Raw genomic sequence first — 70,536 nt, 5'->3', positions numbered from 1 at the left:
TGATAGCTATAAATAGAGGCAAGTCTGTGAAGTCTATTGAGATGCCTTTGACAAGAAGAACAAATTGGGAGGAGTGGTAGTGGTTCTAACAGAGAAAACACAGAATGAAGTATCTGGTGAATAGTCTCTTGGAATAATGAATTGTGTTGTGTATGAGTTGAGAAGCACTTTAGATGAAGGAGGCTTTTGCTCTCATTCTCTGAGCTCTTCTTGCTGCTTGACATCTAGATTATTATTTGTTTTTTAGTATATCACAGAACCCTGCTACCTTTTGGTTTGGGGGGTGGGTGGGATTCAGACCTGTTCTGTCATGGCCATGCCTCCATTGCAGGGAGCCTTATATATTTTGGTGTTGATGGTTAAATTACTATCTGGACAAGTCCTCAGATCCTTCTTAAACTGCAGCCTTTGAGCTTAACAATGCCTTTTCTAAGAGGTATGTTAAACATAAATAGATAGGGATTAGACAGACTTGGAAACATTAATTTTTCTCTGTTAAAGCCCCGTGGTAAGTTTGCATTTTTCAATGGAATTATAGCTGCCTTTTCTGCCCTCTAAATTATCAGATGGTTTCTGTGGGCTCTTGCTTATTAAAATAAGCAGAATGGCTTCACATAACCTGTAAATAATTTGATCTGCTGCAGATAAGCAGATTGGCTTTATAGTTCTTGTCTGCAATGGGAGGAGAAACCTTCTGATTTTAATGTCTGTAAACACAGTTTTATGTTGGAAGCTGTTGCTGAGGGCTCAAGCTACAGAACTTCAGACTTCAGTGCCAGCCTGGTTCAAATGGCACATGTGGGGAAAGGCTAGAGTCTATTTATATAAATGTACAGTACTGTACAGAGCTGCTGGTGTTATATCACCCAATAGCAGCTAGGTGGAGAATTGTAATAGCTCTTCTTAGTGACCAAAAATTATATCCAAACAGCTAATATGCGCTCCATGCGCTTGATATATTTGTTCTCTTTGAAGATGGGGTATGTATATTTGTACTACACTTGTACAAAGTCCTAGGGAAACCAGTTTTCTCCATGAAATGAAAATTGCAATTCTGTGCATCGGCAAAGTCACTGCTTTGGAAAGCTGAGTCTTTGGAAAGTGGAAGGTGAAAAAAACCCTCTGATCCTGCAAAGTGGTAGCTGCCAGAACAGTCCCAGTAAGTTTCAAGGAAAGAGGTGTCTTTCATAGACATTTCTACCTTGTATCTGTTTTGGTAGGAAGTTGGTTAAATACGTTTAGAGGAAACCTACACAGTGTACCCCAAAGCTCAAGTATGTAATTAAAAATTGAGAGGTGCTACTTTTCTTTCTTTCTTTCAAGGAAATGTCTTGTTCAAGTCATGTCAAAGAATCTCTACCACACATGTATGTTTTTGAAAGCTGTATCAGTACCTAAGAGGTTTGCTCCTTCAGAGTAAGGGTGAGATGTACTATCGCAGCAAGCCATATAGAGAAGGCACCACCTGTCATCAGGCCTTACGATAAGTGTGTTCTGTTTCCGATAAGTAAAGATGCAGATATGGTTTTATTCCCCAATGAGAAGAGTGACATGATTCTATCTTGGAAAGGCTAGAGCTAGGCTGTAGTTGTTGGTTTGAGGTGCTTTTTTTCCCAGAGAGCTGGAGGAACTTTGGAAAGGGGTTTGTTTGCTGTTTGGTGTGTGCATTCATCTCACTTTGATAAAGAGGTGCTGCAGGGTTTTGTTCTGCTTCAAAAACCTTGCACAATCTATTTGACCTGAAGTGAGAGTGGGGCAAAATAAATCTCAACTACTTTTAACTCGCTCAAAAGCTATCATCTGTCTCAACCCTCATCCCCGTTTGTCAGAGGTAGCTTTGTACCAGTTGTGCTAAGTTTCTCTTTCCTCTTCATCCTGACCAGGTTGTACAAGGTTCCATTTGATATGCCAGACTGTCTTGAAGGATCTATTGCTAAAAGGACGCTGCATCTCTTGGGAGACTTTTCAGCACCTGCTGAGTTCTTTGTGACCTTGGGTGTTTTTTCTTTCCTGTATACCATGGCAGCACTGGCAGTCTATCTACGGTTTCACTCACTCTACAAAGAAAATAAGAAGCTTCCTTTTGCGGTAAGATTTCACTTTGGTCCTCTGCTCTTTGATGCAGGGCCTAAACCCCAGCGAACCAGTGTCTAAAACACTCTTTGGATAAGAGACGCTTCTCTCTATCCAAATAGGAAGTGCTTCCCTATACTCCCTAATTCAGTTTATCCTTGGGACAATCCAGAGGAGCAGCTCACACAACCATATTATGCACTGAGTGGATCTAGACGGTGCCTGACATACAAGTATTTTCTTGTAGTGCTGTAACATGACAAGCTGCGCCTTCTGGAATTCCTGCTTCTACCCAACTATTTAATGTACAGGAACCTTTACCTTGGTTAACCCTCATTTTAGGGTGGAATCTTTGGCCTTCTTTAGTTGGAACAGCATTCCCCCCCCCCCAAGTGGCACAAACACTATCTAACACTGTCATTAAACTCCTTCCCCTTGGGGTTGCGTGGAGCCACTTGAATTGTGATGACCCCATATCACTTGTAGATCCCTTCAGAGTGTCTTAGGTAGCTGTGGAAAATTGGATGTGGCTATTTTGGCACATGTAGACCCACCATGTAAAGGGCTTGAGAGATGGTATAGGTATAGGGCAATGGCCTAGCATCGAGGGCCCTCAATGCGTCTTTTGGGTGGAATAGGGAGGGCAGTCTGTTCTATGAGATGGAACCATTGTGGTCTTATTTGCTTTTTCCTCTCCCCAGGATTTCTGTGTGACCGTCTCATTTACCTTTTTCTGGCTAGTGGCATTTTCAGCCTGGGGCAAAGGTCTGTCAGATGTGAAAGCAGCTACACGGCCTTCCAGTCTCATTGCTGCCATGTCAGTGTGTCAACTCAAAACTGCTGTATGCAATGCTGGGGCCACACCTTCTATGGGCCTGGCCAACATCTCTGTGGTAAGAGTTGTCTGGGGAGCAATATTGTGTGGTTGGGGTGGGGGGATGGCAGAGCTTCAGCTGCATTGGAACCTATAGAGTGTAGCTCCATTGATTTTAATAGAGCTCTGTTAGTTTCATACACATTCATAACTTCATACATTCATACCCTTTGAGTAACTTGAGTACAGATAGTAATGTAGGTGCAGTTTTTAGCTTCTGTTCTGTTCGTAATGTATAATGACACAACAAACAGCTACTAACTAATGGATTTTAACCAAATGCAGTTGGTATCTTTATTTCCCAAGTACATCTTTCAGAGGTCTTGCCCTTCTTAATGAAGAACAGCCTGTCTGCACATATTGAATATAAAGCTCCTGATTCTTTTTTCATTATGGGCATTTCACAGTTTTCTACAACACTGGCAACAGTATTGTCAAATATGTACTTAAATAAGTACCAGTAAAGCAGTTGCTGGTTTAAATTGCATATGTGATGGAGTACGGCAGTGCCTAAAATATATGCAACTTAGTGATGACCTAACTACAGATTTCAGCCCCTGAAGAGCAGGCAAACAGACAGGGCATCTGTTCAAGGCCATTTTTTAATGGATTAATCGATTCTAAAATAACTATTGACCTCATTTGGTCCTTGCTTTCACAAATGTGGGTGAGAATCACCAGTCACCACTGTTCACAAACACTTACTGAAAACTAGTGAAAATTTGACTTTTTACGTTTTGTTGATCAAAGTGATGAAGTAGACAAAAGAAAATTAAAGGGCATTAAGGAAGAACACAAGAGCATACTAAGGTTTTGCATGGGCCTTAAGATTTGTTTTGTATCTGCTTATAAAAACAATTAGGATTTGTTTTTGAGTCTCTATCCACTTCAGACTGTGATTTGGGTTTTATGCTGCTCTGTATAAATGGAGCTCTGTGTTCCCCATTCACTCTTATGAGGAATCTAAAAATGGCTATAAACTTTTTTCCCTTTTGGCAGAAGCAGATGATAGCACAGGAGCCCTTCTAGAGTGGATTAAGTCTACCAAACTGCAGGCCCAGGAGCCCTTTGTAGGGAAAGTAAAAGGCTTTCATTTTCCTGCATAAGCCATACTAGGGCAATGCTTTTATGAGGCCAGCTAAAACACCAACATCTAGTTATCTTTTGGGGGGTGGGAGATGGTTTTGTCTCTTGTTCTTTCATACCTTAAAATAATTAAAAGGTGGCTAAATGGTGTATATTCTTACTTGTACATTGATGAAAGTATTAGCATCTTCACACTGGCCAGCTTAGCTTTCTCAGTGCTTGTTTGTGTTGGGTTGATGCTATGTCCTCCAATAGGAGGTAGGAGGTGAGGTTGTCCTTAATACTTCCTGCAGAGTGCTGAGGAGCTCCAGATTACCCCCCCCAAAAAAAAGACAGAGCAGCAGACTGTGTGTGTGTGTGAAATGGAGTCTAACGTACTTTTAAAAAAATCCATTGTTCTGCTTTAACAACAACAAAACCACCAAAAACATCCACAGCTCTTCAGTGCTGCAAGGTCAGCATTTAGATAACAAACTCGCTTCTTGCAAAGCCCATGGAGCTAGAGTAGAGAAACATAGGCATATAGGGCACTGAAAAACAGAGCAATGAGGTTTTGTGACACCCTGATCCAGCTTAGGGCATTTTATTGCTATCACAGTTTGATTCTGAAAGCGTTAAAACAGCTGCATATCAACCAAATTTGCCTCATTATTTGGCTCCAGCCCAGAGTGGTTGCACTCCTCTACAACATACAGTCTGCTCAGGTAGCTTGGCGACAAGTGCTTCTACATTAACTCCACACTTCTCTCTTTCTTTCTCAGCTGTTTGGTTTTGTCAACTTCATACTGTGGGCTGGAAACTGCTGGTTTGTTTTTAAAGAGACCCCTTGGCATGCTCAGACCACCAACAAGGAAAGCTCTGCTGAACAAGGAGCTGTTGATAAGCAATAAGGAACCTCTCCTCCTTCACTCCTGAAGCCTCCTCTTCCCCCCACCAGGAACAGTGCCTTGTCTCACGTCCATGCTCATCCCATTTCACAGCAGGGCAGGAAATACGCCTTCTCTGCCAATTGTTGCTGCTGTCCAATAGTCATACTGACATCTCTCTCTCCTGACTATTCTGGAATGCCCTCCTCTGGCTGAAATCAGGGGTCCTCTTGTGGTCCTAGATACACAGACTGTTAAAAAAAACTCTTCTGCCTTCAGATTTTTTTTTACAAATGTATATTATTGTGCATTGTAACCTTGGCTACTACCAGTCCTAAGGTGTGTGGCATTGTTCCTTCACATCTGCTTTTGACCACTTTATAATGAGAAATGCAGGTAGATTTGGATAACAGCATAGAGATAACCAAGGCATTAGTGCTACAGAACCTGGGACATCTAAGCACCTTTGAGAGTAAGTACACTTTCGACTCTGCAGCCATAATAGAAGCAGAAGCAGCAATATGCCACCTGGCCTAGCAGCAAAATAAAGGAGAAATACAAAGGGAATATTTTTACTTTCATACAATTGAAGGAAGGGGTGTGTTGCATTTCTCTCTGTTGCATAATGGGGTATGAATGCGCTAAACATCTCTGCTTCTCTTAAAATCAGTTGGATGAAAGCTGGAGCTGCCATTTGCCCACCGGTTGTTCACTCTTGAGCAGCAAAGTTTTGGTGCCTTTATTTTTTCCTCTCGGGTCATGCACAGATGGATACTATGTCCATATTGAGCCACAAGTGCTGACTCCCACCAGCATAAACTGAATGGCAGCTTTCGGTCTCCATTTCCCTGTGTTTTACATGTATAGTGGAGGCAAACCCTTCCCCACACAGAGCATGTAAGCCCTAGACACCTGTTTCCATGTCTTCTGAGGTCCTGTTCTATTTTTAAAATGCAAACTTTTAAATATGAAAACCTAGAGGAATTTTTCTCAGCTTCTAGGATAGTTTGATATAAAACTTGGGCCCAAGAGCCTTGGGGCATTCATTTCTGGTTGACAAACATGCAGGGGAAGGATTGAATTTTGTACAACTTGTTGTTTTGTTGAGAATATTTGTGGTCAATGACCTTAGTTCTGGCCTCTGAACACTCTGGTAACAGGAACAGATGAGCTGTCAAGTTTGTGGTGTGGATTGTTTGTCACTGATTTCATGTATGCCACTATCACCGGCCAACACCCCTTTTCACTCCAGTGTGGCAGTAGGCAGCTGCTTGTAGATTTCTGATGGAGGCTTGAGGCATCCCAGGCCTCCAAGTGAACATGAGAATCTTTAAGGAAGGTTCCAGAATCCCTGGATGTCCCTCTAGCAAATGATGGGACCACCAGTTTAGGACAGTATTAAATCTGACGTTTTTAAATCATAGATACTCTTTGTTATTGCGTATACGAAGCAGATACTTTCAGGTGAAGAGAGCTGTCACATTTTCTTCCTCCTTTTGATCATGCCATTGACATAAACAAGGGACTGGAGCCTGGCCTGCCATTTACTCCAGACTCTACTAGTTGCCTATTTTCTAAAACTTACATGAGTAAATAGAAAAGAAGCACCCCAAATCTTTAAATCCCTGTGCTTCCATGTGTCTAATATTGGATGGGGAAAACTAGTTTTTGGGGAGGTTGGGGTGCAGCAGGTTGCAGGGCGAGTTCTTCTGTGCTGATTAAATATTTCATATCAGACCTTCTTAGGTCTTTGACTTTCTCTTATTTCCTTATTCTCTTTCTCCTTCTTGTGCTGAGAGAGAGGAATTCTCTCCTACAGAAGAAAAAATATTAATGGTGCTTCATGAGGTGTGGGACCTCTACGCTAAGAAGACCCTCTTTGTACATTTTGTAATTTTCTTCCCTAGTTTAATTATTGCCATTGCCCCAGCAGCATTACAGAACAGCAGCCTTTATGGAATCCTCTGGCATGTCTGCAGTCAAACCACAAAGACTGAAGCATACAATCATCCCTTGTGTTGCAGTGTCCAGATTTCCTTGCAACATAAGGGCTGGTACAATACAAAAAGAAAGCTGACTAGTTAGTAGGAGGGCGGTTTTTCTCCAGTTTTCAGTCCAACTGTCTTTTAGGAGGACTTTCCCCAGTGATTCTTTTTTTAAAAAACCACTCACAGAACATCACCATTCACACCATGTTTCTGGCCACAAGCTACTACTCCATAGTAGGAGGCTTAGGAATCAGCTTCTGGCATGGTAGCGTGTTCCACAACACACCATTACAGTGAGTCTTAGAATCAGTCACCGTAGCCCTTGAGTGTACAAATGGATCAACCCTCCATATCGCCCTAAGTTGGGATACGTGTATCTTGTATCACATTTGTGTCTTATAGGGATATTTTCTAATTTCTTAAAGATTTGTCCCAGGTCCTCAGCTAGTATAAATTGACAGTGTGTGTTGTGCCAGTGCATGCCAGCTGAGGACCTGACCTTTGTGTCTAAGCCGTGGGCAAAGCCTAAAGAATGCTGCTTCAGACATGTGGAATATTCTATGTAGACGGATTCTCAAAGCAGGAATAAAGGACTCAGTAATAGTTCCTGGAAAAGAAATGGTAATTGTATACAATTGATCATGCAAATCACTTTCCACACGGGCCCAAGTTCCTGTGAGTTTGTTTCTCTCTGTATTTATCTATAAATCTATGTATAAGAGAGATAATATATAGGTTAGCCTTGTAGCATTACATTTGGCACAGCACAGGAGAGGGCTGTTGGGAGCAGCTGAACAGACAGCAGGTGCAGGATATATCACACCCTTGTGGGTTTTCTACTTTTTTGGGGGGGATACACCCGATGCATTGAAACCACTGTTATCCTGTATGACTAACTCTCTCAGACTTCTAGCTGTGTATTAGACATGACACATCCCTCCTCTGTGATGGAGCCCCCACAAAACAGACTTCAAGCAGATGACTGGGGACCAGCAGAACTTGTAATTGGAAGAAGGGGAAGGGTCAGTCTCAGCTTGTACTAGCTTTGCATTTTGTGGCCTATGATTCCCCCCCCCCCGCCACATTTTCTTCTGCTTGCTTTGAGTAGGGGTGAGAAGAGAGCAGGTGTGGAATCTGTACAAGAGCTCAGGGTGAGAAGTGGTGTGGTTAGTGATGCTCAATGAGGGTATGCCAAAACTATACCCTGTCCTGTCCTGAAAATGCCACCATGTGGAGTAGAGTCCAACAGCCCTGGTTCTCTCAATCATTTCTTCTTCTAGTGGCGGTATGTTGCATGTTTTTCTCCTTTCCTGACGATTGTTAGTATGGTTCTAATAAAGTGTCAAGAGAGTTTGCTCTGAGGGAGAGCTGACTTTGGGCTGGTTTTCTGTGTGCTTGCCTTCTTTGATCTCTTTTGCAGCCCGGTTCATAAAATACCATTATCTCCTTGATTATTTATTGCTATGCTGGCTATCAGCTGCGTGAAAAGTTTTCGGGAGCCCTCATTTCTCTTGCACCAACCGCAGGGGGCACTGTATACATTACATTAACATACGACATGGTCTGAAGATGCAGGTCTGGTCATTGCCTGGAAGGCACCCTGCATTTACTGCCTTGGGTTCCAAGACAGAAGAAAGGTGTGATATTAATGTAAGAGAACAGATGCACATCCTGACATTTCATATCTCTTTGAGGGATGATTTCTGCCTTTCTAAGACGCTGTGCAGACAATAGGTAATAAAGACCTGCAAGTGATATTGTGGGCATGAAATTGCTTGTGTTATATATTTGGTTGAATCCAGCTAAGTCATTATGCCTGTGGAACAGAACTCCCCCTCCCTCATCTTCCACCACTTGCCTGCCACACCATCCCCTAATCTACTCCAGAGGGTTTAGAGCATGGGTAGGCAAACCAAGGCCCGGGGGCTGGATCCGGCCCAATCGCCTTCTAAATCTGGCCCGCGTACGGTCCGCGAATCAGCGTGTTTTTACATGAGTAGAATGTGTCCTTTTATTTAAAATGCATCTCTGGGTTATTTGTGGGACATAGAATTTGTTCATATCCCCCCCCCCCAAAAAAATATAGTCCGGCCCCCAAGGTCTGAGAGACAGCAGACCAGCCCCCTGCTGAAAAAGTTTGCTGACCCCTGGTTTAGAGGAACCACCAAGCAAATCTGTGGAAGGAGAGAGGAGGTTCTATGGCACTTACAGAAGTTCATGCACACCACAATTTATTTGGATGTCACCCATTAATTTTCTGTGTCTCATCATAGTCCCTGCTCAAACTAGTTTAGTAGGTTGCTGAGTAGTAGTGCGCTTACTCCAAGCTGTGCAGTGGAATGACTTACAGAGAGGTCAGCAACCCACAAAAATGTTAGTATTAGATAGATGCAGTAGATAGATGTGTGACTGATAGGGTGCTTAGTGAGTAGAATCCATGATAAATAACACATCCTTTCTTTTTCTGTGTCCAGAGCATTTGGGTAATTTAAAGGTTGAAGGGTTTGCTTTTGGATGGGAGTTGTGTATCCTCATTGGAAAGAAGAAGTGAAACTGACTACACTAGAAGTTGATTGCAGCAGTCTACTTTAGCTACTTTTTGACTTGCAGAGAGGCATTTTCTCTGCACCCTTTAGATTTGTATGGTTGTTATGTGGATAGTGTCATTATATAGGGTAGCCACTAGGTGGCACTGGGCTTAGTTGCTTCTGTGTGGAGTAAAGCAGTCATAGGCAACCTTGGCTCTCCAGATGTTTTGGAACTACAACTCCCATGATCCCTAGCTAACAAGGCCAGTGGTCAGGGATCATGGGAGTTGTAGTTCCAAAACAACTGGAGAGCCAAGGTTGCCTATGCCTGGAGTAGAGAGTTTCCTAAGAATGTTCTTGTTTCAAGGGGGACAGTAAAGCCATTGTCTAGTTTCCTAACTGCTGCATCCTGCAGTTCTTCCATAAGTTTTCAATGCTGGACTAGGGCTTATTACTGCAGTAGTGGTAAAGAAGAATAGGTCCTGTTCTTCTAGATAAATAACTGTCTGTACTCAGCTGAAAGCACAATTTCTTTTTCCACTGAAAACTGTGTTGGAATGATTTTAGTAGTCAGATCCAGATATTTTCAAGAGCCACCAGAACTTCATCTGAGAGGTGAATAAACAAGAGAGAGTCATTTACAGCTTTGTGTCCTACTCTTCCTCGGAAATGGACCTATACGTGGAGGAAAGGCTATCCTTTCTTTTCCTTACAGTAACTCTGTGGCAGAGTGGGGGGAGAGAAGGAAAGACAAGGCAAGGGTGATCAAGGCTGAGTGAGGAGATCTGAGCCCATGTCTTTACATTCTGTACTCCATTGCACTGAGTTTTCCACACACACAAAATCAAAGTGAGAAAATGCCTACAAATACGGAAGTGGATAAATATTGTTGCTTTATTAAAATAGGCTTAAATCTGTCTTATTTGTTTCCCTCTCTTGCTGAATATAGAATTGGGAAAGAGGAGAAACCGATGCAGAGCAACTGAAAAGTTACAAGAAAGTTTGTAAAAATAATAAGTGAAATCCTCAACCAATTTTACCTCTGGTTTCTGGCTCACCAGCAGATACATAACTACTATTAAGTCGATTGGTATTATGAGGACAAGAAGCTTTCTTTTTTCTTTTTTTAGGTAAGAAATTTTAAGGATTCTGAAGGATTTTACAGATGCTATTGTAGATGCCAAATTCCTTTACTTGCGGCATAAATAGGCATCATGTATGTTATCAGCTTCCCTGCAAAATGGTTCAGATAATGCTGTGTTCTACTGCATCCTCTGTCTCCTGTTGCTTTCCAGAGAAATTTAGAGATCTTCCCTACCTCGGTTAATATCGCTCCTGTAATGCCAAGAGCGTCAAGAGGAAACAATGACTGAATAATGACAACAAAAAGAGTCTTATTGGCACATTGACAAGAAATGTGTTCTGATATTGATTGTATTGGGTCAGCTTCATTCCCATGTGGGAAATTAGGTTAGATTATGATCATGTCACAGTCCATTCAGCTGCATTCACAGCTGGGCTGGGTCTTCAGCCCAGGTTTCCCTGCTCAAATTCCCACATTCTTTTTTACAAACTGTTCTGGTTTGGAGCAGCATTGCTGTTTGAAAGAAGGGGGCATGTTATTTGTACAGTATACACAAACGATTGCAACAATAATGCATACACATAATTGTACTTAACCTGAAGCGAATTTTCCCATTGAAAGTAATGGAAAGTGGATTAATCCGTTCCAAACGGGTCCGCGGAGTACTCAACCTGAAGCGTACTTAACCTGAAGCGAACTTTCCCATTGAAAGTACTGTAATGGAAAGTGGATTAATCTGTTCCAGACGGGTCTGCGGAGTACTTAAACTGAAAGTACTCAAACCGAAGCGTAATTAAACCGAGCTATGACTGTACTGTATACAAGTCTTCATCATCTTCAATGTACTGTCAAGAAGGATCACCCAAGATTCAGATATACAAATTTAATTTATAAATAAGCAGTGCTTTGTTCTAAAACAGGCTTCCCCAAACTAAGGCCCGGGGGCCGGATGCGGCCCGCAAGGCTCTTTTATGCGGCCCCGGTGACCCCTGCTGCCGCCCACTCTTAGCTGTGCGGCACGGCACAGTTGCCCACTTCCGGGTCGCCAGAGCGTTGGAAATAGCTTGTGCACATGCGCAAGCGTCATTTCCGGCGCACTTCTGGGCCGGAGGAGGCCCATGCACATGCACACAAGCTACTTCTGGTGTTCCGGTGACCTGGAAGTGCGCCGGAAATCGCGTGTGTGCATACATATGGGCGCGCGCTCCCTCGTGCTGCGGCCCGCAGCGCAATCGGCGCTGGCGGCACCAGCCCTCAGCGACGGAAGTTTGGGGACCCCTGTTCTAAAATAATGTTTAGGGGCACTCTCATTTTGACTCAAGAAAACCACCATGTTATGGTTAAAATTGGGAAAAATAAATACAGTAAATGGACAAAGGTTTAGGGGTATGTGTACCCCCAGAAAAAAGCACTATAAATAAGTAAATAGGGTGTTGCTGCTCTCGTGACGTTTTAGAATAATGGAAACTTTAGACTAAAGGAAAATATTTTCTGAACAAAATGAGAGACTTTATATTCTGGATTTTTTAATTGACATGATAGCTTTATCCAGTTTCAATTGTTTGTATGTGGGCATTCTATTACAGTCCTGATTCGATTGAATGTGTGTATTATCAGGTGACTCTTCTGTGAGTACCATGATGTGTCTTGGAGTTGTATCCTTAGGGGTTTGTCCCATTATTTTGACCCCATGTATTAACAGTTAACCTGGACAATATTGCTCACCTTTTAGCACTTGTTATAAACAGCTGAGAGCTTGAGCTTTTGGAGTTTTTTGTTTTGATATAAAATTGTGTAGTTTTAAAGCCTGTGAAGATGATCGTATTCCTGTGTACATACCTGCCACACCCAGAAGCGAGAAGGCAAATAAAGAAAAGAGCTACAGGTTTTTCAAATGTTGTGAACTTAAATATATCCGATTTAATATTTAGAGAATGAATATCAGGCTTTGTTTATACAGCTGCCAGCGTCAAAGGAACAACATGCCTTCCCTCCTGTAAGTTCATGTGGCCTTTGAAGGTATCATCCATACCTTAAAAAGTGAAGATGCCCTTGCTGCTCCACAATGAGCTTCTTCCAGGAGGGGCAAAATCAAAATCTGAGCAATACATTAAAAACCCTGAGTACTGCTGAGGAACTCTATAACACTAACTTTGATTCTTGCATGTTCCTCATTGTACTAAAGGATATCCTGTTTCTGTTTTCATTTCTGGTTTTGGGGAGTGTGTGTTGTTGTTGTTTTTTGTTGTTGTTGTTTGGTACAGTTTCCAGCATACAATGTACAGTTTCCAGCATGCAACAACTGTATTACCACCCTTCCTAAACAAAGAAAAGGGGGCGGAGGAGGAAGAAAGGAAAGGAGAACTTGACAGTATTATTTTCTACATGCTTAAGCCATTGAGGTTGTTTCCATTAAAGACTAAGAAAAAAATATCTTGCTTTCCTTGGTGGCTTTGCAACATCCTGTGTGGTGATGGGTATCTCTTCCTGCCTCCTTAAACCTGGGGCAGTTTAAGCTTGTGTCAACAGTGGCAAAGCGTGTTATTATTTTAGTTTGCTTTTCAGAATATTACCAGGAAGTCAAAAAGTGGAGCAACAAAACAGAGGGGACTGGTCTCCTGTTGTTTTTGTGCACTTAGGGAAATTTCAGTCCAATGCCTACATGAGGTGCCATTGCAGCTCTGTACCCAAGATTTATAAACGTTCCCTTTTATAGCACATTAGGGCCAAATAGTGTAGCAGAATCCATCCTGAGGAAAGACAAACAGAAAGCTAATTACAAAAACCTGCCTACAATCGTGCAATAAGTCCCAATGTTTTTTTATTGTTTACACTCACACGGGTAGGAGTGTATAGGACAGTAGCTATTTTGAGGATAAATTCTCCATTTGGAGAATGTTCATGTTGTCATCTTCCAACTCTATGCAAGGGAGTGACCAGGATTCCACGTTTAGCTTTAGGGCAGATTTATTTCAAGGCATTACAAAACTAGCCATTTAACTCCAGTGTCAGTGCCTCTCATAATAATCCCTAGCATGAAGTTTGGCATGCTAGGAAATCTCCTGGTTGTCCTATTTGTATTGTCCTTGCACCTTGTGTGCATAGGCATATAAGCAAGAAAACCTTCGCTGCAATGTAATTCCGGCATTCCACAGCGTTTTGAAGCCTATTCATTATAATAACCTCTGAACGTCAGAAAACCTCACAGAGGAGATGTATTATAACTATTATTTTAAATATTGGCACTGAAGTGGGGGAGATGGGGGGGTTAGGAGCATGGATTTGGGAGAGGAGAAATTCACCAAGGAGCAGCAGCAGGCCCTGTTATTAAACTCTACCACAGCCTCCTAAGCAGAGTGACATCCTGAAGGAGAAATATTGCCGTGCGGAGACTTTAGCAACAACCCTTACAAGGGAGAAAATATTCATTAGGAAAAGAGCAAAGTGATGGATGAATTCATTGTGCAGGCTGGACGGGAGGATGCTGGCTGGCACGCAAGATATTGATCTACACGTGTGGGTGGGGGGAAGTCTGTGGAGCAGCTGAAAAGCTTTCAGGGATGCAAAAGGTTCCCTGGCTTGCAATTCTTCCCAGACCCGTGGGAGCCTTCTGTCACTGTGGCAGAAGATCCAGGCCTTGTGCTCTCAGGAATAGAATGCCTGGCCTGCTTCCCTACAGCGCTTCCTCCTCCAACCACCAGGTGAGGAGGAACAGTGATTCCAACACACGCACACCTTGCTTGTCAGGCACAGTGCAATCCCACATCACTGATGTGGAAGTAAACTCCACTTAATTGCACAAGACTTATTCTTCAGAGTAAATGCACTTAGGATTGGGGCGTTCACAAGTGCCTTAATCTTCAGTCATTACTGTTTCTCTATCCCATGGGTAGGCAAACTAAGGCCCAGGGGCCGGGGCCGGCCCAATCGCCTTCTAAATGGAACCAGCGTGTTTTTACATGAGTAGGATGTGTGCTTTTATTTAAAATGCATCTCTGGGTTATTTGTGGGGCATAGGAATTTATTCATTTTTCCCCCTTCCAAAATATAGTCCAGCCCCCACAAGGTCTGAGGGATACTGGACCGGCCCCCTGCTGAAAAAGTTTGCTGACCACACCTCTCCTCTAAAGTTTGCCTTATCCACACCTCTCCAGCTCCCAGCAACATAATTCACCTGCCCTATATAAGCCGTCTTGCTACGGCATAGGAACTTTTACACTGCCATGTTCTGTGTGGCGCCAGCATGCCCCCAGCATGTTTATGTGTGGGAGAGAGAACTGCATGTCTACAACATATATTTTATGCTGCATATATCTTTACCCTCCTGGTGTGAAGAAATGCAAGGCATTTTTTTATGGCTAAAGGACTCCTATGAGGGGAAGGAAGCATATTCTAAGCTCAGAATTACTACAAAGGGCTGAAAACAAAGCAGCCAGCTATTACGTGTCTGTATTTCAAATAGTGTAGTGTTCTGGTGGTCGCATCTCAAAACGTAAATCCTAGAGCTAGGACAGGTACAGAAAAGATACCTGAAACAAGTGATCGGCCATCACCTTCATGAGGAAAGGCTGTAGTGCCTGGGGATTTTTGGTTTATGAAGAGGGGGAAGTGACTGGCGTTGGGTGGTGGGCACATGATTCTAACATTATTCATGATGTAGAGAAAGTGGATTGAGAACAGTTTTTCTCTTTGAGAGGAACTTCATACAGTACATAGTTAAAATTATAGAAATCACTCCCGTAAGATGTAGTAATTGCTTTAAATGAGGGCATATAGAGAAATTCCTGGAGGAAAACAGAGATTAATTGCTACTAACCATAATGGCTTTATATTGTCTCCAGCACTGGGGATGGTATATTCCTGTACTGTATACCAGCTTCTGGAAATCACAAGTGAGAGTGTTCTGCTTGCAACCTTCCCATAGACATCTGGTTAGCTAGCATGAGAAGAAAACATTGGCCTAGATGGACCTTTGGTTCAATCCAGTAGCGGAATTACGTTCTTACTGCTAGAAATTGCGGCCACACAATAACAGTAGCTGGCAGTTGATTCATTTCAGGCCGGACAAAATGAGGTACAGACGACTCTCAACTTACGTAAGGGTTACATTCTGGAGATAGTGCATAAAGCTAAAATCACGTGTAGTCAAAACACATTGGGTTCAATGGTGGGTGGGATTGCCAAAGTACCGTAATTTCCCCCACCCCCCTTTTATTATTTTTTTGCCAAGCGTGTAAAGTTGAATGCACGCAAGTTAAATGCGTGCAAGGAACCTCCATGGTCAGAGGCAGTATATTGGGCATAGCTGTCAAGTTCTCCCTTTTTTTAAGGGAAATTCCGTTATGCTGAATAGGCTTCCTCGCGAGAAAAGGGAAAACTTGACAGCTAGTATGACATCGGGGTACTGCCCTCATCAGCTGGATAGCTCAGTGGATTAGTGTGAGATGCTGAACATGCCCTGCAGGCACTTGGCAGCCGCTGTGGGGAGCGACGCCAGACTGCGAGACCCTTCGGTCTGTTCCATTTGGCTTTTATTCTGCATTTATTGGGGAAAAGTCCGGGCATCAACTCGGGGCGTTTCCTGCTCCCAGTCCTGTTAAAATGGCTGGCGGCGGCGGGAAGGCAGAGGAAGAGAGGCAAGGATTCGAACCCGCCACTCTCGCGCCTATCGCCTTTCTCGGACATGCGCAGAGCGAGCGCGCCGCGGGTTCCGAGGACTACGTTTCCCGTGGTGCGCGGAGCGCGGGGCGCCTGCGCACTGGGCCGCGGCCAGCGGGGAGGGCTGCGCGTTCCCGTGCGGTGATGGCGGTGCGTGGACGCGCGGCGGTGGTAGCAGCAGCAGCAATGGCTGCTGTGGATCGGCGGCTGCCGAATCTCGATGACTTCGCGGGGCAGAGCTGGAGCGCCTGGGTGGAGAGGGCCGGGCCGACCGCAGCCGAGACAGGTGAGCGCGCCCGCCCTGCCCGCGGGCCCGGAGGCGGCGGCAGGCGGCGGCGGGAAGCAGGGGACCCTCCGTCGCCGTTTCTGCTGCCGCCGCCGCCGCCGTCGAGCTTCCTCCCTCCCTCCCTCGCCTCCCCTCCTCCTCCCTCGCCCCCTCCCTCACCCCGCCCGCCCCAAACAAAGGAGCCGCCGGGTCCTAGCGCCGCCTTCCTTCCCGCCCGATGGATCCTGCCTTCCTTTTCCTGCCGCTTCGATCGGGTTCCCTAGGATCTCTCGATCCTCCTGATGGGATCCCCTCTCCCCCAGCCTGATTTCACCGGGGGGATGCTGTGATCAAGTCAGGATCTTTGTCCCACGCGTTTTCCAGCTCCTTATGTGCTTCTCGTTCCTACTTTGATCCCTTATTACAGGAGCATGGGTTTTTGTTTTTTAAAAAAAGCCATATTCGCAAGATTCCCCGGACTTTTGATCTCTTCTGTCACCGAGCCCACGATTGTCTCCGAAACATGCTATGTAAAGGCTGCGTGACTTGTCTGTTTATAATTTATTTATTACATAGTGATCTCACCAGTTTTCCTAACATTTGCGCCTTGACTCTCGTGCACCTCGAGCCCCCATGTCGACTGCTTCCATTTCACCTGGGCATTCTTTCTTCCTGATCTCCACATATTCACTTTTTCTGTTCTCCCCAAATAATACGCACTTTTGAGGTGCCACTGGAACACTTGTGGACAGCAAGCGTTCTTGATCTTCTGTGATTCCCTGGATAGTATGATATCCCTGACGGGTTTTGATCATCTACTGGGTGACCCCTGACCACTTTCCCTTTTTCTCTTCCTCCCCCTTTTTAACCACATTTTCCCATCGGTCTTGATCTTTCAATCCCGTTACAGTTTTCTTCAACTGATTCCTTTCAAAGTGCTTTCAGCAACCCACCGTTTGCTGTTCTCCCCCAGCTGTGCTGCGTTTCTGGATTTCCTCTTGTTGAAGTTGTTCCATTTCCATTAGGATCTGTGCCTAGGCCTTTGAAACTGGTCCCCGCCCATCCATCTGCTTCACCTTCCTTATATCTTCTCTTCTGTCTTTTACATGAAGCTCTTTTTTGTTTTGCACTGTTGACCTGGCCACTCAGTTTACCACTCCTTAGGATTCCCCTTTTTCTCTTGAAAAACTGCACATCCTCCTCCCTGACATCCTGATTCAGCATCCCTATGCTCCTCCCTGCCACCCCCCCCCATTCTCCCTTGTCCCTTGCTCTGTTTGCCCTCCTTTACTAAGGGGGTGGTGGTGGTATATGCATATGAAAATGGTGGGTGGATGGATTGGCCCCTTGTGATTTGTGTCCTTGGAATCCTAGAAAATCGCTTGGGAGCACCTCCCTAGAATGTTTGACTTTCTCAAGTGCAGCCTGATGGCAGACTCTAGAAGGGGCGGTGAGACTCAACGTGATGCTTTATATATTGTTGAGCTTCTCCCATCCCCCTCCATTATCTTCCCTTTGCACTTGATATAGTTAGTGCTTCGTATGTTTCCTCATCTACTTCCAGCTCCAACAGAGTTTACATAATGACCCCTGTCTTTTCAGGGATTTAAGAAGCAGGTTGTAAATTGTCCTTTGCAGACAGCTTCCTGTTGCTGCCTGAACGGATTGTTTTTTTTTAATTTATTGCTAATAGATATGGAATGGTAAGGATTTCATAGATGGGCGGGGGGGGGGGGGGAGAGCTTGCTTAGTTTCCACCTTGTGGTATGGGATTAATTGTATGTGCGTTTTAATTCAGTTAGGTTCCCCCCCTTTTTTTTAAAAGAGAGAGAGATTAATGTTCTTGGTGTCAATGCAATTTTTTAAATAAAAAAACACACAGCTATTTGGGATTTCCGTTTTGTATTTTGATGCTGAAACAGTTGATGCATTGTAACAGGTACATCTTGTCTTTGTGAGGGCACCATGTGGTGTGAAATCTATTAAATGCAAGTGGAGTATCATGCCATGGTTAAAGCACAGGAGTCAGGACTTTGGGGACCAGCTCTGCTACTTGCTTTCACACTGTTAATTTGGAGACAAATCAGCCCCTTGTGCCATATCCCTCCCCACAATTGGTAGTATTTGATCTGCATCGCAAGGAGTTTGTAGGCATTTCATGAATGTCTGTGAGCCTCAGGTCGATGCGCAGACAGAAGGGGTTACGGCAGCCTTTGCTAACCTGATGCCCTCCAGATTTTTGACCTACAACTCCCATCAGCCCCAGACTACACAGGGAGTTGTAGTCTAAAAATCTGGAAAGCTGAATGGGGGGAAAACATTAGTTCTGAATCCCATGTGTTTGATTTCTTATATGCATGTTGGGATTAGGGTACAAACCACATCATTCTAGGCATTTGCTTACACACACAAACACAGCATAGTAAGAAAATGGTCCTGCTATAATGAAAAGCTTGTCAACATTAATATGTTTCCAGGGAAATATCACTGATGCTGTGATCAAAACTATAATATAATTTGGCATTGGCAAGGATTTGGCTTCCAGAACTGAAAACCAGGGGTGTCTGTTTAACTCAGAATTTGGCAATTCCATTTTGAAGTCCATCTTGGGGCATCTTTCTTTGAAGCTTTGTGTTCCCAACTAGCAGAGCAGAAAAGTTCATGTGAAAGGTATATGGAATAGAGAGAGCTGTCTCTCATCCCCTGCCATGCAAGTGTGCTCCCTTTCTGCATGCGTATACACATGGGCATGTACAGAATTCTGGTGGGCTGTGGATATTTGAATGCCACCCTTTGAAATGGGAAAACAAGAGTTTGTAAAGCAGCTACTCTCAAGTGGAGTTGAGAGAGCCACGTTTCTACCCTGCACATTGTATTTTGGAAAGGAGTCTGGGGATGGTGCTATGTGCTTGTCATTGTCTTCCAAACACCTCTTGATTGATACGGATTGGCAGAGCAGTTCTGCTGAAGCAGCAGGCAGTGGAGTCTGAGACTCAGCAAGTCCACTACTGTATGTTTGCAGAAGCTCTGGAACATCTGCCATGTTAGCTGAGCTGATTCTTAGGGATCCTTGTTCTCTTGGCAACTTTTAAGACCTGGAGTTTTAGGGCAAATGGAAATGATTGTTCTTAATCTGCTCCCCTGCGAAACACATTGAGTGACCTTGGGCACGTTGCATGTTTGGCCTAACCTTTTCCCACAGGGCTGTTGTGAGGATAAAATAGAATACCCCTGCACATACCTCCTCAAAGCCTGTATACATGTATAGTAAAAAAAAAATCAAAAACCGGTCAGGACCATCCGTGCTATGTTTATTCTTATGGGGTTTCGAAGAGGGGAAATCCTGATCTACAGATTTACTGGTCCTAGTGTCCTGTCTGCTGAGGCTTGCAGATGGATCTTCTCTGTTCTGGGCCACAATGTGACCTACATAACACTACATGACAAGTTTGAGGAAGCTACGAGTGGAATAGATGCTTTTCCTGAGCTCTTTTCAAGCCTATTAAGGCCTGCAGTCCCAAGCATGCTTACTTCCTAGTAAGTCTCATTGCATTCAGGTTGATTTGCTTCTGTGTAAGCGTTACTTCGAATCATGTGGTATTGGGGGGGGGGGAGAGAGAATGATTCATCTTAATGTGTCTAGATTTGTTGGATGATGGATCTGCAAAGGGTTATTAGTGTTGCTGATGGGATTTCTTTTTCTATGTATCTATTAGGGTCTGATGTGGAAGAAAACGGTAGGAATGGGAGCAAGAAGCTGGATGCAATGACCCTCATCAAAGAAGGTAAGAACAGACTTCTTTGAGTCTGACTTGAGTTGTAGAGACCTCTGCCCTGTGTCTAGTGAATGCTTTGCAGAAGAGAGAAGTGCAAGGGCAGCTGAGAGTTCTGTGTCTGTCTGTCTGTCTGTCTGGAGCAGCAGTCATTACATTCTCACACAGCAAGTGACCCTTAGATGAAAGCATCCCGACAAAAACAGAAGACAACTATCCCTTTTGATAGCTGCATTCGCACATGCCACCAAGGGCTGGCATTCTGGCCCTAAGAGCTAGCCTGGCTATACCTTACTAGAGCTCGAAACCTTGCCTGGGTCTTGGAATATGATGGATGAAGTCTCTTGTAATTCATCAGGAAATTCATACTCTTCCAAGCTTAGGCTTGAATACATTGCATCTTCCATGACCCATTAATGAGGCTGTGGACTTTGCCTTGAGTCCTGTCGTGATCCTCTGCAGCCCTGCCGCTAACCCAACATTTAGTTATAGGGATTTAGCAAGAGTTTCGGGATAGCCGAAAGCTGTGGAACTTTCACATACATGTTTCTTTGCTTTGAGGACCCTCTGCCTCCATGATTTCTAGCAACATGACGTTAAGAGACGTCCACAGCAAAAGGCCTTTGGCTTTCCACCCCTTCCTGCCCACAGCCTCCCTCCTGATCAGCCCATGTGACGTAGATCACAGCGTGTCACAAAAAGCAGCCAGAGTTGGTGCAGAGCAATAGCTGCTGATGGACTCGTGCAAATGAGCTGAGCGGCAGAGAAGAGTCCCACCATGTTTCTGTCTGCGCCGCACCGGCCAAATTCTTTCCTGACCTGGAATATCAGCCGTGCTCTGGCCACCAGCAAAACATGTTCACCAGCTCATCGCAAAGAAAGGATTCCAGGTGCAACTCCAAGGTGGAAGTATAGTAGGGCGGATGAAGATGTGCTGACTCCCCATTCCTCTCTCTCTCTCTCTCTCTCTCTCTCTCTCTCTCTCTCTCTCTCTCTCTCTCTCTCTCTCTCTCTTTCTTTTAATGATTGTTAGGGGGGAAAGGCCCTGAGCCACCATCTGTCTATCCTCAATCAAGAGATCAGAAAGTCTCCTCTGTGTGTCTGTTTCTCAGACAAGTCTTGGGTGGTGGGGGCAGGGTGGAGACTCAAATGGAAGGTCCTGCTTGCAGCAGAAGGTAAGAAGGGCCGACTCCCCCAAGGATACCAGGTCTTTTGTGGGACCCCTGCATGGTGGCCTGTATTTGTCCTAAATCAAATCGGTCACACTAACTCCCTCACTAGGCTTTTTCGGCAGAGCCCTTGGAAATGTGAGCTGCCACCTGTCCTCTCCACTGAGCTCCCGAGCCAGAGTTTCCAGATGAGCTTCTGCTGGGCTTTCGCCCTGCTCTTTTCTGCGCTCACTCTCAGCCCATAGTTAGTTTGAGCCTTGCCCCTCCCCTCCTCTCCCGACAGCTCGCCCCCCCCCTGCCCTGCTGCCCTCCGTCTTTTTTTCATTGCTTCTCAGCCTGTCTGTGTCTCTTTGTTTTCCTTTTTTTCCTGCCACCCCAGCTGTGCTAGGAGGTGGGGCTGCCTCCTGACAAAGTTGGAGCGTGTGATGGCCCCATCACCCAAGGATAAGCGATTGTTCTGCTGCCTTTTTGTGTGTGTTTGCTAAAACGTGAGCCCGCGTCTCAGGCCTGTGCCTGAGAAGTGGGCTGGGCCTGAACCAGCAGGCTGGATGGGGGAGGCTGCACTGCCCAGTGGCTGTTCTCTGAACTAGACAGCCATTTGCTCAGATAAGTCTTGACATAAGTCACATGTAAAATAATTGTGTATATCTTTGCGTGTGCAGCTCGGTGCCATTGGAGCGTTGGGCTGCCAGTCAAGCTGTTCCCCCAGTTCCCATCTAGGGGCTGCATTGGCTCAGTAATATACCACATGCTCTGCTCTTATAAGAGCCCAATATGAAACTCCTTGAATCCGTGCTTGAAGAATCTTGGGGAGGCAGCCAAAGAGGGCTTTGTTTGATGGAACAACGGTCTTAAGTCTGTATAAAAGCTCCTTCTGGCATTATGAATGGATGACCTGCTTTGCAGTCAGTGCCTCCTTGATCTTTCGATCCTGCATCACAAACAGCATGGTACTTATTCCCAGTTTGCAGCTGGGAAAACTGAGGATGGAGGTGTGTGGCATGCTTTGTGCCATCCCACCAGCTGTTGTGGCAGGGATGTAAACATGTGCCTCTCAGCTCTCTGCCTTTCTAAGCTACATGGCGGGCTTTTCTTCTTGTTCCATCTTTTGTCAGAATTAACGGTGGGGTATCGTTGCCGCTCTTATTTGAAGTGTTTCTCAGCCTGAAGAACTGACCAGGTTGCACGGGGCTTCTTCCACCAGGGTGCTCTCTTATCACTCGCCTCTCTTGTCCTTTCAGACATGTCTATCTTTGGTCACTGCCCAGCTCACGATGAGTTCTACCTGGTGGTGTGTAACCACTGTGGCCAAGTGGTCAAACCTCAAGCCTTTCAGAAGCACTGCGGTAAGCGAAGCAGCCAAAAGCTGCCAATTGAATTTCTGTGGCCTCTGGATGGAGAGCTGTGAATTAGGGCTGCTTGCTGCCGCCTCAGGCATCGGCCCAGTGGGTGGTGCCTGGGCTTGAAAGGCCCTTTTCTGTTCTCCTCCTGAAAATGGGGAGCGGGGTGGGGGAAGAGGAAGGTTGTCTTCCCTTGAATTTCTTTTCAGCCAGCGAGGAAGCCGCTGCGAGGGCAGCAAGCAGTCCAAGAGACGGAAAGGCAGAATTCTGGCCGTGCTAGGGTCGCTTCCGATGTCACAACTTTGCCCTTGGCGTTTGGGGAAGGAATGTGGGGAGGCAGTTAGGAAAGGGTCGTACGCACATCAGGTAACATCAGAATGGAGAGACACCTGAGCTGCGGGGAAGAGCCCTAGCTCATGGATAGAGCATCTGCTTTGCCTGCTGAGCAGGTTCAGTCCCTAGCATCTCCAGCCAGGTAGGGCTGTGAGAGATGCCTACCTGAAATTCCAGGGATCTGATACCAGTCAGTGTTGACCATTCACAGCTAGATGGGCCTTTGGTCTGACTCGGTATGAGGCGATTTCCTATGTTCCTGTGATGTCCCATCTTGAAAGGAGACGGGCCATAACTGAGTGCCTAAGCTTATGCTTTGGGAAGAACGTCTCAAATTGAGCCTCTGGTCAGCCTTCCCCAACTCGGTGCCCCCTGGATGTTTTAGCATAGCACTCCCATCAGCGGGGGAGTGGGCACAGAAAGGACCTGTCCAGAGGGCACCGACTTGGGGAAGGCTGCCATAAAGGAAAGCAGGTACAGGATCTGGCAAAGATATCTCTGCCTGAAAACCATTCTCCCTGCAGATGGGTCATTTCTGCTCTAAACGGACTGTTTGTTCCTTCTCCCCTCCGTCCCATCCTCCCAACAGACTTCTCTCCGTTCAGCCTTTACACTAATGACTTAGGCCCAGCCGTTTTCTAGCTGCTTCTCCTCCCAAGTTCTTAAAGCGCAACGAAGGGAATCTAACATTAGGCAACCTCCTCTTGCCACCATCTGTGAATGATTTGTCCGTATCCAGACTTTTTCCTTTGGCCTGGTGCCCTGAGCAGTAATCTCGCTGGGATTGCCCAAGGCCATCCGCCTGCCTTTGAAAGGGGCTGCTGAGCAAGAAGCAGGGAGAGCGGAGGGGCTGGAGATGGGCTGTTTTAGCGACTCACCCTACGGAGGAGGGGGCGGGCAATGTACGGTCTGACCTCCTGCCAAGGGACCTGCAAAGAGGGTGGGGTAGGCTGGTATTTGTGTCCCAGGGCATTTCTTGAAGGTGCAGGATGCCGCAGCTCTGCTGAAGCCAAGCAGGTCTAGGCCTGGTGAACACCTGGATGAGGGAACCCTTTCCACACCACCTTGGAATTCCATCATGGGAGAAAAAGCAGGATATAAATGAACTGTGTTTATTCCATTTGCCTCCACAACTTCCCTTGGGCTTTATGAATCAGGCCTCGAGGAACAGAATAGCAACACATAGAGGGGTGGTGACAGCTAAGATTAGGCAGATTTCCAGCTGGTCCTGATTGCCCCCTTTTGGACCCTGTACCTACTTCTTGGTGATTGACTCTGATCAAGTTATGGGCCTCCCTAATTGGGAAATGAGCATATCTTATAGAGTAGCTGCTTGGCTGTCTGCTACCCACTATTTGGAGCAGATCTTGGAAGGATGCATTTTAGGAGCCCACCTCTCACAGTTCTGTGGTGCAGAAAGGATTAGTTCCAAAATGCATGACTTGGTAAATTGGAGCTGGAAAACTCTAAATGTGAAGTTCTGGATGTAGCCACTAACTTGGGTTGAGCAAGTTCCCAACAGAAAGGAGAGAAGGAGGTGTGGATATGGTTTTCTAATAACAGTATGGGACTTTTGGAGCATTGCCCATGAAACCTTAAGGGGGGGGGTCACAAATTTGGCACTGAGCACTATTTACATAGTAAACCTCCAAATTTCATATTAGAATAAAATCCATAAATTGGGTGCTTTTGCATAACTGTTCTGATTCAACTGATCTGTGTTTCAGAAGGGAAATTGGCGATGGGTGCTGGGCAGGGCAAACCACAGCAGGCAGCGCATCACAATTTTGCTGTTGGCTCTTGGAGTATTTTTGCCTCTGGGTAGATTTTTGGTGCTGCTGCTGCTGCAGTAGTTTGTCCATGACTGTCCATGAAGGCATATTGGAATTTACTAAAATGTTTGTGGGCAGCAGGTGCACAAATGCAGAGCAACACGTGCTGGAGATGGAATGGGGAATTCGTAAAGATGAAACGCCATCCGCCTGATGTTAAGAAGCTGCTATTGGAGCTCCCCATTTCTGTACTCCAGGCCATTACTTGCCACTTGCAGTATGATGGCTGCCGTCCAGACCCCCACATTGGCTCGTTGATTGCAATGTTTTCAGTAACAGCATCTTAATTCCCACCTAGAGAGACGACATGGACCTCCCAGCAAGCTCTATGGCCGGGTGCAGGCCTCTTCAAATTTACAAAAGTGCCATGCGGTCAATGGGCGGTCCCTTGCCGGTGGAGGTCACGGATCCACCAAGTCCTGGCGGGAGAGGTCCCAGGGCTCCTTCAGTCAAGCCCAGCACACGCCTGAGAGGACAGACAAGATGTCAAAGGACAACCTCTGGTAAGGAGGGGTTGGGTTTGTTGGCAGGGGACCTTTCTGAGCTTCAGGATACAGAGGGCAGCCCAACCAGTTCTTCTTGGGCTGTATGGAATCTCACTCCATTGCTTTTGGGGGAAGCATCCCAGCCCTGTGCTTACTGGGGTGGTTGGGGGAGAGGTATTGGAGAAATTGCGCCCTTCAGAATGGCAGGTGCAACTTGGTGTAAGTCTCCATTTTGTAAGATGGTACGGGGGATCTACATGCAGCTCTAGGGATACTAAAGTTTTATTATCTAGGGGTACTAAAGTTTTACTTTTTGTTCTTTGTGTAAAAGGACAAGGGCTAAATTAACCTCTAGATTTCTAGACCTGTGAAGCTAGAAGTAGTTTTTGTGTGTGTGTGTGTGTGTGTGTGTGTGTGTGTGTGTGTGTGTGTGTTTGCAGGCACATAGATGGGTCTGAATGAAACCTATTACTGAGGTTATATTTAGGGAGTGTTTTTATGGCTTTTGATAAGTTGCATCTGGTTATTTTATTTGTTTGTTTGTACTAAAATGTGTGCCCTGCCTTCTCCGAGCAGTTACAACTTCACTAAAAATTGCAACAATAAACAACAAATTTAACAAAAAAAAGAATCTGAAAAGCAAGAGAGGGAATATAATCTGTTTCCCCCGGTTTGATGTCCCCTTGATGGTTTTAGTCACTTTTAGTGACTCTAGGTTTGTTGCGGAAAGCAAGGCAGAATTAAGCAAACTCAGCTTATTATAGGGCTGGGTCTCGCTACTGAGGGAACTGCAGCCTATTTCTAGAGACTCATGAGGTCAGATGGCCACCACAGTGGAGTAATCCTGGTTTAAAGGCTGCACCGAAGTTTAAAGGAGCCCCCTTCAATGCCCACTACTGAAGTATCCTTGCCGATGTTAGTGGAAGATGATCTGAAGGCACTTCAGAGTTTTCTTTTTTCATCTTGGTCTATTGCTGATGGCCAGAGCTGAGCAAGGAGCTTGTTGTTGCAGGACACTGGGAAGACCTGTGAGATTTGGCCGTTGGTGCCTTCCAAGACTCATGTGGTACCAATGTGGAAACTGCACCTGCTCTTTTCTTGTCTTTGCCTCTCCTTTTATTTACTCTGGGTCTGCCTGTTTGGCTGGCATCTTAAGGCTCCAGTTTTCATGTTTAGAGCATCAGCCCAGCTTCTTCTAATGTTCCTACAGACACTGTTAGTAGTGAAGCTAGAACCCAATACAATGAAGACGCAAGAAGTTGGTCAGCTGAAGTGGGAGATGACGAATGCTTATGATGTTTCTGACTTGTGGCTCCGCTTTGCTCCCTTCCAGTTTGTTTGTGCCTGTTGTGAACCTAGAGAAGATCTCCAGCCTTCCAAAGCCAGACAGCGATGGGATCAAGGCCCCCCCAAAGCCTTCTGACACTGCCGCCACCAGACAGTCTTCTGCCAGCTCAAAAGAGATGCTGGGCAAGCCCTCCTTAGTGGCATCACCGAAAGAATCCCTAACGTCAGCCAAGGCCAGTGGCAACTCCATCATACCCGCTGACGGCTTGAGCAGGAAAATGGAAAATGCTCCTGCCTTGGGAGAGAAAGAGACTGGTGCTGTGAAATCTCTGAAGAAGATGCCACGTGAGTACCGTAGTATCCTGTAGCTGGAGGCAGCATAGCACATAGCCAAGCGATTATTATTTTTTGCAGGGGGGGGGGGCGTTCCTTCTTGTATTCCATTTCACAGCGGTGCAGTTTTGGTTACGGTTTGGTAGCATTTCTGCACACAACATTATCCCCAAATTCCCCAAATTCCGGAAGAGTGGGCATCAAAGAGAATACTGCCACACCCCCAAATACAGGTTCTTCTGAGCTTCCACTGGTAGAAAGGTATTTGAGGACTAGGATAGATAGAACATTTGCTGTAAGTGAGGATGCATTGGACTCTGAAGTGCACCAGACTCATATCTGGATTCTTTTATCTGGAACCATGTTTTTGAATGATCTCCCTTGTTAGGTGGGCTACTTTGTTGGGTGCATAGAGCGGGGGAAAGGGTTAGCAGAAAGGCAAGCTTGATAGTCTCTGGCCAGGTGTATGTACCAACTAGCACCCTTTTTTTTAAAGGGGAAGTGACCCATTTCAAATTGAAGCTGGGTATGCATAGCCAGTATGTCAGATCCCTCTCCTGACCAGGTTTGTGCACTTGGCCTCCAGGTGACTGGGAAGAAGGAGAACACTGTGCATAATCTGCGACTTGGGGCTCAGTTGACCAAGGGAGACAGGAAGGGGAGTTTCCTGCCATTTTTTTTTTCCTTACGACCCCAAGTATTTGTCCTCTCAGGACAATAAATGTTGGATTAGAAGAGAGCCCCCCCACATTGAAGCAGTGATTGCTAAAGACACAACTTCTCACAGGGTGCCCATAAAATAAAATTAAAAAGCAGCAGGAAAAGAAATATTGTTGGACAAATAACCTGTTGGTGCTATTCTGACAGCAGGTGTCAAGAGTTCCTTGAAATATGGAGTTTTTGAATAAGAGCTTCCTTGAAGGATGAGAGGGAAGCTGAGGCACTGGAAGGGGGAAGGCATAAAACCAGGCCTCAGGAGACATGGGGGGGGGGCAGGATGAGTGTCTTGCATTCTCTTTTCCCGTCTGCATCTTAATTCTGTGTTTTGCTCCCACAGGGAAAGAATGTGACCTAAACAGGCAGTGTGGGGTGGTGAACCCCGAAACCAAGAAGGTTTGCACTCGGTTACTGACCTGCAAGGTATGATGCTTCATGTGATGAAATTGGTGTGAAATGGGGGCAAAAGAGTAGTTCAGCATAAGGAAGAGTTTTGACCAGCCTTTGCTCCCCCCCCCCCCGTCCCAAGTGGGCATGTTCCTTTGCCTAACAAAGGCCTTTCCATTTGCCAAATCTGGAAATTTGGAAGGCAAAAAGTTTTCCATGCTCAGAAATGCTTCACCTGTTCAATGGTGGAAAGAGGCCCCTCCTGTGTGTGTGCTTCGTAGTGTTCCCCTCCCTGGTCAACACACCTTTCTGGAGTGCCTGTGGTCAGGGGCGGAGGAAGGGGGCGGGGGGGGGGGCGGGTCGCCCCGGGTGTCACCACTCAGAGGGGTGAAAAAATGCCGGACAGCACTCACCGCGGGGCCTGCAGCGCTCCCAAGCCACGTGTTTCTCCTGGGAGAGTCGCAGTGGCTTGGGCGCCCGCAGGCTCCACGCTGCCCCAAACGGTCCGCCCGTCGCCTCTCCTGCCCCAGCTCACCTCTCCCTGCGGGCATATGGCCCCACCACTGGGCGCAGGGCACCCAGGCACCCAATCGGCTTGCTCCACCACTGTCTGTGGTTTTCCAAGGTAGGGAGGCTTTTCTGCATAGCCCATCCCCTGCTGCAAGCTTAGCTTCAGTTCTGGGTGTTGATGTTCATCATGTTGTTGGGCTGTGGCTCCCGCCATACTGAACCATTGGCCATGCTGGCTGGAGCTGGTGGGAGTTGCAGTTCAAGAATATCTGGAGGGCGCCAAGTTGGCTGCCCTTGGTCTGCCAGCTTTATTCAGGTTCCTGAGCCCTATTGGCTGCCTACCCTCCTCTTAAGACTGTTGTGAGTTACTGGAAGCAAGTTGCCGATGAAAGAATTCTGCATTTGCAAGAAGGCTAGTGTGTGCTGTGATACGGCTTACCTGTTGTTGCACCATCAACATCACTCTACCAACATAGATGCCTGCTTTGTGGCTTTGTGTCTGGCTGCTGTCAGGCATAGGAGCAAGACTAGGTTCTAAAATAAAAAAAGAAGTGGTCACCCTATCAAGTGGAAGCTCCTGACTCAATGGCAGGTGTGGGAAACCTTTGGATCGCCAGATATTTCCGAACTACAATTCTCATCATCCTTGGCCGTTGGCCGTGCTTGCTAGGGCTGATGGGAACTGTAGTTCAGCCATGTCCCAACACCTGCTCTGTAGAAAAGTTCAAGTGGAAAATACTTTGCTATAAACCCAGGGAAGGGGAACCTATGGCCCTATAGCTGTTGCTGGACTATACAGCTCCGTTCATCCCTGACCATTGGCTGTGTTGTCTGAGGCTAATGGGAGCTGGAGTCCAACAACAACTGGAGGGTGCCAGGTTGGAGAAGAGTCACCTAGAGCACAATCTGCTGGAAAGCTCTTAAATAAATGGGAGCTGTACAAGAGCACTTAGGATGGTCTTGCACAGCTCCTGTGCATTGCAATAAAGCGTGCTCAGGAGAATTTCCCCCGGGGGAATTATGCCTCCCATCTCTCTCTGGAAGGCAGCCAGGCATCATATATAGGTGGGAAACTTTGTAGCTTCAATTTAACTTGTTTGAGGTAGTCTTAAGGTTCCATATAGACGGCTTTGTGTTCTTACAGCCAGCTACCCCGTGTGAAGAATAGGAACTGGGGTTTCTCTGTTCCAAACATTCAGAACACTTGGTTCAGGCAGAGGGATATTTGGTGGGCAGTTTGAGATACATGCTATAATGAAGCGTTACTAGTAAAAATCCAGGCATAGCAGAAGTTGTAGCCAGGACAGCAAAACATAAGCAAGCTAAACACAGTGTGTCAAGGCATCCCCATGACAACACTGGGTAATTTCACAGTGTGCTTTTGCTGCAGCCTCTGTAAATAATGTTAACCTTTTTGATGATCAGCTGCCTTCTAACCATAAGTCAGATTTATTCCAGGTGGGCCTGTTTAAAATCCAATTTAATAACTGTATGAGCTCTTGTTTTCTGCCCAGTGGTACATCCAGCACTTGTCTAAGAGCCAGCTGCTTGGATTTATTGAAATGTTCAGGGGTTGAGAGCATCAGTTTCCCCACAAGATTGTAGCACCTTAGTGACCACGTGGGAAATTTCTTATTCGAAAGTCACCCGCCATGTGACAGTCTCTCCCATCCCCCACCAGAGCTTCGCTTCTCATAAAATAGGCTTGGAAATGGACTTCTTCTCTGAGGTTGTTGGTTTTGTCATGCTCTGGTCCAGTGCTATTATTCTAGAAACAGAGGTGCCAGAACTCACCATGAACCTTGTTCTCTTATCCTGGCAAAGGTGCCCACCTGAGACGTGCTGGAACTGAGTTCCAGCAAGTTCCGGCTGAAAAAAAAGCCCTGCTCGCGTCACACCTCCATAATCTAGTGTCGTGAAGTCCTGCAGCAGTGGATGTGCTTGTCGCTTGTCAGCTGGTGCCTCTAACCATTCTCTGTGCCTCAGATCCATTCGGTCCACCAGCGCCGTGAGGTGCAGGGCCGCGCCAAGGACTTTGACGTCTTAGTGGCCGAGCTGAAGGCCAACGCCAGGAAAGGCGAGTCCCCCAAAGACAAGAGCCCAGTGAGGAAGGAAGCGCCTTCTGAACGACTCTCGCAGGACTCCTCGTCACTCTCACAGCCATCGCTGGTCCTGCCTAACGCCTCTCTTTGCCGAATAAAGCAACCCTACTCCCACTGTGCACTTTCCAGGTAAAAAAAGGGCAGATAGGTAAAGCATGAGAAGGAAGTTGACTGTGTAGTTTTCTAATTAAAGTTGCCTGGGAGATTTTTTTGGCTCAACCACAGATGTGGACAGGACCTCAGAAGAGGTGGCACTGTGCCATCTTCTGTACCACTGCAAAAGCAGACTCTATTCACAGAAACTCTGTATCTACTATATATTTTGGAAGTGGTTTGTTAGCCATGCATTTTGACACCTCTTAAGCTATCATAACCGGTTTTTGTACAATAGTTCCCGAGATCAAGGAGATGGTTTTTTGTTTATGTTTGGATACAGCGGGGTTCCATTTTGAATAAAAAATGGCAGACTGAATCTTTCAAAATTGCACTAATTTTGGGATTTCTTAGAATTCCTGAGCAGCGTGGGACATATGGCTGCTAGTCATATATATTCCCTAGTAAGGAAGCCGGTAATATCTCTGCCACAAATTCAGGGAAGTCTCCCCTTGAAGAGGGCTTTAACCTCCTGTGTTGCTTTTAGGTCTAGGGTATCCTCAGAGAGTGAGCCCGATGACCTGCCTACCACCTCTAGCGAGGTCGACCACGGGCTCTACCCTTTTCCAGCGCCCAAGAGCACCGGCCGGGTTTCGAGCGAGGAGAGTGAGGATGACACAGTGGATGATTCCCGCAAGGTGGACTGCCATTATGCAACACGGTCACCACGCCCCCAGGCGGTAAGTGCCAGGCTAAAAACTGGCGTGGCTCTGTGAAATGGGTCCTTCACGCCTTTGGAGAAAAATGCTTGCCCCAAGTCTTGCAAGAAGAATGCCAAGGGGGAGGGGAATGTCGGACGCTTGAACAAATGAAGCTGCTTTCATACCGCGTGAGGCCACTGGTCCATCTGACCCAATGACATTTACTCTAGTAGCAGTTCTCAAAGGCTCCAAGAAGATGTCTTCCTGAGTTTTGAGGTCCCTTTAACTGGATGCACCAAGGTCTAAACTCTTGCAAACTCTTACACATGCAAAACAAATCTATGGGTTCAGTCCCAGATTAGGTTAGTTGCCCTTGTTCTGTTGGTATCAATGAGACCCAGGTGTGAAGGTGCGTGTGGCGATGTTTTGCCTTCCTTTGCTCAGGAGATGAGGTGGGCAGAAGAAACAACTCTCTTGGTGTTAGCATCCCATCCCCATTTGCAAGAGGTTTCAGAATGTGCTGTTTGCACGATTTAATATTCTTAATGCCTTTTATCCCTGCTTCCATCTCCCCACAACAGTTCTGCACTTTCGGAAGCAGGTTGGTGAGCCCTGGATGTTACGTCTTCAGTCGGCGGCTGGATCGGTTCTGCTCTGCACTCAGTTCCATGCTGGAAAAGCATCTCAGCTCACACATGTGGAAGTAAGTAATCCTAGGGGGAAGTAGAGAAAACCCTGTGATGAATTGTGGCATGTTAATGCCCCTTGCACACAGCTGAAGATGGGCATGTTTATAGCCCTTGTTTGTGCTTAACACTAAGCTATGCCTGATTAAAAATTGGGTTTATTAAACTATGGTTTGTTTGATCATCTGAACCCTGCCCAGCAGCTTAACTATTGCTTGTTTACTGCCAACATGTCTGAAGCCATGGTTTGTCGTTGGCTAATGAAGCTTGGTTTGTTTTAGCTTTGGCTTGGTGTTACTGTGAACCCTTCTGAACCATGGTTTGTTTCACCACTCCACCTCGGGGCACTATAAAGTCCTCTGAGGCAAAAGCAACTGGAAAACAAACCAAATTTCTGAGAAACAAGTTTGTATGATTGTTTGTGCATCAACTCCCAATTGCCTCCTGCTATCTTCCCGACACTGACATTGCTGCTGTTTACTAGGACATAGCAGGGTAGCAGTGAGGTCTAAATATATTTAGAATGGAGGCTACAAAACATAGTGTTTTGATGAGATGTGGTATTTTGTTGGAGTCTGGTTCCCCGCCCCCAACCTTTGCATGTCTGTCCCATGTGTTTATCCTTTTTTCTGTTCTGATAGGGACTCCAGATGCTGTTGGATTCAAATGTCCATTAACTCCTGACCATAAGCCATGCTGTCTGGATCTGATAGTAGTTACTGAGTCTAACACCACCTAGAAGGTCCCATCTTTGTGTTCAGAAATCTAATCCCCTTGTTATGGACTCAACTGACCTAGTTGATTCAGATATTGAGATCTTCTTCCTTTTATAACCTTGCATCAGATTATCAGGCTGGTTCATATTTAACAATGAAGTAGCCAGTGCATATAGAGCCAAGAACAGCAACTTTATAAATCAGCATTAAAAATGGATTGTATTTCAAGGGTTAAAAGGGGGGGTTGATGGCACTTCTGATCAGCGCCGCCTGCCAAGCCCCGTGTGCTGTTGTTTGCAAACCCTGACAATCATCAGGGCTTGCAAAAAGCCACACACAGGGCTTTGAAGCCACAACAACCAGCCAACTGTCGGGGCTTCAAAGCAGCTCGCGCAGTGTGCTTATGCCTGTCTCGTTTTAATTTCAAACCACGCAGGTGAAAATGGGTCACCTTCCATTACCGAGGTGTCAGGTGACTGACAGACGGGTGGCCCCATGGGTGTAGGGTTGAGGGAGATAAGGGTCCAGCCCATTCCTGCACCCTGCATACGTGGGCATTATTTAGAGATGCAGCAACATAGGGACCTGCCTTACACAGAGGCAGAATCCTGGGCTGATCTCGCTTGGTATAGCACTCTGCACTGATTGGCTGCCGCAGTCCTTCTGGGTTTCAGGCAGGGCTGTTTCCTAGATGGCAAGGATTGGACCTGGGGCCACCTGCTTGCAGACCGTGGTGTCTGCCACTGAGCTTAAATGGCCCCTTCTCTCAGGCTTTAGAGCTACAGCAAAAGAGTGCTTTGTCTCTTCAGAGGCTTTTTTGAACCATTCACTATCACCCACGCTGAGGGTTTGTTTGTCCTGGTAGTGGAGGACAACTTGCCTGAGGTTTGTCACCCGTGGCAAATGTTCATCCGTCTCCCAGCCGCATTCCACATGGGACTCGCTGGAGCAGTGGAAATGACAGATTGGGTGTTTGCATTTCCTGCATTTTTCTCCATTCCTTATCTCTTCTTCAGAAGTGGTGCCTAGAGAAGGGACATCTGGACCCTTGGCAATAGCTTAATTATTGCATTCGTATCCCTCCTTTTTCTCCAAGGAATTCAAATGAGAAACAACAGCATGCTTCTTGTGTGGTTGGCGGCAGGGAGATGGGAATGTAGAAAGCCCCCACCCCCACCCCGGCAGCCAGATCCTATGTTATTTTACTAAGAAGGAAGCCCCACTGTGCTCACTGTGACTTCCTCCGAAATAAGCTTGCAGCTGAAATCCACGTTTGACATCTCTTCCCCCTGCAAATGGACGTAAAATGTGGGCATGCTTTTAAGCACCTATTAAGCACCCGTGTAAAAAAGAGCAGCGCATGCAATTATGTTCCCAGTCCGCAGCTTTGCCATCAATCACTCTGCACACGGTTGCCGAGAGAAACATTGCGTTCCTCCGGCTGACCTCGTAGTCCTGGTGTTTTGTCGGGGCTTTTGGTCCGCCTCGTCTCCAGTAGGTGGCGCTGGGCTGTAGGGTTTGACGCCGACGCATCCTTTATGGATGGCTGCACTCATCGGAACAAAGGGAAAACAAACACCCAGGTTCTGGCGGAGGGGAAAGAGGAGGGCGGGTGGCGGCTGTCTGTGTGTGTGTGCGTGGATGCGTGTGTTTGCAGGTATCGATGTAAGGGATTTAGAACGGGATAGCAACCCGAGCCCAAAGGCTTTGGATTTGAGAGCAGCAGGGTGCGATGTCATATCTGGAACCTGAAAAAGCAAGGGAGCCCATGAGGATTCTGCTTTTAGGATCTGGCATGGAGGGCAAAAGGAACAAGAGCTGAGGGTTGGAGGGGTTTTTCCAAAGTCAGAGGTCTTCTTAACTCTCTCTCCCCCCCCCCGCCTTTTTATTGGCCCAACCAGAAGGATCCCTCCCGCTGCTGACCATCCAATTCTGTCCACACCACCCCCTGTTCTTCTGGGCTTCTCCACTTCCAGCACTTCTCAGAACTGCAGCTCCTCCCTGGTGTGCAGCCTCCCCAACAGCCTCCCGGGCAGGACCTCAGTGTCTTGTGCGGCTTCTGCTACCGTGGCCTCCAGGGACAACCGCAGCCACCACAGCATGAACTATGCAGTGGGGTCACCCCATGCTGCAGCCGCCTGCAGCCAGTCGGACTGCATGGGCGGGAGCCAGTCCATCACCTCCCCACTCCCAGCCAACACCCCTTCGCCGTCCTTCAGCAAGTTGCCTTTGACCAAGGCCAGCAAGTCCTCCAAAGCCAAGGAGGCGGCGGCTGGCGGCGTGGAGCCAGAGGCCTTGGCCCGGAAACGCAAGCAGTCTCCCGGGGCCCCCGCTAGCCCTCCGTACAAACAGACCTGTTTCCTCGATCTGGGCAAGAGCAAGGCAGCTGGCTGCCAGGTCTCCCGCCCGCCCGCCAAGGCCAAGCCATCCATGATCTCCTCCTCCTCCTCCTCGACTCTTTCCCTGAATGGAACCGTCTCGGCCGGAGCCAGGATTAAGAGGGTCAGCCATCTGGACTGCAGGGCTCCCGGCCACGTCCCAGTCAAAGCGTTGCAGCTGGAGAACCGGGCCTCCTCACTGAATGGGCCAAAGGCACTGCAAGCCAACTGCATCTCGGATGAGGAGGCCAAGCGACGCAAGAATACAGCCACCTACTGTAGGCCGATGAAGGCCAGGCACTCCCCCTCCCCCTTGCCTTCCTCTTCCTCCTCTGACTTGGGTGGCTCTGTCCGAAGGAAGAAGCCAGTTGTCTCTTTGGGATTTGAGGAGAAGCAGAACACAATGAAGGTACGTCCTCCTCCTCCTCCTCTTCCTCCTCCCTCCTCTTCTTCTTCTTCTTCTTCTTCTTCTTCTTCTTCTTCTTCTTCTTCTTCTTCTTCTTCTTCTTCTTCTTCTTCTTCTTCTTCTTCTTCTTCCTTTATCTTTATCAGCTTTTCCACCAAGGAGCTCAACATTGTTCATCCCCACAACAACCCTGTGAGGTAGGTTAGGCTGAGAGACAGTGACTGACCCAAGGTCAGTGAGTTTCATGACCGAGTGGGGGATTTGAACCCTGGTCTCTGAGGCCCCAGTCTGACACTCGAACCACCACCCCACACTGGATCTTCTGCCTCCAAAGGATTGCGTTGGCTGCCTTTTCTCCCTTGCCAGAGTTTTGACACAAAGTCTGCACACTTGTGTTTACTGCCGCAAGGTTGACTGCTTCGTAACTCCAGGACATGGCATATAATGGTCCCCAGAAGCTAATAAATTTATAGCAACACACACACCAACTCTGTTGTAGTCCATATGGTAAGTTTTGGATAGTGTTCAAGAGAGTGCGTTTAAAATGGTGTTGGGTCAGGAACTTCCAGCTGTGACATTTTTTGCGTCATGCTCCTTTTTGTAGCGTGTTGGCTAACATCCTCCTTATGGGGTCTGTGGCAGATAGTTTGAAGGAAATGTTGGCCGCTGTGTGGAAAAATCAAAGTCCTTCTTAGAGCTCCTTAGGAAAGGAGTGATAAATACAACTGCCAGTATTGTAACGCCTTCATAAAGATCTATGGTGTGACCACATTTGGGGTGAATGGTGGAAGAGTCAGCATAGGCAAAAGGAGGTACTTCACACAGTTCATCATAAACAGGATAATTAGCTGCCTCATTATTTGATGTCAGCCAACTTAGATTGCTAGAAGCAGGTTTTGTTCAAATACATGGAGATAAGGTTTCCAGTGGCTTCTGCTCAGTATGACTTTGTATTTCCTCCTTCCTTGGAAGCCCATTTGCTGGGGAACAGGATTGCAAAGTGGCTATACTGTTCTCCTGTTCCGCTTATGGACTTCCCATAGGGATCTGCGTGGCCATTGTAGGAAACAAGGCAGATAGCTGTCCGATCCAGGAAAGCTGCTCTTGGGTTCTTATAATTTCTGAAGCTGTATCCTGGTGTGTGTGAGAGAGAGAGCAGTGCATCAGTCAATTAAACCTTCAACTGATTGATCAGTGAGGGCCAATTTCCATCTGTAGGTCTGAGATCTAAGTACCCAGGGATGTTGTGTATATATATGTTTGATTCAGGTGTGGTGGTGGAACAGGGGGTGAAAAACAAACCATTAAAGGCAGGCTTTCCTAACAATGAGCTTAAGCTTTGGTTTATTAGATTATATGGCACTTAATAAATTTCTATACCACTGAGTAACAAACCTGTCTCAGCAGTTATCTCATACTTCATTCATTTATTAATACATGCATCTAATACCCGGTACTGCTTCATGGAAGCATAATTAAATTTAAATAAATTTGCAATCAGTTAAAAGGCAAATGATTGATTTAGCATTATATCATTGGTGGACCAGTTCTGATTTTTATCGAAAGCCTTAGGAGTGAGGCCACTGGTATCCTATGTAAAATTAAATAAATGCACGGTAAGTGAGTTGATGCTTTTATTCAGCTAATTTGAAATACTAAAAGCCTTCAAGTTGCATAGAAGACCTTTTAACTGCTTTGGCAGTAGGTGGAAAAGAGAAGTAATAGATTAGCTAAGAGTGACACCTTCCCACCACTTCTTTAGTCTTAAGCAGCTTCCTAGCATGTACCGGTAGATGCACTGATTTAGCTTTACCTGCTGAATAAATTCTTGCTAAGCTGCAGTTCTAAAAGACACAGGTCTCCTGGGCGGGGGTGGGGAGCGGAGGGGAAGATGGCAACCCCAGCTAGGAGCACTTTTAAGATAAAGGGTAGAAATGTTTAGGAAGGGAATACGATAATTATATTGGGGCTATTTGAGTTTTGTTCAGAGGGGCAGTTTCCACGAATTCCCCAAAATGAAACTGTAGTGATGGAGGGGAGTACAAAGCAGAGCACGAGAACACAAGAGCCCTGTTGGATCAGACTAAAGGCCGATCTGGTCCAGCGCTCTGTTCTCATAGTAACCAACCAGATGCCTCTGAGAAGCCCACAAGCAGGATGTCAGCGCACCAACCTTCTCATGCGCTTGTTTGCCAAGGAGCGGAATTCAGAGGCGTAAGACCTTCAATCCCAGAGGCAGCACAGAGCTCCGATTCCTAGCAGGCATGACCAAGGTTGTTGTCCCTGGTATCTAGCAGCTAGCAAGAAATTACCCCTGAAGGTGAAGTTTGCAGTGGACTGAGAACTGTTGATAGGCTATGGATGAAGAACGTGTGGTCTTCCAGATGTTGTTGGACAACAACTCCCCATCGGCCCCAGCCAGCATGGCCCAGCGGTTGGGGATGTTGGGATCTGGAGTCCCCCAACATCTGGAGGGCCACACGGTCCCTATCCCTGCTGTTGAAGGATCACCCTCCATGAATTTGTCAAATTTGCCTAGAAGGAGGCTGTTGCAGCCTATAGCCTTTCTGGTTCCCTCAGGCATTGCTCACTTGGCTTTATGCAGCCACGTGGGGAGGAGCTGCGGAGAGATCACTCGCATGCCATTGTGATGCATCTTAAAATGGGACTCTGCTTTGATTCATTCTTTCAGAACCCTGGATATCACATGGGGTGATGTGCTCCATTTGCATTATCTGCGGAATTGTAATTTCCAAGTTCCTTTATTAGAACCTCAGTACATCTAACCCTGCATCCGCTGCATCGGGCCAAAGGGTCATCTAGTCCAGCATCCTGTTCTCACAGTGGCCAACCAGATGCCTATGGGATGGCCTCAAACAGGGCCTGAGCACAGCAGGATTCTCCCCACTTGTGATTCCCAGCAACTGGCACTCAGTGGCACCCTGTCTTTGACGGTGGAGGGGGGCAACGTAGCTCGAATGGTGCCGTGCAATCCCATACAAAGCTCTTTTCCCCAATTAATAAAAGGTTGCCATGTCAAATACCCCTCTAATGAAGTTAGAAGCATGGCTGCTGCTCTTTGTAATTTCAGATAGGTGCTGGTTGCAGCCCTGGGTAGAATAGACACTTTGCTGTGAATGGTGCTACGTAAACTGTCACCCTCCGCATTGACACCCTCTTTTCTCTCTTCTCTTTTGCAGTCAAAAGCGCATTAACAGCAAGTGCCTGCATTCTGCAGAAGGAGCCAACAGCCTGAGAACTCTGCCCTGGGTCCGACTCAAAGCCTCTTTGCTTTTTTTATAACTTTATAGTATTTTTTTAAAGGGAAAAAAAACCCCTCTAAAATACCTCAAGACTCCTCCTGTTCTTTTCCTGCTTAATTTTTTTCTTTTTAAAGGGGGCTGGGTGGGATGTGAGGGAGGAGAGCGGGAAAACCGAACACAAGGAAAACTGATAGAAATGCAACCGACATGCAGCTTGTAAATGCGGTTGCAGGTGGAATGGCCGGGAGGCAGTTCAATGCCCATAATGAAATGGGGATGTTTTCTGGCAGTGTGGTTGTTCAAAGGGAAATGGGTGTTCCATGAGATGGCGAAGGCAAGGCGGGAGCCCGGCGCTGAAAGGCTTTGTGAGGCCATGCAGACACCCTTTGCAATCTGATCAGGGGTGCCAGGGGGCATTAACCCAGCTCTTCACATGTTCCTGAATGGCAATCGCCCGCATCACCTGTGCTGCTTCTACTCTGACATCCCACCACTGCTGTGATTCTGCGCAGTGGCTCTCCCTGTTGCTCCTTGACCCTTAAGTCCTGCTTTCTGTTAGGCAGGAATGGGGGACCTCAGGCCCAGGTCTCCCCTAGCTCCCAGCCAAACCCCTAGTGGCCCTGCTTTGGACCATCCTTGAGTCTTTTTGCCTGGTTGGAAGGTATCCTTGAACATTAATAATGCCTCTTGCTTCTCTGGATAGAGAGAGGTGTGTGTGTGTGTGTAAGTGTGTGTAAGCAAGCCAGTCTTCTGCACAGAGGCAAATTATTCATTGCCCTGCCCACTTTTACTTCTGGCCCTGATGGCAAGGGATACCTCAGAGGTGGATTTAGGGCAGCACAGCCGGTTCCGTTGTGCTGGGCACTGAAGCCAAGGGGGAGTCACAGGGCATCACAACTGTGACACAGCGAGCAGAACAGAAGGCAAGGGGGAGGGGTTTGGCCTTGCACGGGGCACAGCTGACCAGATTAATACCTAATGTGGCCCTCAAGCTCCCCACTCCTCCTCTTAGGACTAGAGGAGAGAGAAGCAGATGTCTTAGCGAAGTACTAGAATGTTTTCAGGCAGCATGTTGGGACTTAAAAGGATGAAAATACAGCTTCTGTTCTCCTGCTTATCCTTCAAAGGGGTTTTCCTAGTACAGTGGTACCTCGGGTTACGAACTTAATTCGTTCCGGAGGTCTGTTCTTAACCCGAAACCGTTCTTAATCTGAGGTGCGCTTTCGCTAATGGGGCCTCCTGCTGCTGGTGCGCCACGGGCGCGCAATTTCCATTCTCATCCTGGGGCAAAGTTCGCAACCCGAGGCAACTACTTCCGGGCTAGCAGAGTTTGTAACCCAAAGCGTTTGTAACCTGAGTTTTATTAGTTAAATTTGTATCCTGACATTTCACCAAGTTATGGCCTATAGTGCAAATACAGCAATAATTCATTTTGCAGTGGAGGTTAAAGGAGAGATGCTGGTTTCTCAGGCAGGACGCTGGCTGTTTATTAAGGATGGAAAATGTGTGAAGCCCAGAGCCACTTATTACAGTCAACTTCAACATCCACCCTCTTCACCAACACGAGGGGCTTCTTCTTATGCTCTTATTAGGTGGCAGGTACTCCCCCTCCTCTAAATATTAATCCTCCATTTGTGGGTGGTACAATTGCCACATTTAAAACTACAGTTAGGCTACAAACACACCATACATGAAAAGCGAAGAATCCTGGGAACTGCAGTTCACCCTTTGCAGAGCTACAATTCCCAGCACCATTAACAAACTAGTTCTCGTGATTCTTTTGTTGGGGGGTGGAGCACAGTGTGTACATAGCCTTTTTAAGGCCTTATTGGGCTGATTCTGAGAAAACAGCTATTCTCTCATGCCTACTCTGCCTCCCTGAGAGGAAAAGACACCCACATTGCTGCTGGTAATAATCCTGAGGCGTAAAACACACACACTGCGAAAAACATGCTAGGCCCAATGAACTCATTGGCGGTATTACTGAAGCACCTTCACTACATTCTTGGTTCTGGCTGCTGCTGGGCGCCATTTTATGGCTTCTGAAGTGATGTGAGATGACGAATCAGAGATTTGAGTGTCACCTGTAAATGGACAAAGGAGAGCTCTTCCACAGCTTTTCAATTGGTGTCTGGCCGTTGTGGGGCACTGTCGAATGCCATAGGGTACGGTCAAGAGATATGGGGCAATCACTGTGGCCAAGCAGCCATTTTGCCCCCACCCCAAAGACGGCGAAGTGAGATGCACCATAGAATAGTTGGGACTACAGCAACTATCAGTCCAGTCAGCATGGCCCCAATGGTCACAGGTGATTGGAGTTGTAGTTCTTCAGCAACACCTGGAGAGCCACAGGATTCCTGATTAGGTGCAAAAGTGTGGTAAGATTCTCCACTTGGCAGGACAGGACAGATGGCCAGTTAACCAAGTGGCAGCTTAATGTATCTGTGCGTATGAGCACTTGGGAACCTGCCCATCTGTAGTGCCTTGCTAAGTGGTTGGAAGAACCAGACCAGTCTCCTGTTTCTCTTAATCAGGTGCAGAAGTTTTAGACAATTCTCACCATCTGGTTGGGCAAGATATATGACTAGCATGCCAAGCGACCTCATCGGGGGAGGCGGCAACCTTTTCTGGGACCAGGGACGCATTTTGATATCTAAGAAATACTTGTGGGTGCTACAAAACGCCCATTTGATAGAAGAAAGACTGATGATGCTCAGCTACCACCCCCCCCCCCGGGCAACAAATGAAACAGTTTTTAAAAGCAGCCATCGTGCCTCTCCACAAGAAAAGACAATTACCCCAAACCAAAACAGCTCAACTTTAAAAATAAAATTGAGAAGGGGGGCTGAGTGGGTCCCAAGGGAAGTGGCTGAAATTGCTGTGGTGCATGTGCGCATCAGATTTGGGGCTTCCATGCATTGGCGTCTTACTGTCTGTATTCTCCCCATTGTATGGAGGGGGAAATGACAAGATGCTTTCAGCCAGATCCCATGCATTTTTATCCTAAATATGCCAAGGGTTTCAGCCTCCATTGCGGGACAAACTGCCCCAGACCCACACAATGCACCCATTGGTTGTGTGAAGCAGGCCTCTTATACCGCCTTTGTGCAATTCCCCTGCTGTGGCTTTAAAGCTGGTTCACAATTTGCATTTTGAATTCTGGTACAAGCCTTGTTTAAAGAGCAAAATACACCCGTGGAGTTGTCAATTGGAAATGGCACATGTCTAAATGGCTAACTCTGCAATAAACATGAAAATGGCGACCAGCAAAGAATTAGGCTCATGCTTCAGTATTTGTTGTGAATAAAATCCAGCCATTTAAATTTATTTGTGCCATTCGCAACTGCTAAGACTGCAGGTGTATCTGGTACCTGTTGTATTTGAAAGTGCAGTTTGGCTGTTCTTATCATAGACTTGTGCCATTTAAGGCCTGGAGCTTCCTGACAGAGACTTTATGTCACTAATGCATCATTAAGATTACATTTTTCTATGCCCTGTCAGTACATGCCCCCCCCACACCTTTTTTACCTTAGATTTTTCAAAGGTATTCCACTGCCTCTCCCACAGCAGTATGCAGTCCTTGATAACCTGTTTCTGTGCAATGTTTCCTGACTGCTCCCTCAATCACTACTCTGTCCCTCCACCACATGCATGCATATAAATCTGTGCTTGCTTGCATGCACCTTCACACACACACACACACACACACACACACACACACACACACACAAAGTGCACCAGGAGAAACATTACCAATCCCTAGTTCTAATGTCTTGCCATGAGGGAAACTGAGTCTTCTGCTTTGGAGGAGCTGAACGGGAAGGGCAGCATCAGTGTTGTTTTTCATTAATACGGAGGTCTTGCACAGGACTAATACCCAGTTATACTGCAATTCTGATAAAGAGGCTTTGTGCAATACCTCTTGTGTTGTTGTTATATCTTCACACACATATCTGCCACCACCCTTCAAAAAGTACCTACGAGCTCCTACACCAGCAGTACGGGCAGTTGTAGAACAGGCTATTTCTACTTAACAACATTTCTGTACAAGAGGAAATCCTGATAAAATGGGGCCGGGGGGGGAGTGCAGGCTGCCATTTTTATAATGGCAATCTCATGTGGACAGTGTGAAAATCCCGTGTGCATAAGCGGCACCGATTCCACAATAGTGCCCTTTAGTTCTCTGATAAGCTATCTTCAGAATGGAAACCCTCTTCTTCAAAAATTGAACTTTTGGTAACAGGGGAATGCACTGGAAAGTATGGGGTGACATTTGCTTGTTGTCATTTTGTCTAACCTCGTTACCTCCCCACAAACAAATCGGAACAAATGTTCATTAAATATAGCCTGCCCCAGTGCTAGCAATTACATCAGGTTTGAATGCTCAGGGTCCTCTGGAAACAACCACACATATAGGGCAGTGCATTAACAGAGCCCCCTTTCTCCCCATGGTTGCGTAGCTACACTAGGAAATAACTTTCTGACGGTACCGGACTCTCCCGGACCCGGAAGGTGAAGAGAGTCCTTCCTTTGAGGTTTTCAAGCAGAGGCTGGATGGCCATCTTCAAATGATGCTTTAGCTGGGACTCTTGCATTGCAGGGGGTTGAACTAGTATCCTTCCAACTCTATCCTTCCTAACGTGAGAAATCGCGGAATTTCCACCCTACACCTTTTCCCCTAGAAGCCTTACTCCTTTGGGGCGGGGGTGGAGATGGGTTGCGGGTGGCGGGTGGGGAGAGACGAAGCCTGCCGCCTCTGCTGCCTGCCCTCAAGGCGAAACGGATGAGACCAAGTGGTCACGCTGCGCCCACAGTGGCCCTTTCCACGATTCTCTTTCAGCTCCCCCCCCAGAGGCCCGCCCCGTGGCCTGGGCTCCGCCTCCCTCCCCGCCAGGTGTGTGTCGCCACCGGCAGCAAGCCGCACCCTGCCCACTCCTTTCCCCGCCTGTAACAACAGCCGAAGGCGGAAGCGTTCTGCAATGTCAGGCGCCCCGGCGAGCGCGGAGCGGCGCGCCCTGCGCTGGCTGCGGCGGGGATGCGGGGTTCTGGCGCACCTCGCCGCGCTGAGCACCACCGCGCTGCTGCTGCTGCTCTCCAGGCCCGGCACCAGTGAGTTGACTCTCCCTCCCTCTCCCATTCCCAAGGCAAAGTAACGGGACGAAAGAGGGGGGGGGAGGGCACCGGTTCCTCTCCTTGCTTAGGATGCGCCTTGGAGGACAGGGAGGAGGAGGCGGGCCGCCCACGGCCACGTTTTTAGGGTACCCAATGGCTCGCTTTCGCAAGGTTAAGTGGCTCTTGCGCTGGAGCTGCCGCTCCCTGAGTTTTCTCCCTGAGTTAGGCCTGCTCTGAGTAGACCCACTGAAAGTAATGGGCTTGGCTTTAACAGAGTTGAAAGCTTTAGATTCCCCTTGTCTTTCCAGGCTACACACATGAGGGATTCTACGATATTTGCAAGGAGAGGTCGATGATTGATGTAAAAATGAGCGGACTGCAAGTGATGAGACAGGGTGGTTGGAGGGTGTTAACAAGGCGACTACCACACAACCAGGAGACCTGCCACTATCACCACCGAAACAGCATTAAACAAATGTGCACACAGCATTGGCTTGTCTGTATCAGCAGTTTACGCATATGTCCTTTCTCCATTTCTCCGTTTCACACTTGTGAGTGGACAGACAACCCCCAGACACAATTATTCTCCACACTGCACCCACATTTGAATAATGCACAGGTATTTCTAAATGGAGCACTGTCTAAGTAGTTCACCTGAAATAGTAATCCCACCCCAGCTTGCTTCAAGGTATCCCTGTCACTTTCTGCAATGAGCTCAAAAACTGTTGGATTAAAGATCTTGTATAAGCCACTTTGTGGAGCTACTTCAAATGTTATTAACCTATGCAGTATTATTAGTAGTAGTAATAATAAACCAGTTTGGCGTATGTAAAATTGTCCCCATATTGATTTGCATGTGCAGCAACAGTGCACATTTTTCACTGATTATTGTGTGCCTGTGCTTTATGGTAAGGTTACCAGATGTCCCCATTTCCTGGGGACAGTCCCTGGATTTACAAACCACTCCCCTGACAAAATCCATCTATTTAGTAGGAAGTTGAAAAGTGTCTCCGGATTCATTGAAAAAAAATCTGGTAACCTTAATTTATGGCCTCTGAATGCTCCACCTTTCCCCCAAGGAGCTCAAGGTGGCATACATGACTCTCCATATTAACCTTGCAACAACCCTGGTTGGTTACACTGACGTACAGTGTCTGGCCCAAGGTCATCCAGTGAGCTTTATGACTGAGTGACTGATTGGGGCTAGAACCCGTCTCCCAGGTCTTAGTCCAGCACTCTGACCACTACATCACAGTGGCTCGTATACATGTAGGGAAAAGGCATGTGCTTAACTGTTGCATATGACAACATACACACGTCTTTTCCTACATGGAAATACAGGAGTTTTGAGGTGGATACAAAAGCTAGTTGGGGCTTTGTATTGTAAGAGGGCGAGGATATACATGTTCTGGCTCTCTAAAATCCATGACTGTAACCTCGTGAAAGGTACGGGACTTAAGCTTTTAACTGAGCAATTCAGTCCCATTTACTTCAGTGGGAAGCTAAAATTCTGAGCATAATTTCCCAGCTTGCTAGTCTGTCTGGCCCATTTGCATAGTGCAGTACAGCTACTCAAGCTTGTTCCCATATATTTTAACATAGCATTATCTTCTGCCTGGTTTTCTCCAATCATTTAAATGCTATAGCTGCCTTTTGTAATTTATTAATAGCCAGTGTGGGTGTTTTTTGAGTCCTTTCTAGTGAAGTCTGGAATGGTTTTTTTTTTTTATCTTCCGTTCTGGCTGCTGGAAGTCTTATTTTAGAACATGACAGCTCTATAGTACATAATGGATGTTTCTTATTTCAGAATCCAGCAGCTTCAGTGAACTTTATAGGGCAGACACACCAGATCTCTGCAGGCTCTTGTTTTTGAAATTTTGATCCGGCAGTCCTATTGTGTCTGTCTGTGTTAACACTGGCAATTTTTTTAAGTAAAATAAAAAAATTCCTTCAGTAGCACCTTAAAGACCAACTAAGTTTTTATTTTGGTATGAGCTTTCGTGTGCATGCACACTTCTTCAGATACTTCTTCAGATAATTTTTTTTAGGTTTGAGCTTTTTATACATGCTTTTAATAACTGGGCATGAGTCAACCACAGCTAAGCATTTTTAAATGGAGAGCTTCCATTGGAATTAAGCACATGCATAAGTCTTCCACTAAAATCAACAAAGCAATTAATATGCAATTACAATCTGATTCCTACTGAGTTTGAGTGGTTCATGCTGTATCTTAGGAGGATTGGGTGGTATTCAACAAAGTTTTTTATTCAGAGCACTGCCATTACAATCAATGGACCTAACTTAGCCATGTTTATTAATTTCAGTGGGTTCACTCAGAGTAAAACTTAGTTGAATATCACCCCTTGTTTCTCCTGAACTAGAAAGGAATAGCTGAGGCCTGCCCGTTGGGAAAAGTCTTTCCCTCCTTCCAGCTTTTGAATTAGGACATCTTCTTTCTAACCCTAGTCTTAATAGAACAGGAACATGTGAGGGAAATCCACCTACTATAGAGCAGAAGCTCTAAAGTTTCATATGGTTGCAGAAGCCTTTGTACGTTCACTGGACTTTTTAAGAAGCCCTCTACTTTTGCCATAGTATCCCTGACTGTTGCAAAGGATGCTTGTGTATCTTCAAGGGACACATTCCACAGATACAGGCCTGCACAAATTAAAAGTTCATTTTGTGCTCCCTTGTGGCTGCTTATAGCAGGGGGAGAGCAGTAGTGGTGGCCATCGTGGGCAAGCTGCCTATCAGGAAAGTTTGTTTGCCGCTACTGACTTTTTATCGAGTTGAGTCTGCAGGGCTGTCTTAAGTGGGTCGGGCACCCTGGCGCCGTGGTGCGCGGATCACTCCGGCGCCTCCCACCCTGCCCCGTTTCTTCCCACGGCTGGTGGGCGGGCGCAGCGTGGTTTCCGCACGGCTTTGCCGTGCAGCGCCCCCCCTGCCGACCCGGCGCCCTGGCGCCCCGCGCCACCCAGCCTACCCCTAGAGCCGGCCCTGTGAGTCTGATAAGTCTAGATCAAGCTATGGCAAACACCGCCTCATCTGAAACTCTTGCAAGAAGCATAAACGAGAGTTCCTTCCCCATGCAATATGTTTGGAAAACTTTCAGTGATGAGCAATATACATGGATTGTGGTTATGATAGATCAGACTTCCTAGCTTGAAGGGGCTGCTGCAATCAAATCTGTTGTCGAAGTCATGCTTGTTTTTGGACTGGAACACAGTTTTGGCTAAGCATTTTCTCTCTTTCTTATAGGCTTGTTTTCCTGGCACCCTGCGTTCATGTCAATAGCAGTAAGTTGCTTCCTGCTTATTCAGTACTGTACATCTGAGGAATGTTGTCTGTTTGTGCCTAGGGAGAATATAGCAGAAAGCCTAGAGATGTGTACACACACTAATCTTTTAGAGAGGTGGAAGGGCTTCTGTCCTCCTTTCGCAGCTGACAATACACACATTAATTCCCCCTGTAGTGAGCCTTCCAGATAAACCTGTCTTTGCAGTGCCTTGGGGAGGTACTTGCTGAAATCCAAAATGCTCTCCAGAAGCTCTGCCAGCACTTCTTAACGGACATGTGTTTTCATTGTGGCTATATTTCAAGCACGTTTGTGATAATGGCTCCAAGAGGACCGCATGGTTCCCTCTCTTACACATGCTTAGTGGGATTTTCTTTAAGGCGGAGATGGAGAATCTGTGACCCTCCAGATGTTGCTGGACTTAAACTTCCATCATCCCTGGCCAGTGGCTCTGCTGACTATTGAGAGGCTACATGTTCCCCATCCTTGTGGTTCCCCCCCCCCACTTTGACAATGACATACTATGGCCAGCATCATTCCCTTTGTCACTTCACCCCAACCCCCTAAGTCTCTTTTATGGTTGCCTTTTCACTTCTGACCTAGAGCCACTTTCCCCCCTTCATGTGCTTCTTGGGTATGTGCTAATTAAACGATTATGTTACAGCATTGTGTTGAGCTGTCAAGCTTTCAAGCAGAATAAAGGTAAGTTCGGGAGGTTATTGTTCTTGCAATAACATTTCTTTTTGTCCTATCCTATTCTTTTTATCAGCTGTAGCAGATTGGTGTTTGTGCTTTAAGAAAGAAAAAACTCTGCGAAGCTTTCTGTATGCTATTTCGAGATTTTTTAAATAAAAAAAATAATATGCATGTACCTTCTACTGCTAAGGGGGGGGGGCATCTCCAGAGATGCCTCTCCTCTGACAAAAGGAGCAAAATAGCCTGCCAAAGATTTTCTTCCCCTTCTCCACAGCATTACATATGTACAGTGGTGACACCACTAGACAGAAACTGCTCCCACTCTCCTGAAAAAGTGATTTAGCTGTTCGTAACCTAGGATTGCACCTGCCATTTCCCTAGCAGATAGTTTCTGTACTCATAATACTGAACTATATTCTAGTAAATTATTGTGTTTTAATTTGTGCATTATTTTTTTACAAGCCACCTTGGAGGTTTCTTTGGAACTGAAAGATGGGATTAAAATGGTCTCATAAATAAACCCCAGACTGGAACCATTCTAGAGTCTTGGCAGCTAGTCAGTTGCACGCACTTGCAATAAATAACTTTTCTTTTGTTGCAAAATGGCACCTCCTAGCTTGGCCCCTTGAATCTTGCTTCAGCAGTTATGCTGCATCTGAAGAGCCAAATATGCCTATCATTGCCAAGAATGAAAGTGCTGCCCTATATCAAAGCTTCTCTGTGAGCATCTTGCTCTCAGCCAGGAGCCAATAACGTTTGGATTTCAAATAAAGGCTACAACATCTTACGGTATGTTACGCAGCTTTTAAAAGAAGCTGTGGATTGGTAAGGCAGGTCAGTATGATATTGACCTGTTCTTTTGATTCAGCACTAAAGTGCATACCAAGAAGTAAAAAGAAAGTGTCCTGGGGGAAAACAGGTTTCTTTCCCCACCCTATGGGATGCCCACAAATCTCAAGAGCAAAGCTAGATGCACTTCATGCATGGAGCATGGCAGAGGAGCATGGCTGACAGCCCACTGTAGACAGTGCTGTGAGTGCATATGCAAAGGATTAATGTTATGTGCTAGCAATGCCTTTACAGAGGTGTTGCCATAAAGCTGTACTTCCCAGTGTTCAGGGAGCTGTGATAGTTAATCCAAATTAAAACTGCTTTTAAGCATACACTATAGATGTACATCTCATTTCTCTCTTCTTGTGGCTGTTCTTCCTCTGCTGGAGGAAAATGACTTATTCCACCGCAAATAGCTACAGATACCGGTAGGTAGTTTCAATGGTAGGTTGACCGTATGTTTTTTTTAAAAATCATAGAATCATAGAATCATAGAGTTGGAAGAGACCACAAGGGCCATCCAGTCCAACCCCCTGCCAAGCAGGAAACACCATCAAAGCATTCTTGACATATGCCTGTCAAGCCTCTGCTTAAAGACCTCCAAAGAAGGAGAGACCACCACACTCCTTGGCAGCAAATTCCACTGCCGAACAGCTCTTACTGTCAGGAAGTTCTTCCTAATGTTTAGGTGGAATCTTCTTTCTTGTAGTTTGAATCCATTGCTCCGTGTCCACTTCTCTGGAGCAGCAGAAAACATCCTTTCTCCCTCCTCTATATGACATCCTTTTATATATTTGAACATGGCTATCATATCACCCCTTAACCTTCTCTTCTCCAGGCTAAACATACCCAGCTCCCTAAGCCGTTCCTCATAAGGCATCGTTTCCAGGCCTTTGACCATTTTGGTTGCCCTCTTCTGGACACGTTCCAGCTTGTCAGCCAATACATGCCTGACTTGGCATCTTGACCAAATCTCGGATCTTTCTATTATTATGATTATATGAAGTGTGCCTAATAGGTGGAGCGGTAGTGGAGCCCCAAATGGTCCGGCAAGTTCAGAACCAGCACCAGGCTTTGGAGAGCCAATGGGAGGATGCCGTTGGAGAGCCCACCTCCTCCTGGTCACTGCCAGTCCTGCCCATTTGCTTAGCCTCTCCCTTTGGACCCAATCTGCACAACCACCCCAAGGGAGGATGCATAGCAAGAGATGGATGTTGCTGGTAGGTGAACCAGCAGGGACAGCAAGGAGGAGAACCACATGGGCCAGCAAACTTCAGGGTCAGCAGCATTCCTCTGCACAAGGATGTCAGCTACAGATGCCCAGTGGTGCTAACTCCCAATGCCAACCCTGTGCAACTCTTCTTGGTATGTTATGAGCCACCCTAGATAACACCAACTCATGAGACCCGTTTATGTACTTGGCAGAAGAACTCTCCCTGCCACACCGGACTGTGTCAATTCAGGTTGCAAATGAGAAGTGTGTTCTGAATGCTCTTGAAAAATGAACAGCACTCCCCATCATCACCACTCACAGCTGGATAGAGGGAAAACAACATGCAGGGAAGAAGGCTGGGTTGAATATTTCCCCCTGAACTGCTGGTCATAAGTGTACAGGGAGTTTACTAGCTATTGGAGCATTGCAAGCATGTATTATCTGACACTTGGCTGCCCTGAGTGGTGAATGAATGAATGAAAGGTGTAGGGTATAGCTCCACTTTTAACTTAAAAACCAGCCAACCAGCAGTCTGAAGTGGTGCCAGTTAGGAAGAGGCTGCCTGCCTGTACATAACTGGTCCCAAAGCTTTGGCTGTGCTTCTGTGCTTGTTGTTTTGAAGATTATTTGATCGAGAAAGTGACTCGGGCTCCACTGCTAGGTTGCTAATGGGTTCTTGTATTCCTAGTTCTGCCTGTGCCTGACGGAAGCCATCCTGATCTTCTCGCCGGAGGGCCTCCTCTTCTGCTCCTGCTCCCACAAAATGAAAGTGCAGCTGCACTGGACTGCCCAGATGCTGGCCTTTGTGGCTGCCACACTGGGCTTGGCCTTCATTGTCTCCAGCAAGAACCGGAGTGAGCTTCCACACTTGGTCTCCTGGCACAGTGTTCTGGGCCTCCTGACTCTCCTGGCAGCTTGTGGGCAGGTCTTGTCTGGATTCTGCCTTCGCTTTCCTTGGTTGCTGAGGATCTCGTCCGTGGGTCGCCTCCGGCTCGTCCACATGATGTACGGACTGATCGTTTATCTGCTAGCCACCTTCACTGTGGCCCTGGGCATTTATTCTGACTGGTTTCAGGCCCAGATTAAAGGGGTGGCTTGGTACTTCTGCCTGGGGTTGCCTTTCTGTCCGGCTTTGGTTATCGTGAAACAGATTACTAGAACTCGTAAGAAGAGACAGTACATTTGAGTCTTGGGTCTCATCAAAAACCCCTGGAATCAATATCTCATCCCCATTGTTTTCTCCTCTCCTTAGTATTTATAAACAGCTGAATTTAGCCTTCTGTTGACACCTGCTTCTGTGTTTTGTGTGCTGTGCCATGTTTTGTCAAAGTGACGTTTTGTTTTGTTTTGTTTTAGGTCAAGTACATGCTAATACTAGAACTCCAGCATTCTGGAAATATGCTGATTCAATTTTCCAGCTCATTGATCAGGTAGACTCAAGTGCTTGGCTAAGCTTCATGCTTGAATGTAGGGTGCTTTTCGAGAAAACAGGATCAACAACTTGCTGTCTGCATGTTTCCAGTAGGACCTCAATGACTACTGTGTCTTCAAAAATAGTTACACAGAAGCAATGGGGTTGGTTTAGAGCAATGTTTCACAGTTTCTTGTGTTTCTTAGATTCTGAAATGCTTCAGTAATTAGATGTGTAGCCACCCACAAGCTAGGAACTTCATGAGTTATACTCACCTGGTTTCTGTGCTTCTGGAATTGTTCTTCCTTCACCTGTCCAGTGCCTGCCTCTCCTCATGGTGCTTCACTCCCCCAGCAGTTCCTTCTTTCTTCTTAGAATCATAGAATTGTAGAGTTGGAAGGGACACCAAGGGTCATCTAGTCCATCCTCCTCCTCCTCCTCCTCCTCCTCCTCCTCCTCCTCCTTCTTCCTTACACCACCTTTTCCCCTGACGGGTTTACTGATAAAAAATAGGAGGGGGGAATCATTAAAAACTGAAAGAAATAAAACAATAAACATATATAAAATATATTAAAGCCATACAAATAATTACATAACAACAGCAGCATCAGCAGCAGCATGGCACCACCCCTTTCATTAAAAGAAGTCAGTTCCCCAAAGCCTGTTGGAACAAGAAAGTATTCATCTGCTGGTGGAATGACAAGGATGAGGCCAATCTAGCTTCTTGCGGGGTGGGGGTGGGGAGTTTCAAAGTCTGGGAGCAGCCACTGGGAAGACTCTCTTCTGTGTCCCTACGAAGTTCGTCCTGGAGGGTGATGGGACCAAGAGAAGGGCCTCCCTCGAAGATCTCAAAACCCAGCCAGGCTCCCAGAGTGGCTTAAATATGATCCATTAAAACAAGAGTGTGTCCCTGCTGCTTTGACGCTGCCTCGCAGGCTTACAATCTTAAAAAGAATATGCCATGCCACACAAGGGGATAAAAAGGATGTGGAAGGAAGGGGGCGGGGAATCAAACTCAGGCACTAGTTCTTAAAATGACTCGCTGGTGCAGTTCAAGACGAGGAGGTGCCTGGGGGAGCTTGACTTTCAGCAGAGCTGATGGAACGAGCTTTGCCTCCCATCACTCCCACTGAGCGCTCTTAGACCTTGTTGCTTAAGCAGCTCAAGTGGCAGATAGCTTGGACCTCAGCTGGGTAGGGCTTTATAGGTCATCTCCCACACGTTGAATTGTCCCTGGAAGCAGACCCACCTTATTTCTGTGATCATAAGGTGTTTCAAATTGTTTTTAAAGTTTTAATTGTAACCTGCCCTGGAACCTAAGGGCGAAGGCTGGGTTGCTGTTATTCTTAAGGAATGATTTGTGTGTTGTGTTATAGAAGTCAGAGGTCACTGCTTCACTGGAACACGAAAGAGCAAGGTTAAGTGGTTAGCCCCAAATCAGTCAGTGAATCAATAGAGAAAGTGGAAATATTTTGAATACCTCTAAGCATATGCAGGGCAGCCTCCCCCTGCTGGGAACTGAGAAGCAGCACAGACTGGCTGCATGGATTAGTGGCAGGCAACAAATCACAGAATCACAGAGTTGGAAGGGACCACGAGGGTCATCTAGCCAAACCCCCTGCAAATGCAGGAATCTTTTGCCCAGTGTGGGGCTTGAACTCACAACCCTGAGATTAAGAGTCTCATGCTCTACTGACTGAGCTGCCCAAGACCCTGGAAAGCTGATGTCAGTCAGAGTAGATAAGTTAGTCTGAGCTGGAGCTAGCTGGACAAATAACCTGACTTGGTATAAGGCAACTTCCTCTATCCCTATACAGTACTTACAGTAATGGCATATCTCACACTCGGCTTAATGTACCACCTCTGTTGATAGTGAGCTATATAGGGAGAAAACATGCATTCTGTTCTCTGGTGCACAACAACCCACTCTTCACCTCTCTCCCCACCCCATTTGCTTTCATCACAAAAACAGGTTTTTTAAATCCACCATTTCCCATTTCTTGTAATAACTAAGCTCTCCCTCAAAAGTAGCCCTGAGCATGTGTTGAATACCCATCGCTCGACACTGAACATAAATTTCCTGCTCTCCAAGGATTTATTCATGTTGATGATGATTTAGATTTCTTACCTGCCCTTCAGGTGCTTTTGCCTGGCTAGAATGTGCCTTTGAACGGTGTCAGTGCCTCTTGCTTTCCTGGATGCAGAGATGGGATGGTGGGAGTGCAGAAACCCCTGTTGTTTGCATAGCTGGAATGTAGTCTACTGTATGAAGTTGCACCGGTAGGTTGACCAACTTTTGGACCAATCAAATTTATTGGACCTGCCCACCATTAGCATGTGGCCACCAGAAACTTGTCCATGAGGCAATGCAGTCCTTTGGGTGAATAGGCTTCCTCATCCCAAGTGTGCAGTTTAGCTAACGGAATCTATAATAGCCTCCGCTTCTGTCTTGGGGTCAGTTAAGAAAATTCCCCAGGGGTTGGTTAGACAAATTCTGGAGCTGCATAGTTTCCCTCCGTGGCTCAGAAGTGTTGTTGAGATTTCCCCTTTGATCACTAGTGCCTTTAAAAGGCCTTGGAGTTTTTGCTACGCTCTACGTAAGCAGCTATTGCTACCCAGGCTACAGTCTGTGTTATCACATGTGGAACAAGAACTTTTTGCATTTAAAGGAACTATTAGTAGGGTGCTACTTTCTTAGGTTTCTTGACTTGACTCACAGGTAAGCAGCTGGAACTAGGCTTTTATAGACAATCTTACTCAGCTACGAGTGATCGCCAAAGCAGAAGAAGAATTAGAATTCATGGTTGAGGTTTGGGAATATGCACTTGCTGCCAGGATTTGCAGTTTGGGGAATTCTTTGTGGTAGAATTGGACTAAGTACGGTAAGTAAAATTTTGTAGCCAGGAAGAAACCTTTACTAGGGTGGTCTTCATCTTGTAGCAGGTTTCCAGATGAGAAACTGGTGGTTTGAATAAGAAGCTGTGTGGAAACGGGAAAAAAAGTAAAATTCAAATCTAGCTTTTAGTTACAGGATATAGGTTTTCTATGCACATTCACAAGCCAAATAAAACACAGGTAATCATATTCTAAGGCTAGCATACTGCTTTATTATATGATCAATATTTTGCACAATAAATTTGTTTCTATCTTGTTTAAAAGCTATCTTGTTCTAGGTTTTTTCCCCTTAAGGGTCATGTATACCTTACAGGAATGTCATATTTTCTCAGCACTAAACAACAATGTTTTGCAACTTGTTTCATCAGGTAATCAGCATGTAATGGTGGCAGGGAGCACAGCTCTGGGACTTTTTTCAGGGCAGGAGTGATGATGTCATCTGCTGGAGTGCCAGGGTAATTGACAGACCCTCCTTGCTGTGATCAGTGAATGAGCTAGGGCTTCTCCACACTTACTTTTCCTTCATACTTTCCAGGCATGGTCCACGCTTTAAACCTCCATGTCAGAACACTCTTCTTTTTTCTTTGGAGCTTTCCCCACAAAATCCTGCTCTTTGCTGCTGAATTGGAGCAAACAGCAATCTGTGGGAAATCATTTGTTGTGTTTCAGCTTTAATGAGCGGGTTTCCATGGGGGAAGCTCCAGGGTGAAAAAAGAGCACTTGGGCAGAGCTTTAAAGTGCAGACCTGTGTCTGGAAAGCACGGGGCAAAGGCCAAGTGTGGATAAGCCCATAGTCTTAAAGTCCTCTTTAGCTGGTGGTGTGTATTACTTCACGCACTCCCTTCCAGATGTGGTAAGCCAGCCCTGCTGCATTTCAGGGCCATTCTGATTCATTCTGCTGAGTGGGGCTCTGAACCTCTGCCCCAAAGTCTTTCCCTGATGAACCTGCGCTCTCTCTCTCTCTGCTGCATTTAAGACACTCCTTGGGGCTGTTGTTATGAGCCTATTATGACGAGCTTCTGCTCTTCAGACGTCACCACCACATCACTGTAGGCAGTGCTTCCTTTGCTATGGAAGTGATCTGGGTGATTGTCTGAGTGATCTGGGTCACTGCTGGACAGTGTCTATAACTTTGCTAGTGATGGACAGTACTAGATCTTGCTGAACCAGCAACAAAGTTCAGCCACCGCTGGCATTAGGTTGGTAGGACTCTGGAAATGGAAAAAGGAGTAGCTCCTCTGATTATAGATGTTTGAGCTGAAACCCTAATTCACTCTCCTTTAGCAGCACAGTAACTAAAATGGGTAAGGATTACAGGTGAACTAGAGCAGAAAGAAAACACTTTCCACGTATTCATTCCCCTTCTGCTCGCTCTGCATAGTAATGTTGACACCAGGGTATCTTATTTCTCACACCAGGGGCTCTTTCCTATCTATCTCTGATTTGCACATTTGCTTCTGATATTTATCTTTTGCAGCTCGCTGCTTCACACTTTCATTTAGCTGCCATAACTGTTCTTTGGGAAAAGAATGCTCTATCGTTTTATCCTATCGGCATTTTTAGCCTGTAACGGCGATGGTTTTTGTATCGAATTTCGAGAGAGTGCTCTGAAACAACTAAGTTGACAAGTCCTACTGAGGACCAAGTCAGTCACATGTGTAACCTCCTTGGCACACATTTCAGGTGTGCAGGTGTGTATGAAATATGCATGCATTCAGGTTTGCAGAAAGGAGTATGTGTGCGTACAGTTATCTTTTTTTATAAATGAGCCCTTGGAGCTGTGGTTGAAATCCTAAACAAACTGAACCTTGGAACAACAAGTTTGTGTTCTTTGTAGACATGTATAGGATTGCCTTGTGAACTTGACCAATCTAGATGGACCATCTAAGAAGGAATAGATTTCATATGAGGATGCAAAGAATACCACATGGATTGGGGGGGGGGTGCTGTCTCTTGCAATCTAGTGCCATCCAGATTGAGTTACAACTCCCTGTTTGCATAACCAATGGGTGGGGGGGGGCTGAGAGTTGTAGTCGAAAACCATCTACAGGGCACCAAGTTGGGGATGGCTGCTCGATGGAAAAGAACCACTTTTCAGGTTAAAGCAGCCTTCATAGCTTGAGAGAGAAACCAGCAGGTGCCTGAAAGCAGCAAAGAGTCCAGGTTGGGTGCAAGAGAAGGAAGCTCCCTCACAAATAATTAGAAGAGACAAAGCAGGTCGATGAAAACCCCTAGATGCAAGTTGCTAAGAGTCTGAGACAAGAAACTCATTAACGAGGGAAAATAAAATATAGAGATGTTGGGGGATAGCCCTAAGTAGAACAGAATATAAATAAAATCTGAGCAAAGATGGCACATTGGGAGATGCTTTGTTCTAGATCAGGCATAGGCAAACTCTCGCGCGCCCCCCCACATGTTTTGAGACTACAACTCCCATCATCCCTAGTTAACAGGACCGGTGGTCAGGGATGATGGGAGTTGTAGTCCCAAAACATCTATGCCTGTTCTAGATGCTAGAATGGCAAAGTCTACCAAAATGCAGGGAACAAATATTGGAGGGGGGGTTATGTTTGAAGGTAAACATTTTTGTGCTTTTTTTTGTTAAGGTGAGGTGGAGTGGTTAAAACTTTAGCAATCTGAAATGCCAGGATACCCCACTATTTTCCCTGAGATGCTTGATAAGCAAACCTGATGAGAGGTTTACTTCAATGTGAAGAGCTGCCACTTCTATAAATGAAGGACTGTTGGAAGACCACACATTTCTGGCTACTTCACAGGGTGGTAGAAAAACAATCCACACCATGCAGCGCTGGGCAACCATCAGCTCGGGTACCAATTTGTTTGCAAGTGACTCTCCAGTAGGGATGGGTGGGTGCTAAGCCGTGCTTTCGTTTTTGTAGAATACCAGAGCTCACAATGAGAGGCTCTGCATTTGAAAACTGATCACGCACAAAACATGATTGACAGTCCCAAGCCATTGGGGGCATTCTGTGTCAAATGGATCTTCTTGGAGCCAACGCATGGCAGATTGTGTTATGGCCACCTCATTAGTGTTGTTATCTTATTATACAGGCATCCCCAAACTGTAGCCCTCCAGATGTTTTGGCCCTACAACTCCCATGATCCCTAGCTAACAGGACCAGTGGTCGGGGATGATGGGAATTGTAGTCCAAAACATCTGGAGGGCCGAAGTTTGGGGATGCCTGCTATAATGCATGTCTGCCTCTGCAGTATTATGTATATATTGTGCTCCTCAACTGCCACAAGGGCTGGCAGCATTGCCTGAATCCATATTAACCATATTAACCCCTGAATCCCCGAGAGCAGAAGAACCACCCAGTGCATGGTTCTAATTTAAAAATCCACAAGGGGGAGCCATTTGCAAAGGCTTCTTTTAGGCAGCCTTTTTTAAAAAAACCCAGTAGAAATAATTCACAGTGGAAATTGGATTCTCCATCTCTGCTCTATCCTCCTGCAGTTGTTGTGAGAGACACTCCATATAAATTGTGTTAATTGGTACAGGCTTCTCCAAACCTGAATGCTCATGCAAGGCAGATGTGTCTGAAGCAGTTCCAGTAGCAGGTACTACAGAGAACTTAGTTGTCCAATTTACGGTTAACAGCATGAGCAGCAAAGTAACTTTGACATCTTGTTGCCACCAGGGCAAAATAACCTTTGTGTCCTCTTGCTTGTATTGCAAGCAAATATTACAATTTTTGTTGGCTGGATCAAGGAGCTTGTCCCGGCAGTAATGAGGAAAACACGTTTCGTTACATTTGGGAGGAAGAAACGAAACATTTTAATATGGGGTACCCATTATAATACATTCTCTGCAAACACGGTTGCAGAGTAAATAAATGGGTTAACTTGAACTGCTAATAGCCTTTAGGTAATGTAAAGGCTTTCCTCAATGGAAACATGCAGAGATTCCACTAAACAGTACAGTGGAACCTCGGTTTATGAACACCTCGGTTTATGAATTTTCGGTTTATGAACGGCGCAGACCCATCTGGAACGGATTAATTCACTTTCCATTACTTTCAATGGGAAAGTTCGCTTCAGTTTATGAACGCTTCAGTTTATGAACAGACTTCCGGAACCAATTACACCCATGTTTCGGGTTAAGTACGCTTCAGGTTGAGTACTCCACGGACCCGTTTGGAACGGATTAATCCACTTTCCATTACTTTCAATGGGAAAGTTCGTTTCAGTTTATGAACACTTCAGTTTAAGTACTCCGTGGAGCGTCTGGAACGGATAAATTCACTTTCCATTACTTTCAATGGGAAAGTTCGCTTCAGTTTATGAACGCTTCAGTTTATGAACAGACTTCCGGAACCAATTGTGTTCATAAACCGAGGTACCACTGTATAGGCAACTCCCAATTTATGCAGGGGTTACATTCCAAGGCACTGTACGTTTAAGTGAAATTGCGTATATTTGAAACACCATTGAAAAAAGCCAGCAAACACCTCGTTCTGCCCCCGCTCCGCCCCTTTTTGTGATGTTTTTGGATCACTTTCAGGTTTGGACGATGCATGTGTGTGTAGTTGCACACATACAAAATGCAACAGTCGCTGCCTGTATTCAAATGCCATGACTACACTTTATCATGGGATATAATGGAGCCATCTTGGAGATACAAGTGGCTAGTCCTGTTGGATAAAGTTTGTCATGGACACTTTTTATTTTGGGAATATCATACTTAATTTCACTGAAACAATTGATATGAACAATGGATTTTTCTAGAAAAAGAGGTTCAGGAACTCATCATGAATACCTCCCTCATTCTCTTGGGATGGCAATGGCGCCCACCTGAGAGGTGCCAGAACAGGGGAGGGTGCCAGTCTGACCTCGGCTGGAGCGGAGTTCCACAAAATTGGACTCACAATACTTAATGCCTGGCTCCTTGTGAGTATGAGCTGTGCATCTTCTGAGCCATTGAGGGAACACTATCAGTGACTCCCCCCAATGATCTCAGTGACTGAGCAGGTGGTATCCTGAGGTACCTTGAACCCAAGATGTTAAGAGCCTTGTCACTTAATACAAGAACCTTGAATGTGGCCTGCAAAGTCACACTCCAGCCTGCAGAAACACTGGCGGGGCAAAGCAGGATCTGTGGGGTGTAGCCTGGGGAGAGTTTGGAGGACCAGAGGAACCTCACAGTCTACATTTGGACCATGGGTTTGAGGTTGCCCAGGCCTAGTCTAGTGGGAAAGAGCTCCTTCTGGCTAGTGGAGCTCTATCCCCTCTCGATTTCTTTGCTCTAAAAGTCTAAAAAGTCTAAAAGAATGACATTTCAGAACAACGCACTGCAAAACTGTTACTTCCCCTCCACTATATGAAACATGTTCCCTAGTTAGGCATCCCTAAAATATATTTAGGGACCCAGGTGGCACTGTGGTTAAACCACTGAGCCTAGGGCTTGCTGATCAGAAGGTCGGCGGTTCGAATCCCTGCGACGGGGTGAGCTCCCGTTGCTTGGTCCCAGCTCCTGCCAACCTAGCAGTTCGAAAGCACGTCAAAATGCAAGTAGATAAATAGGAACCGCTACAGCGGGAAGGTAAACGGCGTTTCCGTGCGCTGCTCTGGTTTGCCAGAAGCGGCTTTGTCATGCTGGCCACATGACCTGGAAGCAATACGCCGGCTCCCTCGGCCAATAATGCGAGATGAGCGCGCAACCCCAGAGTCGGTCACGACTGGACCTAATGGTCAGGGGTCCCTTTACCCTTTACCTTTTAAAATATATTTTAGAAAAGCTGCAGGAGCCTTTAAAGATGGGTACAAAGTCTTGAGGGAATAACATACCCAGTGCATTTTGTGTTTTTGATGTTCCTCACAGCCCTTCACAGATATTTCCATTTCCCACCACCACACGCGCACACACCCCTACAATGGGCTCTGTTTTCTCTCTGCTCCTCTCTGTGGCCTTGGCCTGCCTGGCAGCTGCCTCCCCATCGCAGGATGGCAGATGAGAGCTGAGCTGAGCTGAGCAGGCAGCAGTTAGCCTGGGTGGATGCGGTAACAGATGGTCAGACAATGGAGCTCAGCAGGGCCTTTCCCATAAGTGACTGGTGCTTGCCCATTAGCTTCTTTTCAGTCATTTAGCTCTGAATTAAAGCTGCGGTGCTTGGGAGGCCTCTTGTGTTTTTGATCTTTTGCTCCCTCTTGTCTGCGCTGCCTGCCTTTCATCAGCCTGGTAGACTCCGGAGTGGTACTTGAAGGAATTTGCTCTTTCGTGGGGGAGTTCTGAGCTGCTTTCATCCTTGTTCGGGGAGGGGAGGGGGGCACTGGCTCGGATGCTTTGCCTTTCCTTCCTTTCAAATGCAGTTCTGGACACACGGGCTTTCTTGGCTGGAGATGGTGATGGGACCCCTCTCTGCTCTCTCTTCCTAATGAGATAATTCCTGCCCAAGGCCACTTTATTGTCCCTTCCACAGAATTTACAGACGAGGCCTTCCCTGATGCTCTCCCCCAGCTTTTTGACTGGTGTGCCTTTTGAAGGCAAGGGAGTAGCTCTCATTCCGAAGGGCAGTCAGTCGGGAATCTGGAACATGGTGATTGAGGGCCAAATCACTGGAAACTGATGGGGAAGTAGTGGCATACCTGACAAAGGTGACAAAGCCTCCAACATACCTCAGGTGAAAATAGGGACTTTTCTCACTCCCACATCAACTGACCCTCCTCAAACTCCACCCCCCATTTTTTGTCTCCCAACCCACCCGCAGAGCATTTCCTATCAGAAGAAGGGTGATCCTCCATGAGATTTTAACCCTTGCTAGATCCAGGAATTAGAAGGGACTCAGGCATACAGCCTAGCCCCACCCCCAACTTACAAATGTCTCTCTCTGTGTGTGTCTGTCTGTCTCTAATCCACCAGGAATCCCTGGATTCATCCATCCCATTTCTCATACCAATAGCTTTCACCATGTTCAAAATGTTCTGTACTATTAAGACAGAGGTGTTTGCTGGGTCAAGTATGAAGTGCATTACTATGTACAAAATACATGTTTGTCCCATATGAGAGAACTGGATACAAGTCAGGTCAAAAATAATTGCTTCGGGTCACAAGGGTGGTAACACTGGGAACTGGCAAGTGCTGCTGTGTGGAACCTGAGCTGGCTGCCATTTACCTGTTACCACCACAAGCCTGCAAACGTTTCTGCAGCCTCTTTCAGTTGCACAGGTCAGTGCCCATGGGAGGTTTGCGTGATTGTGGGTGACAGTCAAGCCAGTTGTCCCGTCCCATACCTTTGCTGATCTCTGTGCATGTGTGCATGTGGTAGAGAGCAGGCTTTGGGGTTTTTTTTTATTCTGAGGGAGAAGCGGTGGCTCCCCGCTTATGGAATGCTATTCCCAGGGAGGTACATTTAGCACTGTCATGATCTACTTTTGGCACCAGACAAAAACATTTCTATTTAACCGGACTTTTGGCCCTTAGTTTGTAGAGTTTTTAGTTATCTGCAACTTCTTTCAGCAGGTGGAATGTGCCTTTTATATGTATAAATGTGGTTTGGGGTTTTTCTTTATTAATTTTTATTACTTTATTAATAATTTTTAATATTTGCATTATTTTGTAAGTCACTTTGGGCTATATTTTGTAAAGAAAAGCACCAGACAGAAGATAGATAGATAAATAGATAGATAAAAATATATAGATGATAGATAGATAGATGATAGATAGATAGATAGATAGATAGATGATAGATAGATAGATAGATAGATAGAAAGAGATAGATGATAGATAGATAGATAGATAGATAGATAGATAGATAGATAGATAGATAGATAGATAGAAAGAGATAGATGATAGATAGATAGATAGATAGATAGATAGATAGATAGATAGATAGATGATAGATGGATAGACATATATATACATATATATATATATATATATATATATATATATATATATATATATGAGAGAGAGAGAGAGAGAGAGAGAGAGAGAGAGAGAGAGAAATAGATATTTAGATATTTAAATGGATAGGTGATAGATAGAGATAGATAGATAGATAGAGAGAGAGATGATAGATAGATAGATAGATAGATAGATAGATAGATAGATAGATGATAGAGAGATAGATATAGATGATATAGATATAGATATAGATATGATAGATAGATGATAGATAGATACCGTGTTCCTTCTCTCTGCCTCTCTGTCAGGCTCTTTATAAGAAACCTTCTTCTGCAACTGGAGAAGGTGGGGAGTGTTTTCACTGTTCCTTTGGGTGGGAGGAGTTTGACAAAAAGTAAGTCTATCTGCGACCTCAGACTTTTGCTTTGTTTCCCAGTCTGCCTCCTGGTGTGGCCTGTTTTGCGGAAACATGTCCCTTTCTGTGGGGTTGAAAGACCATCTGTGTGACTTTCTTGCTCAGTATTTTTGCCAGCTGATCAACAGCTGCTGAAAAGCATTGCCATAGAAGGGGATTTTGGAGCACCAGTGCCACCCAGAGGAAAGTTACGGTATCTTATCTGGAAGTACCGGTAATGTGTACTGCACTGTAAAAACAGCCCGTTTCTGAGAAGGTATTTATGCATGCATTTTATTTATTTATTGCATTTATACCCCACCTTTTTCTCTAAAGAGATCAAGGTGGCGTACATGATTCGCCCCCTTTTCTTGGTCACCCAGTGAGTTTCATGACCAAGTGGGGAACAGAACCCTTGTCTCCCAGGTGCAACACTCTAACCATTACACCACACTGCCTCTCCATTTATTTAGGCACTCAGGATCAACTAGAATAGAAGACAGAAAACCCCCTGGACACCAACTCATCACAATCCATCTACACGGGTATCCATTACGTTCCTGCGGGTGGGTTTGTGGCTTTTAGAGAAGAATTATGACAAGTGATATGGGAATGTGCTTTCCACTCTTGCACAGAAAGGACCAGTGAAATGGATTTTCCTCTGAATCAGCATGTGCCTGGAGCAGTGTGTTGTTGGAGCCATATTGGTTGTGAGTAAAATGTTTGGATGGAATTTAGCTCCAGAAAACATCTCAAAAGGGAGGCATCTTCACTAATTCAGCAGCCTTGAAACAAAAAATAAAAAAAAATCCTTCCAGTAGCACCTTAGAGACCAACTAAGTTTGTCATAGGTATGAGCTTTCGTGTGCATGCACACTTCTTCAGATACACTGAAACAGAAGTCACCAGAAGGGTGGTGGGAATGGGTGATTGGCTGATAGGAGTGAGAGGAGTGGTAAACCTGTTGACAACTGTTAACAACTGTTAACAACTGCAATTGGTCTTGCAGGAAAAAGCATGGGGTGAGATGGCTAAAGAAAGCTTTATCATGTATAATGAGATAAGAATTCAATGTCCTTATTCAGACCAGGTCTCTCCGTGGTTTTAAGCTTGGTAAGGGGTTGCAATTCAGCAACTTCTCTTTCCAGTCTGTTTCTGAAATTTTTCTGTAATAAGACAGCTACTTTGAGATCTTGTATAGAATGTCCTGGGAGATTGAAGTGTTCTCCTACTGGTTTCTCTGTCTTGTGATTCCTCATGTCAGATTTATGTCCATTTATCCTTTGGCATAGGATTTGGCCTGTTTGTCCAAAATAGAGAGCTGAAGGGCACTGTTGGCATTTGATGGCATACACAATGTTAGAAGATGAGCAATTAAGTAGTCCTGAGATGGTATGTTTGATGTTGTTGGGGCCAGTAATGGTGTTGTCTGGGTGTATGTGGCAGCAAAGTTGGCATCTGGGTTTATTCCAGGCTCTGGTACCAGTGTCCATGTTAAGTCTGGTGGTTGTATTATTGTGGGTGAGGAGTTGTTTAAGATTGGGTGGCTGTCTGTAGGCAATGAAAGGTCTTCCTCCCAGAGCTTGAGAAAGAGAACTGTCAGCAGCCTTGTGACACCTGTGTTTGTCTTTGAAAAGCAAGCTGGCTAGCCAAGCTTCCACTGCCTTCTGCAGAGGACGTTTTAGCAAATTCTAGGTACAATACTGTATTCTAATACATACCATTAAAGGGCAGGTTCTTAATTCTCTTTACAGGAAGTCAGTCAATGCTTTTTAATTCACAAGTGATCTCTGCAAGGCTTGACCGGTCTTAAAGTCCAAGCGGTAGCATAAAGCTCTCAGTCAGAGAGGATAAATTAGGTCTTAATACTTTAACTGAGAGTTATTATCCCATTCATATGGAGATGAATCTAAAGCCCTTCTAATACCTGTCTATGAGCTCAGGGGATTTTTGTGCAGGGACTCAATCCTAGTTTAAAGCAATGAATAAACTGTTGGCTTCGTTCTTAGAATGCCCTTGTTACTAGACATCTTGCAGTGATCTATTTTCCATCCGTCTTTGTCTATCAATTTGTAGCTAGCCAGTGAACCAATCGCTGGGAATTTTCATACACTAGTGCCAACTTAGGTGCAAATATATGCTTCCTATCTGTGTATACCTGTGAAGTTTTCACACTCTTCCTTTGTCCTGTTTGAACCACCTACTGTTTGGATGCCTTTTCATTAAATTATCGGACCTACCTGGCTCCACTGCAGAAACCATGGCATGCACACATTACAAAAGCCAACATGGGACCTATATTTATTTATTTATTTCTACTAGGTTCCAGATTGTTAGGCTGCCCTTTCTTAGGAGCAGGGGTAGGATATAATATCACACCAGTAAATTCAAGTTGCACAGTTATATGGGTGATTGTGTAGCAATCCCACTTCCCCAAAAGGTCAGTTTTTTGTGATAAGAAAAGTGATGGGAGAAATGCAGTGTGATAAAACATGCTTTGACACATCATCATCATCATCATCATCATCAAACTCCCCACCAATGAATTAGAATGAGTTCAATATTAGAGAGTTCAATATTAGGGACCCAGGTGGCGCTGCGGGTTAAACCACAGAGTCTAGGGCTTGCTGATCAGAAGGTTGGCTGTTCGAATCCCTGCAACGAGGTGAGCTCCCGTTGCTCGGTCCCAGCTCCTGCCCACCTAGCAGTTCGAAAGCACATCAAAGTGCAAGTAGATAAATAGGGACCGCTCTGGCGGGAAGGTAAACGGCGTTTCCGTGCGCTGCTCTGGTTCGCCAGAAGCAGCTTTGTCATGCTGGCCACATGACCCGGAAGCTGTCTGCGGACAAACGCCGGCTCCCTCGGCCTATAGAGCGAGATGAGCGCCGCAACCCCAGAGTCGGACACGACTGGACCTGATGGTCAGGGGCCCCTTTACCTTTACCAATATTAGATAGCTGCTGTAATCTCCCTGAAAGCAAATCAGGACGATTGCTCAATAAACAGTTTGTCTGGAAGCACCCTTAGCACCCTATGAGCAAAAAAAAAAAGCTAGTGTTTAAAGATGTTAGTGTTTCAAGTTTAAGTAACTTAGGCCCCAAATATCTGAAAGACCACCTCCTTCTGTACAGACCCCCTAAGATGTTTTGTGGAGAGGGCCTTATTGCTAGTTCCACCACCCTCGGAGACTGGGGACCGTGGTGATGCAAGAGAGGGTCTTTTCTGTGGCAGCCCCTAAGTTGTGGAACTCCCTCCCCGCAGGGGTGCACCTGCCACCATCATTACACAGCTTCCAGCAAATGCCGAAGACGCACCTTGCTATCCTAGTTTTTCCCCACTCAAAGTGTGTATTTTTAGGATCCACCTTGTTGTTGACTGTAAATTGCTTTGAACTGTTTTTAATATCGTGCTTTAATGTTGCAACCTTCCTTGAACTTTAGTGGAAAGGGTAGGTGGTTATTCTTAGAAATGAAGTGGCCATTACCCTCCTTGGAGAGCCTGCTGGATCAGGACAATGGTCTATTGATCTGCTGGCAGGTCTGTTCCAGTAGCCTGCTCTCTCACAGTAGCCAACCAGAGGCCTGTGGGAAGCCCAGAAGCAGGACCAGAGCACAAGAGCAAGTCTCCCCATGTGACTTCCAGAAACCGGCATTCAGAAGCATTACTGTCTCCAGCCATTAAGGTAGAGAGCAAAGTCATCCTGGCTAGTAGTCATTGATACCCTTATCCTCTATGGATTTCTCCAAGGTGATGAGTCATCACTGCCTCCTGTGGGAGTGAGCTCCATGGTTTAACTATGTGATGCATGAAGAAGTACTTACTTTTGTTTTTCGTGCATCTCCCAAAGTTCAGTTTCTTTATACGTCCACAAGTTCTAGTGTTATGAGAGAGGGTGGGAAAGCTCTCCTCTATCCATTTTCTCTATGCCTTGCATAATTTTTTTTTTCACGTTTCCCGACTCGCCTCTTACTCTTTTGGTAAACGGAAAAACCCTGAATGTTGTAACCATTCCTCATAGGGGAATTTCACAGGTCCGTTTTGCCTGTTGTGGAACATGATAACTAAGGTTGGCGTTTGCTTGTGTGCTCGTATGAATTTCCTGGGATAATAATAATTTATTATTTATACCCTGCCCATCTGGCTGAGTTTCCCCAGCCACTCTGGGCGGCTTCCAACAGAATATCAAAATACAATAATCTATTAAACATTAAAAGCTTCCCTAAACAGGGCTGCCTTCAGATGTCTCCTAAAAGTCTGGTAGTTGTTTTTCTCTTTGACATCCGGTGGGAGGGTGTTCCACAGGGCGGGTGCACTACCGAGAAGGCCCTCTGCCTGGTTCCCTGTAACTTGGCTTCTCACAGTGAAGGAACCACCAGAAGGGGGTGGAGACGCTCCTTCAGATATTATGGACCGAGGCCGTTTAGAGCTTTGAATTGCGCTTGGAAACGTACTGGGAGCCAATGTAGGTCTTTCAAGACCCGTGTTATGTGGTCTCGGCGGCCACTCCCAGTCACCAGTCTAGCTGCCGCATTCTGAATTAGTTGTAGTTTCCAGGTCACCTTCAAAGGTAGCCCCACGTAGAGTGCACTGCAGTAGTCCAAGCGGGAGATAACCAGAGCATGCACTACTCTGGCAAGACAGTCTGTGGGCAGGTAGGGTCTCAGCCTGCATACCAAGTGGAGCTGGTAGACAGCTGCCCTGGACACAGAATTGACCTGCGCCTCCATGGACAGTTGAGAGTCCAAAATGACCCCCAGGCTGCGCACCTGGTCCTTCAGGGGCACAGTTACCCCATTCAGGACCAGGGTCTTTCTTTAAAGATTTCTGTGGGGACACTGCTGTGCATGCCCAGGAAAAGGCAGTGGAGGGTGGTAGAGAAATGTTTGAAGGGGAGGACAAAACAAAAAACCATTGTCTGGATACATCCCATCCAGCTCTGCCCACTGGTGTGGATGTCAAGTGGCAGAATGCCCATGAATGTTGTGTCTGAAAAGGTGTGCATGAGTGGGTGCCAGTTGTACCCGGAAAACTGGATCTGAAAGAGAAGTTTACAGTATAATGCCCTTGTTTGGAAGCACCCTAAGATTATGAGAGGGCAAGTCCAAAGGAAACCCCTAGCCATGTGCAGTTGAGATGCATTTTCACAGTACACACACATTGCATACAACAATACTATCTTCCTTGATATAAATGCCTGAAAAAGATGATACCTTATTATGTGCTGACAACTTAGCCTATGGCAACGTCCAGCCATGAATGCATGAGTGGTCCCTTCAGCAAGATTGGTTACTGTCCGCTCAGATCAATCTCTTCTGTCCAGCCAAGAGGGAAAAGGAAATGCTTTTTTTTTCTGAACGGACTTCATTAGTGGCTGTTCATACCTTACTGATGGAAAGCCCTGGCGAGCACAATAGTCTTTCATGCTTGAATAAATACAGCCACCCCTTGGGTGAGCGTTGCTGTCCGCTTAGATCAGGTGTTTTCTTTCTACATGAGCCTCTTGCTCTCAAAGGATTGCATGTTTTGAATAATGGAAACGATGTTGCATGACCTTATGCTATATCCAGATCTAGCCCTGTGTGTCCAGGTTCAGCTTGCCATATTTTACTTGCTCACAGTTCTATGCAATGCCAACAGGTGCTGCATGGGTGGCGGCGGAGGAATGATCTGGTAGTGTGACTGAGGAAATTCTTCTCTCAGCAGCTCTGAAGGGCACTGAGCCAGAGAAATAGGCAGCAATCCCAGATTTGCCACACAGTAAGCTGAGTTCAGATATATGAAGTATAGTGCCCACTATCCTTAAACAAGTATATTGGGGAGCTGTCCAGTACTATTGGCCTAGCGATAGCAGGTCTCAGGCAGAGGCGTGCTGTGGATTGCCCACGCTCTGCCATTGATACTTTAGGGTTACTCTGTAAATTCATTGCACTTCTGAGACACATGTGGTGTCGAATCTTGCTAGCTGAGGCTTGATGGGTAACACTTGTGTGACATGCATGAGAGAAGCTGCCATGAGATCCACATTTGACCCTAAAAAATAAAGCACACTCTGGATCACTGCTGATGTGCTCTAGGGATGCCAGATCTACACCCAGAGAGAGCAGTCAGCCTTTGGACCAAGGAGGACCCTGGTGTTTGGTCCATTGCAGGTATGAGAGTGCGTGAAGAGAACAATCTAATACAGGCATCCCCAAACTGCGGCCCTCCAGATGTTTTGGCCTACAACTCCCATGATCCCTAGCTAACAGGACCAGTGGTTGGGGAAGATGGGAATTGTAGTCCAAAACATCTGGAGGGCCGAAGTTTGGGGATGCCTGATCTAATAACACAAGGTGTAACAGCCATTTAGGCCTTGAGTGCTGCAGAGCTTTTAAAGGGAAAGACATCATATCCAGGTCAATGCCCAGCAACCCTACTCTTTTCAGCCCTCATGGTCTGTGGATTTTGACTGCAGCATCAACTGAAAGAGTTTTATTTTACCCGATTGGGCAGGAAAAACCTGAACAATCCCAACCCTGGCAGTTTTCCCCTCTCTGTCTCTTTTTGCAGTGCCACACATGTCACGCCATGAACCACGTCCCAAAACACCCCTCTTAGCTCCGTTTAATTCTGGTGAAAGCTTACTGAAGATCCATGGCCAAGGTCTGCGTCTGTGTTTGGGCCCAGACTGAGAATGCCGAAGTCATTCTTCATCATGGTGGTGAAAAATGGGGGAAGAAAGAGACAGATCCTTACAGGTGCATATTCATAAAACATGTTTTATTTTCACCTATGTCTATGCTGGAGAGTACTGTACAGACTTCTCAACAGAAATGCAGCCCAGGTACTCTTTGGGATTGTTGTCTCTGCCTGGAATAGATAAGCATGTATGCATCCTCTGCAGGTTGGAATAACATTTTGCTTGACCTGCAAACTGCAGAATGGGGGGAGTGAGTGATGGGGCCATGCTGTACTACAAGCATTGAATAACCTTTCTTGGTGGTGTTAGGGGAGCTTTCTTTGCTTTGCTGTATGGATTCAGAAAGGTGCAGTAAAACAGTGCAAAGCCTGCCTTTTGTTTTGCATACATAAATACATGCATCCCTAATCTTGTTCTTGCCTTGCCCTCCCTTCTTCTTTTTTAAAAAAAGGGTTGGGGTGGGGATGTCCAGTGATCTCCTAAGAAACCATCCGCTGCCAGTCATTCTGTCTGGGCCCCAGACTCCCCCTTCATCTCCCTTCCCAAGCATGTTTGCAGCTGCACTGCACATTTGTCATGCTCACGCATTGCCTAAGGCACCCGGAATGGTGAGCACATCCAAAGGTTCCTTTTTTAAAAAAGAAGAAGAGAGGATTGTGCTGTGTGCAGCTTGACTCCTTCCCACTGTGCTGACACTCTACATTTGACCTTATCAGTAGGGCAGACAGATTCAGGGCAGATGCGCACGGCAGAATCGCGTTTGACCACTGTAGATCTGACAGCGCAGCTCTCACCCCCGAAGTCTCATTCAACTAAAACCCCTCAAGATGCTTATGTGGAATGTTGGTAGCTGACCCAGGCGTGGGAGCAGGCAGGGAGCGGGAGCCGGCAGCAAATGAAACCAGTGGTGGCGATTTGCATATCTCAGTTTAAATAGATGAACCTTCTAAAATAGCCTAACGTTCAGGAGCCTTAGAAACCCACAAAGATGGCAATCATTAATGAGCAAGCCAGAAGGTCAAACTAAATGGGGAAAAGCCTATTTGTTTTCTGCTTGTCTGAAGGAGCGCGCTGCATATTATGGCAGTGGGGGGGGGAATTCACTCACATTCTCTCTCTTTAAACAGCTAGGAAGCAGCACCAAGGGATTCTCTTCTGTTAGGATCAAGCACTTTATGCTGTTTAACCAAAGTAAACACCAGGCCCAGTGCAT

At 46.2% G+C, this 70,536-nt stretch overlaps 4 protein-coding genes across 5 annotated transcripts in view; 3 read left to right on the top strand and 1 right to left on the bottom strand.

The window, feature by feature from the left end:
• SYPL2 (synaptophysin like 2) overlaps positions 1-8,252 on the top strand; it is a 16,370-nt gene extending 8,118 nt beyond the window's left edge. The window contains exons 4-6 of the mRNA XM_035121475.2: positions 1,884-2,088; positions 2,775-2,966; positions 4,795-8,252. Of these exons, the coding sequence (XP_034977366.1) occupies positions 1,884-2,088; positions 2,775-2,966; positions 4,795-4,923 (526 nt within the window). The 3' untranslated portion in view covers positions 4,924-8,252. The remainder of the gene's footprint in view (positions 1-1,883; positions 2,089-2,774; positions 2,967-4,794) is intronic.
• An 8,024-nt stretch (positions 8,253-16,276) lies between these two features.
• On the top strand, positions 16,277-39,020 carry ATXN7L2 (ataxin 7 like 2). Of its 2 annotated transcripts, XM_035121476.2 has the most exons (11): positions 16,277-16,443; positions 20,139-20,207; positions 22,606-22,710; positions 25,168-25,372; positions 26,688-26,986; positions 28,032-28,114; positions 30,575-30,819; positions 31,331-31,523; positions 32,066-32,187; positions 34,788-35,673; positions 38,871-39,020. In XM_035121476.2, the coding sequence occupies exons 1-11, from the start codon at positions 16,302-16,304 to the stop codon at positions 38,883-38,885; spliced, it is 2,364 nt and encodes a 787-aa protein (XP_034977367.2). In that variant the 5' UTR covers positions 16,277-16,301; the 3' UTR covers positions 38,886-39,020. The 2 variants fall into 2 exon arrangements, with proteins under 2 accessions (XP_034977367.2, XP_060132974.1); XM_060276991.1 differs by lacking the exon at positions 22,606-22,710 and having other exon boundaries at positions 16,278-16,443.
• A 4,840-nt stretch (positions 39,021-43,860) lies between these two features.
• LOC118088183 (probable transmembrane reductase CYB561D1) lies at positions 43,861-56,322 on the top strand. The gene is made up of 3 exons (XM_035121479.2): positions 43,861-44,042; positions 47,304-47,341; positions 50,769-56,322. Exons 1-3 carry the CDS (start codon positions 43,913-43,915, stop codon positions 51,264-51,266), a joined length of 666 nt encoding a protein of 221 aa, XP_034977370.2. The 5' UTR covers positions 43,861-43,912; the 3' UTR covers positions 51,267-56,322.
• A 13,984-nt stretch (positions 56,323-70,306) lies between these two features.
• AMIGO1 (adhesion molecule with Ig like domain 1) overlaps positions 70,307-70,536 on the bottom strand; it is a 6,950-nt gene continuing 6,720 nt past the window's right edge. The window contains exon 1 of the mRNA XM_035121477.2: positions 70,307-70,536. This exon is cut by the window's right edge and continues 6,720 nt beyond it. The gene's annotated coding sequence lies outside the window, so the exon portion shown is untranslated.

This window comes from Zootoca vivipara, chromosome 7 (genome assembly GCF_963506605.1).
Source record: "Zootoca vivipara chromosome 7, rZooViv1.1, whole genome shotgun sequence".
Classification (NCBI taxonomy): domain Eukaryota; kingdom Metazoa; phylum Chordata; class Lepidosauria; order Squamata; family Lacertidae; genus Zootoca; species Zootoca vivipara.
Note: the sequence above shows the minus strand (reverse complement) of the source record. Positions and strands in the feature narration are given on the sequence as shown.

Coding starts and splice junctions, on each gene's coding strand:
- ATXN7L2 (XM_035121476.2), top strand. CDS start 16,302: ATGGCGGTGCGTGGACGCGCGGCGGTGGTAGCAGCAGCAGCAATGGCT. Junction 20,208..22,605: donor AATGACCCTCATCAAAGAAG/GTAAGAACAGAC, acceptor TTGTCCTTTCAG/ACATGTCTATCTTTGGTCAC. Junction 28,115..30,574: donor CTCGGTTACTGACCTGCAAG/GTATGATGCTTC, acceptor TCTGTGCCTCAG/ATCCATTCGGTCCACCAGCG.
- LOC118088183 (XM_035121479.2), top strand. CDS start 43,913: ATGTCAGGCGCCCCGGCGAGCGCGGAGCGGCGCGCCCTGCGCTGGCTG. Junction 44,043..47,303: donor GCTCTCCAGGCCCGGCACCA/GTGAGTTGACTC, acceptor TCTTTCTTATAG/GCTTGTTTTCCTGGCACCCT. Junction 47,342..50,768: donor CTGCGTTCATGTCAATAGCA/GTAAGTTGCTTC, acceptor TTGTATTCCTAG/TTCTGCCTGTGCCTGACGGA.